The following is a 65132-nucleotide window of genomic DNA, read 5'->3' on the forward strand; positions in this document are numbered from 1 at the left end:
ACTCATTCCAGATCTAACTTATCTTCTCCCCCAACCATGACACCCTTAAATTCATTCTTATATAACTGACAACAAATCTTCCTAAGGTACCATTTTTTATTATTCTGAAAATAAACAATCTCACATTTATCGATAGCTATGCTGTTCAATGCTTATACAAGGCTATTGAGCTATTGAAATGCAGCTATTGAAGAACTGAAGTTCTTAAAATTTAAATTAAAACACTAAAGTAGTCTAAAATTTTATGTTTAATATATGATAAAATTACAGTATTTGGATACTCTGAATTAGAGAAACTACATTGTTAAAAATTAACTTCACCTGTTTCTTTGCACATTTTTAATGTGGCCACTGGAAATTTTTAAATTATACACATGACTTACATTGCATCTATATTAGGCAACAGTTGTCTATAATATTCAGTTCAAACTGACTGAATTTTGAGGTAACAAAACTGTGATCCACCTTACAACTTTCCAACCTTTTTTTCCTGTTTACTTGCTCCAATTACAGTCACACATATCCTGTATGTCACTGAGCACATGATATTAATGTTCTGCCTTTGTGCCTTAACTCATACCACAAAGCCATTCATTCTCTTTTTATCTTCTTCTAAACTTTCTTCATTCCAAAGGCTTAAGTCTAATCTTCCTGCAATAATCTTTTATTCAACTTGTACTGAACTTGCCTTTCCTGAATTCAAACTACACTTCAAATCAATACCACAATTCATCACTTATTTCTTCCCTAATTCTTTGCTGAATGCTAATTTTCTCATACAAGCAAACTGTGCATTCCTTGAGGATAGGAACTCTTAATATTTTGTCTGAATCTTTTAAAAACCTATCACTGGGATATGGTAAGTAGTCTTGCAAATTTGGTATTCTAATTAACCACAAAGGAAATTTTATGTATAAATAACTCTAATATTTTGTATGGTATGGAAATAACTCTCATAGGCTGGCCTTGGTATTAAAAATAAGGTTGCAAATTTTATTTGTCAAAATGCAAGTACTCCTTGAATTAATTCTACAACATGTCAAATATTATCCAGAACCAACTCCAGGACTGAAGGTCAGAAAAGGGGTTCTCTCCTACTTTCCCCCATTGGAAATCAATGATTGGAAACCAGTGAAGAGCCCTGGAGAGCCTGCCAGTCACCATCATTGAATTAGGCATCCTCAACACACCCATCCCTGCCCTTTCCCTCAAGCTCCTCTGCAGATCAAGGATGTCTGCCAAAGCCAGAAATTAGATGCTTATTCTGTCATAAAAACCCACTCTTTTTTAAAAAATTTTTTAGTTGTAAACAGATACAACTCCTTCATTTTTTTAATTTATTTGTTTTTATGTGGTGCTGAGGATCAAACCCAATGCCTCACACATGCTAGGCAAGCACTCTACCACTAAGCTACAACCGCAGCCCCACCAAAACCCACTTCTGAAAGAAGCTTCAGGGCCTACCCTTTCTTAACTGTAACCTGCCTGGGGTTGTCTTACCTGCTCAGCTCTATCTTGATTTCTTACTCATAGTTTAAGTAGGAAGTCTCAAATGTTAACCTTCTACCCCTTTCTAAAAAACTTTTGAAAATGTACTGAAACCTGATTTTTCCCCTTTCTTTTCACTGTTTCCCAAAATTTGCAAAGTGGTCATTTGGGAAAACAGCAATTTTTTTTTTTTGGGGGGGGGGTGGATGGAGGTGGGGTGTTAGGGATTAAACTCAGGGGCACTTTGACCACTGAGCCACACCCCCAGCCCTATTTTATATTTTATTTAGAGACAGAGTCTCACTGAGTTACTTAGCACCAGCATTGCTGCTGCTGGCTTTGAAGTCACTATCCTCCTCCCTCCGCCTCCCCAGTCACTGAAATTACAGGCGTATGCCATCACACCTGGCTGGAAACAGCATTTTTGATTACAATGTTCTTTGCCAAGCCACAGAGCAAATTCCTGACCTACAATGATCATTAATTCTAACTCAAGGCTGTGAGTGTGATGGTCTCAGTGTACCTCTTAGGCCAAGGCTGACCGCAGGATGCCCAGATGGGAAATACCTGCATGAAATTTCATGTGTCTTTAAAACAAGGGGATCTGGGTCATTTGATTAGAGTCCAAGAAGTAAGGACATTTCACAGCTCTTAAAGACAAGAATTATAGAAAAGATACCTTGTTTCAGTGACTAGACAACAATGTTGATCTCAATTTATTGATATAACCCTCTTATATGTCACAGGATGGGTGGTATGGAATACTGTGGTACCTGTGACACAATATCACTCCTCTTGAGGTATCTGTCATTTTCTGTCTTATACCATTGGCATGGATTGACACTTTATGGATTCCAAGGTTTTAGTGCTAAGTGAGGTTGAGTAAGGAAATCTTCTGATCTCTTTCCTCTTGCTCAGTATCCAAAGAAAGTTAAATATGCCTTTCTGCAGGGCTCATATTTACCAAGTAAACATCAGTATAGCCATATGATTATCAATACATTGAAATGCTTTTCAAACTGATTAATAAAGAGTTAGTGCCAACTGCCAGGCAATTCAGTCACCCTGGTTCCAAGAAGCCTCAAAGTGGACATGGCTGAAGAAATCATGTGGCATCTGCTAGCTGGCCGGATACAACTGTCTATTCTTGATCCCATCTCTGTGTACTCAAAGTAGACCCAGATTCTTTGGGGGGAAGTGGCACCCCTGGCAGTGGTACATGGTGTACCAGAAGGCCTGGGCATGTGCTCATCTTTCCAAGGCTGAGACTGCCTGCTGCAGGCCAGCATGCACAGAGTTGTTGTCAAGGCAATAACTTGAATATTTTGAAGATCACTCTGGCTCTTATATATGCCCTTTTATTTTGCATAACACAAAGACCAGGACCAGATCATACGCACTGTGGTGGAGCTATTGAAAGGATCACATAGACCAAAACTGTATGAAAACTTTAGAAGGAGTGCCACATCTGGAGGGCCTCTGGTCTATACTTCCTTCTCCCCTTGGCAGTACAGGTTCTTATCCAAACTTGTGGAATGTTTCTCTTTTAATGCTCTGTCTAGTCATAAAAGGACTATTATAATCCAGCTATTATGTTAGGAGCTGGTCCCTGGAGTTTACATGGTGTTATGGAAGCACATAGTAGGCTTACTTGTCATAAGCTAAGAATCAGAGAAAACTTCCCAGAACAAGTGAGTGTTTTACATAGAGAAACTCTTTACTACTGGAGCATAACAGGTAACTCCAACATTCTGACAGTGACGCTGGAGATATTTCTTTTGGGGAGGAGAAATAAAGAGATGGAGTAGGTCACCAAGGATCTGTGAGCCACCATAAGAGAATTTGAGCAGAAATATGACACAACCAGATTTTAATTCTATTCTATCAGTATCACTTTGAAGCATGTCCAGTGGATCAGAGGAAACACATCTGGCTCTCCAAACTCCTCCCTGTATGTTTTCTTTACCTTCATATGAATTTGACTTGCAAAGGATTTGACTTGCTTTGCTTTGTCTCATTTTAACTCTACCTTATTACATCATCCCATAAATTACTTTTAAATAGCTACTCATTTACATATTTTTGTCACACCTGATAACTGGCCAATCTGTTTCCCATTTTGGGGACTTAGCAAAATGATCTTAAAATTTTTTGAGCTATGAATGGGCCACATTGGGTCAAGAGGCCTTGAGATTTAATTGTCTGTTTGGATCATGGTTTCCAAGGTTATGGGAGTGCAACAGGCAATGATGGCTTATTTCTCAGGTTATCAATCAATATTCATGCTCATAACAGTGATTCAAATAGCAGCTATAAGATAGAGACATTAATAAAGTGGGAAGTTTTTAAAAAAATAAGATTGTTTCTATTAGGTGAAATGTGTGTGTAAGTATGCAGAAATATTCTAGAGGAATGCATACTCGAAATGTCAACAATGGTTATTGTTGGGTGGTGGTGGAAATATGCATGACTCACTTCTTATCTTGAGTCATTTCTATTTCCTATTGTTTTACATGAGAATAGATAGCTGTTTTGTAACAAAAATAAATGTGATTTTTTTTATATAGGGTGATTACATGTAATAAGCTGTATTTTTTATTATGGGTAATTACCCAAATAACTTTGGGTACCTTTTTTTTCTTTCCTATATGTACTTGATTGCCACTGAGTTGCTGGCAAGTGGTAAATATGTCAAATAAAAGAAGACTGAAATGCTTGTCTTTTTCCCCTCAAGATAGTCCCTCCAAATCAGATTTCTTAGGAAAAAAACATTAATACTTCACTTGATTTTGATATATGACATTCCAGGTATGGTGGCTGATGACTGTAATTCCAGTGGCTCAGTAGACTGAAACAGGAAGATGGCAAATTCAAGGCCAGCCTCAGCAATTTAGTGAGGCCCTATACAACTTTTATGTCTCAAAATACAAAATAAAAATAATTTTTAAAGTGTCTGGAATGTTGCTCAATGGTTAAGCATCCCTGGGTTCAAGACAATTTGATTATACGACATGCCATATTATTCCCCTTATAATTAAAACTAAAACATACATAATACATTTACAACATAAGATTAATACTGACACTTGCATTGTAATATTAAAGAACATAAGCCTTGGTATACAATAACAGTACAAAATCTATTTGTAGATTTTTAATAATTTGCATGTTATGTCAACTCATCTTCAATATTACAAATATATATTATACGGATACAATTTTGAGAATTTCAGTTTAGCAAAAAATATTTAAAATTACCACTAAGACATACTCAAGTAAGTAAACAAACTGACTTGTTCTATAAGTTTGTTAAGTTCGTTTACAAATTCTGTAATGTTAGCAGGTCCCACAGGGAACTGGGAAAATAAGAAGATCTCTGTAATAATTATGGCACTAAGATCTTCTGATTCCCTAGACTTATTTGTAGGTGTGTATACACAACAATAGTACATAAGTAGCATAATATATTTTTATAGTATGCATATACTTCCCTCTGATAAATATTAGATTTCCAAATATTTGGTATTTCTTTTGGGGAGGAGAAATAACATCAAATGAGTGTTGAAACGATATGCTTTTCCACTCATGAGACAGTTTCAAGTTCTTTTCAGAGTGTCTTTTATTTTGTTCTGCTACTGGGTATTTGAAGACCTTCTACTATTCATAATAATACTTTTTCTTCTTCCCTATTGAAAATAAAGAAAGAGGCAAGCAAAGAGAAAATTGTTAATATTATGTTTCTGATATTCAGCTACTGTGCTCAGAAACTCTAGATTGAAACTCTTCAAATCCTAAGTTAAAACATAAAAATTGACTAAACCCACAATACTAATGGTAATTTTATTTAAATGTATATAGATACATACAGATATCCATGTACATGTATATGTAATTTCTGCCTGTGTTTAGGAAAAAAAAGAGTCACTGAGAGAAAAAAATGAAAGGCAGGACAGCTATGTTTGGTATGTATTTTTAAGATTCAGAATGGGGGGGCTGGAGTTGTGGCTCAGTGGTGGAGCACTTGCCTAGCATGCATGAGGCACCGAGTTCAATCCCTAGCATCACATAAAAATAAACAGATAAAATAAAGGTATTGTGTCCATCTACATCTAAAAGAATTTTTAAAAATTCAGAATGGATGGAGTAGAAAATAATTTGCAACTAATAAGAGATTTATGGTAAATGATAACATCAAAGTTTTTCTTCAAGTTTTGGGTTTTGACTTTGATAATTATGACAAGGTAGAGACGGCTATTTCTGTACACAGATCTTCTTCTATAGTATATTGAGGTAAAAACTCATCTAAAGGGATGGGGACTAAGACCCCAGAGATGGCAACAGAGAAGTAAGTGGTGGCTGGGTATCAGCATTTTATTTTTCTTTTTCTTTTTTTTTAGATCATATGGTAGTTTTATTTTTTCATTTTTTGAGGAACCTCCACACTGCTTTCCATATGACTATACTGTTATCTCTTTTCTTTTTTATTTATTTTTATTATTAGTCGTTCAAAACATTACATAGCTTTTTCTGATTATGGTGTCAAGAAATGATCTGCAACTTTCATTTAATCCACTGGTCCTCACAGAAACATCTAATGACTGTATTTGTTGTTATTTCCAAGACAAAATTTACTGCATATAACAAGTAATATATTTAATTTTTCTTTACAAGTTTGTGGAAAGAGTAAAGGAAGGAAAAAATATGAAGAGGAGGAAAAATGTTTATGAAAAAAGGAACTATGTGAAGTAAGTTCAAAAATAACTTTGAATTATTTAAATTTAAAGTCGAATGTGTGTTCTTTCTGATTTTCCAATGTTTTCTTTCTATTTATAACAGTTCATTTGTGGAAACACTAGGTTAATCACACTGAGCAAACATTTCAGCATCAGTACTATTGAAAGACTTGCAAAAAAGCATTTAGGATCAAATAGTCAATATGTGTGAAAGCATTTTGAAAATTAAAATTATTTTTAAGTTGTGGGGTGTTAGAAGTAATAGTGCAGGACCCAGATATTTACTATTTCTTCAACAATGATCTAAATAATGAGGCATTTCAGATCACAGAAGGAGTTATTACAAACACATTTAAGAGTACAATTAGCATATAATTCTTGTCTCCTCTTGCCTTTCCAGTTTCTTCTTGGCTTAGGTTTTTACCAGAATGATTTGGTAACAAGAGGTGTGGAGGAGATATGATGGTGTGGTATAGGAAAAGAATTTGACTATATGCACTAGACTTTTTAAAGAAGTTTCTTAAAGTTCTGTTTTTAATGCTTAAGAAATGTAATTATTTTAATGCATTCTTCTCTATGAAGTAAATTTATATTCAGACTTCCCACAAAATATCAAAAGATAGGTTACCAAATTACTTACAGTTCTAAAAATAAAATCAAGCAAACCTGTTCAAAGCCAAATGCACAATGAGATAAACAGTGGGGATGTAAATATTCAAGATAACAAAGTATGCAATAAACTGATTTTATGAACTAAAGTGCATTAGGAAGGATAGAACAATGAGTTCATCTTAGAGTCATTTGTGGAAAGCTAAAGTAAACTAGAAAATATCCAGGGAAATTTAAGAATTGAAGGAAATGACTGGCCGATATGTGTGTGCTCCAGAGGATAACCTTTGTACTGGATAGCAGAGAACTCTTCACCTAATCAGCAGAGGCTGGGCTTGGTGGTTTAGTAAGCATGTTCAGATGGAGCACAAGGAAAGGAAATACAATGTCCCTTCCCTGAGTTTTTACTCTCAGGTTCCAGCCATTAATTCCCTGAGAAAGGAAGAAACTCAAATCCTAAGGATCCATATACTTCAAAGTTTTAGCATGTACTGTATTTTACATCTGGGGATTTAGTAAGCAACTCTTCTGTGTAAGGTAAGTGGTGGGGAAAAAAAGAGTTTTTATTAAATAACTTCCTTCTGTGATCTAATGTGATTCATTATTTAGGTAATAATTGTAGGCATAGTAAATATATTTGGGCACTGTACTATTATTTTGAACCTCACAATTTTAAAAAATAAATACTCAAGGCCCAGTGAAACATTGCTAGATAGAGGCCTATATTCCTGTGCATTGAAAAGTAACTGTAAATATATCTACTATGACTTATTCTAGAAATATATTCTGTTTTTGATATCTTGGCTACTTGTAGCTTATTATCATGTTTGATTCCCTGTAGTTTATATAGTTTAGCAAACTTGCACTATATTTGAGAAAACAACTCACAAATGTTAAAGGTAACTCTGAAATCTTTTAACAATCATAGATATACTTTGCTTTCTGAGAGTTAGTCAGTCTTTCCTAAGAATTTCTAAGGTTGAATAACTAAAAGATTGATTTATATTAGTTAATGATTTAAAGGGAACACAAAAATAAGATTGTGCAATATGAAGTTAAGGATCTCTTACAACCAAACAAATTCTAGCCTGTTCCTTGTAACTCACATTTTATTAGCCACCTAACATCCTGTGATTGAGTCACTTTGACATAAAAGAGATGCAGGTGACAAATGCTGCAAAACTCATTATGATACAGTAAACTACAGCCAAAAACCAATTTCAAATTTACAACAGCTGATTTCAAGTTATGAGGTGCAGCAGTGGCAAGCACACAACGCTGATCTGTGTAACAACAATTGGTAACATCAGTGCTAGTTCAAGTAAAAGAGATGACTGAGTCCAGAAAGGCTAAGAGTTGTACTGACACTGCTGCTATTGATTCTTATCAAAATTGGCTGATGTGCCATTGAAGATCATATTTCAAAAGAATATTTAATGACATGGTGAAATACTTGTATGTGATTAAAGAACCATTTATAAAACAACATTTAGTAATATTTGTAAAAATAATATATACCTACATGCACAGAGGACTAGAAAGTTATACTCTAAAATGTCAATAGTTATAGGGAAGTGGGGTTTTTGGTTTCCTTTTACTCTTTCACGTTTTCCCACAAACTTTTCTTCATAATGTATTACTTCTATAACAGAGAAAGTCATTCAAAACAATAAACAAGTTTCACCTGAAAGTATAAATATTAAGAATATTTTTTAAAAAATGAATTATAGCATAGTTACCTTATCACTATTACAAAGCTATGCCATGAGCACAATATTCCAAAGTAGGAAGGATGAAGCAAAATAGAACAAAATTTTGCATAAAAGAACAATATTTTGTTCATCATGATTGAATGAAAAGGGGATGTTTATCCAATAACAATGTCAGGAAACTTGGTGAACTATTTGGGGGCAAGGGATCAGTTTGAGTTCCTAAAAAACAAAAAATTCAAGATTATTAAAAACTTAAACTTTAATGATAAAATGTTATAAAAATTAGAGGAAATATAAATGAACACAAATCTGATCTTTGGTTTAAAGTGAATTCTAATCGTATAAACAAAGAAAATATTCATAAATTCAGTAAAATTTTTGGCATTGTGTATTTATTGATAGAAGCAGTATTGAGAGAAGGAACATTATTCACTGTGACTAGGGTCTTAAAGGGTAATTGGTAAAATTCTATTGTTGATCATGTAATACTAGGAATTTAATCAAAAGAAATACAATAGACACTTGACATTTATAAATCATGTATCTTCTAGCTTCTGGTACTCTCCAAATCTGTTTTCAAATTGTGTTATAAGGTCCCCTGAGGTTTTTCAGAGGTTCCCAAGGTGTGCTTCAAAGGTAGGGAGAATGTTACTCCCAACCCTGTCTCCTGGAGCAATTCAATTTTTATCTAATCTGTATGTTAGACCTGCAAAGGAAATTTTTTTTCTTGTTGTAACTCACATTTTATTAGCTACCTAACATCCTGTGATTGAGTCACTTTGACATAAAAGAGATGCAGGTGGCAAATGCTGCAATGAAAATATCAAAATGTGAATACCACCATACTTAGTATATGATTTCTTCACTAAAATGCAAGTGTTACTTTTCAAAAACTACTGGAGAAATGAGGAATGATAGTGTTACATTCACACACACTGGCCTCACAGTAGTGATTCAAATTCCTGCTCAGGAAACATATAAATCATTCTATAATTACCTTGGATGTAAAATCTGAGAATTTCCAGGGCTTGTTGCAATAAAGAATAAAAGATTTGTGTTCTGTGATGATCAACAGAGTTCCTTAATATATGTCAGCCTGTCATAACAGGAACTGACTTCCACTCAGATGTTTCAACCAAAGAGATTTTATTGTACAGACTATTTACAGAAGTTATATTAGATTTAGGGTTAGTGTTGGGGAAAAGGAAACAAGGGTCATAGAGTACTCAGGCACTTGCAAGAGTAAGAAGCTGTTAGGCTTGGCCCGAGGGTCTAGGGGTAGGAAATCACATTGGCAGAGCCCAGTGGAAGCTGGGAATTTGGGGAAGGGAGATATAAAGAAGGTATAAATCTAGTCCATTTCTTACTAGGAGGGGGTTCTGCCTTTGTGGGAGCTTTAGAATTTCAAAGCCTTGCAGAACCCCTCCAGAAGCAGGAAAAGAGATGAGAAGCAATACCCCCAATACTCCTTTTCTGTACTTTAATCTACGTGGTATCTCATTGGTGTCACCCATCAGTGAATACCAGCTGGTAAGAGAGCCCAGAGGAAATAGTTAATGAAAGTTTGTCTTTAGAAGCACAGAGTCCAGCAGAGAGAGGTAAGTGGACCAGACACAGAGCAAGTGGGAGAATCATCAGCATACTTAAAAATAGAAGAGTATTTGGAACTCCAATGCCTAAGAACAGAGAAAAGCTTAACCATTCTGCAATTAAGTAAATAATGGTGCTCAAAAGACCAATCAAGGAACATAGAAGAGAGCAACCAGCTTCATCTGGAGGAGTGGATTTGGGAAAGTTGTTCTCAAATTGACACCTGAGATGCTTTGTTGTCCCACAAGCAAACTTTCTTATAGTTTGTTTACTATAAAAACAGTACACATTCACTAGGGGAAACAGACTCACAAAACAAAAAACTAGCTCGGTTCAGTGGCATATGCCTGGTATCCCAGCAGCTTGGGAGGCTGAGGTAGGAGGATCACAAGTTCAAAGCTAGCCTCAGCAAAAGTGAGATGCTAAGCAATTCAGCGATATCCTGTCCCTAAATAAAATACAAAATAGGGCTGGAAATGTGGTTCAGTGGTCAAGTGCCCCTGAGTTCAATCCCTCTAACCCCCCAAAAAGCCTAAATAGTATATATATACGATTCCATCCTTCCTCCCAGACCACTGCAAACATATTAATGTGTTTCTATCTTTCCAGATCTTTTTCCATGCAAATATATACATATGATTAATTTGTATTGGGATACATATTCTTTTGTATACTATAATTTCCACTTAAATCATAAATACTATTTCACACAATAGATACCATTTTGCAACATTTTAAACTTGTAAAACCTTGTCCAAATGTCTGTTTATATCTGATTATAACAACTACGTAAATATTCACAGACATTTAGTTTGGTTTCTCTTGTGGCTGTTACCAAATACATATGACAAACTTTGCTGTAGGTTACTTTTTTCACATACTACTTTTCTCATGGTGATTTCAAGCCACTACTGGTTTTTCTACAACTCTCAAACTAATAGCTTGTACATTTTTAGATTTTTTTTAGAAGCATGTGTGTGAAAGAAAAATAATGGAGGCAAATGCAGCCTTCAAAGTTTGAAGTACTTACAATCTGACCTTTTACAGAAAATGTTTGCAAACCTCCGTTATAGAGTATTTCTTTATTAGAAATTCCCAGAAATGTAATTTTGTAGTCAAAGGGTGTGAACATTTTGAGGCTTTTTAACTACATTCTGCCAAACTACCCTCAGAATGTTTGAGCTGATTCCCGTACTTCTTCTCAGAAATTCATGAGCTTGGTCATTTGCCACCCATTCTGCCCCAAGGGTTGCTGGCTCAATAGCTATGAGCATTATTTTATTCTCAGCCAAGTTGACGGTGCATCGCTTTAAGTTTTCAATTTCCTTAAAAATGTTTCATCATTATTCATATTTTTCTTTCACAATTTAACTGATTTGCGTATTTGTTCATTTTTCTTGGAATAGGATGTTTTTATTTTGCTTATAAGACATCTTTGTTTAATAAAAGATGCTATTTCCTTATTGTTCACATATATTACATATTTTGATAATTTTTATTTGTCTTTTAATTTTATTCTATGGATATTTTAGACGAAAGAAATTAAAGTTCAGTAGTCAACTCTGTCACTTTACCTTTGGAATTTCAATATTTGCTCCATACTTACTTTGAGATTAAAGCAATTCACTCATATATTCTCCTTGCCCTTTTAAGACTTTTTAAATCTTTCAATCCTGCCCAAATTTAGTACCTAAAAAACAGTTTTAAAGGGATAAGTAGGTAATATTATGTGAATCCTGGAGTCAAATTGCTGGGTTCAGATTTAGCTTTAACGTATACCACATATTTTAGTAAATTACTTAACCTCTCTAAGTCTCAGTTTTCTTGTTTATAAAATGGAGATAACAACAATACCTACCATAGGACTGATGCAAAAATTAACAGCTATAAAACATGTCAAGCACTTAGCACAGTGTCATTAGTACTTACTGTAGCAGCAAGAGAATGCTTTAAAGTGAAAGCAATAACATGTATAAATGTGCAAAGGTATGGAATCAATTTGTGGGTTTAGGAAACTAGATGAGTTATGGTAAAATAGGGCATGAAATGTGAGGGGCAGGATGGACAGATGAGAGGAGAAAATGGGCCTTGAATGCCATGTCCACAGAAGCTTTTTGTTTGTTTGTTTGTTTGGTTGGTTGGTTGGTTGGTTTTTGAGATGGGGATTCTTACTTAAGTGGTGCATTCTGGCCTGGAACTTACTATCCTCCTGTGTCAGCCTGCTGATTAGCTGAGATTACAGCAATGTGTCACTGTGCCTGGGAAGAAGTTTGATACAAGCAGAGATGGGGAGGAGGGCAATGAAAGCTTTTAAACAAGCAAGAAACTGCATTGAGATGTGTGGTATAAAATGATCACTGCAGTAGCCAGGGGAGAAATGGACTAGATTTATGTCTCTCCTCCGCTCTCTCCTGCCCAAATCCTACTCCCTAGAGGTAAATTCTTTCCACTTCTAACTACTTCTTCAGGTACTTATCTCTTTACTTCTAAATATGGTGCTTAAACTATTTCTTGATTTTTGCCATCAGGGATATAATTAATAAACAGTAGCAGCAGGGATGGAGCTAAGGATCCCTAAGAGATGCATCTGAGAAAGTAAAATCAACTGAATCTGCTAGTGAGTGAAAGTGTTATGGGCCAGACAAATAAAAATTATCAAAACAGACTCCATTTTGCCCTGTGATTCCATGTCATGTAAGAAATGCTTCTCCAAGAGAAAGCCCACCTCTGTAACCATCAACAGTTGCTTAACATAGCATGTTTGCCAACACAAAATGGCAATTCTTTTACAATGTAAAAGTGTCCTCTCTTTGATTCCATTTTTTTTGGACATTGTACCCTGTCAGAGATTGATTGCCTAGATGTTAGTAACCATTCTTTAACTTGTATACAACTAGGGATGTTTTGGCCCACTCCCTTTTCTGGTTTTAGATATGATGACGTTTGTTTATGGTTTTGAATCATAGCAACAGACACTTATGCTTTAATATGGTTTTGGACTATAAAAGATGTACTCAAATCTCAGGAGGGGGTGGAAGGGTGTAGACTTGCAGCCTACCCCTTGGCCTGCTGGCTGGTGGATCCAGACCACCAGCTGGTGAATCAAGATTCCATCTCCTGCTTTAAGATTGATTCAGTGATTTATTGCAATCTCACCTTTACAAAAGTTGGGGAGTGGATGGATGAGAGAGAAGCTGTTTCACAGACTACAGGAGCAGAGAAATGAGTTGAGAGATGTATAAGTTTTAAGCACCATTTTCTGGAGTATGTCAGCATTGCCCCAGGCTCTTGTCTGGTTGTTCCTGACTGTTCTGAGGACCAAGTGGTGACAACTTAGTGAGGTAGTCTTGAGTGGCTGGGAAAATGTAGAAAAGAAACCATGCTAGCTACAACTTTAAAACAGAGCTTCCCCAATTTTTGCTATGGACTGAGTTACAGGTATATGGAGGCTGATCTTCTTAGCCCTCTAGGTGGAAGGGCCTAGGCACCTCCTGCAAGAGCAACCTCTTCTAATGACCCATTTGGGACTTTGCAATATTATCCTTTCCTAGTTGTCTCATGAAGTATAAGCACTGCTTTAGGAAGCTCAATGCACTCAGAAACATCAGCCTCTGTGAGGCCCCTTATACTCAAGAGTGTTATATTGTCCTTTTAAAATTTCTCTCCCTCTGCCACCCATTCCTATTCCAACCTACCATTCAAAAAAGCCTTCCTTAAGGTACACTAACTACCACAGTTTACAGGATTGAAGGTGAGTTCTCTGCCCATGATACTTTTGGCGTAGGTGGCCCTGGGCCCAAACCTCAAGAGGCATGCGCCCACAACAGACTGCTATGGCTTCAAGAACATCCAGATCATCCTGACATTGCTATTAGAAGAATGAGATCCGAATACCACCGGCAGGAAGTCCATCTTCCCAGCTGCTAACCCATCTGTCAAACCCATCATCCCCCCAAGAGAATGAATGAATGAAAGGGGAAGATTTTTAAAGTGAATTTGTGGGCGGTTACAAGGAAACAACAAAAACGGCCAACGAGGTGACCCCGGGAGTCCTTTTCTTCCTGGCCCTCCGATTCGAATCATCACGCTCCACTTGTGTGACGTGGTGGACGCCTGGCTCTGGCAGGCATGGGTGCCCTAGCCCTCGGCAGAAGCCCGCAGGCGTCACCGCGCCTTTCCACGCCACAGTTCCAGGGGAAACGAGGGGGCGGCGACCTGGCGGATGCTGAGCACTGCAATCCGAGGCCAAGCTAGGCAGCGCGTCGGCCTGGCTTCACCCTCTCTTCCCGTGACCTCCGCCGTCCTCCCCGCCCCTCGTCCTCCAGCTGAGCCTGCGGCCCGACGCCTGGCGCCCCTCTCCCAGCCTCCGACACCCGGGCCACCTCCTCCTCCCCCGGATCATTTCCCTCCTCCTCCTTTTCTCCTCCCCCGCCTCTTCCGTTTCTCAAGAGAAAGGCTGTAGCCTCCTTCTCGGCTCCTCATCCCCGGCTTAGGTAATACGTTTTCCTCTTTACGCCAGCCACCGGCTCCCCCGCCACCATCTCCCTCCTCCTCGGATCTGGGGCTGGGGCTGGCTGAGCGGCGCGCGTTCCATCGCCTCTCCGGAGGGTAGGTGAGTCAATCTGGGCCGGGAGGACTCCTTGCCTATGCGCCCCGGCCTGTGAGGTCCTCTGTCCCTGCAGCGAGGCTGCCCCCGGCCTGGCGCTGCCCACCCAGCAACGCCGCTGCAGCCAGCAGAGCAGAGGAGCTCGCGGGTCTCGCGGAGGGCGCCCTGGGTTCTGCTGTGTCGACCCGAAAGTAATCAGACGGGAAGGCAGAGCAGCCAGCAACTTTATTATTATTTTTAATCCAATCATTAGCATTTCTAGGTCGAATAAGCTGATTTAGCCGATTTGACAGTCGTGGAGAGCAGTAGCCCAGGTTCAACAGGTAGATGGCATAACTGTCATGCGCCCCTTGGTCGCAGCGTGTACATTTGAGAGATGCTTCTAAGTGCTGATAGCTGTTGGCTGCCTCTTGTGACCTACTTGATGAGTGTAAAGTAAACATGATGGAACTATATTTAGAAAAAAATCTTTACCTCCTTGCTTTACATTTTCTCTGCATTTTGAGAGGCGGTTTTGTGAGACGCGCAGTTAGTTGGTATGGACAGAGCATAGGTGGAAAAAATTAAACCCGGTTTGGCCTAATCATGTAGAAGGTTAGACACAAAGCGTGAAAGAAAATCTCTACATTATTTAGTGCATCCACGAAAACAGATATAAACAATCACAGGTGTTTCTTGGAGACTTCCAGTTTTAAAGCTAGTTCTTAAGTGTTGAATAAAGAGATGTGTTCCCACTGGGTGGATGGTGTTTACTTGAAAAGCATAGTGGATTATGGCCTTGTGGACAGATCACTTAAATGCATACTATATGATGAATAAAACATATTTTGGCCCTTTCCCCTTAATTCCTGGGTTTGAAACCAAAGTAGATAAGAATTGGCTTTGCCCAGCCTGATAATAATATAAAAGGTGAAAATAATCCACTCAACTACTATTGACTAATGAATTAGCTAAGTGATCTCATTCTGAACTTTAAAAATATCCCTATGAGGAGAAAAATAAAGGCAATAGAAGAAACATTTTTCCCCCTACAAGTATTTTTTGTAGTCTAATTCAGAACATACTTTAAGTTTTTGAGAATTTTTTGCTACTTTTGAAGTTAACTCTTAGTCATATGGTTTACATAAGATGCATATAAGTTACACTTTACTTTTTGCACAGAATAAACTACCTCTTCAAGCTTTTGAACTAAACCACCACCTGCATATTACAGATTTAAATTATGACTATATTTGTTGTGACACTTTTTAAAAAATGTAATTTCTTACTGGGCGTAGAAGGCAGGTGAAACAAGTTATAAATGGCAATTTATCCTACAGGTATTTCCCTTTTTATTTCTATCTCTAAAAACAATTAGAAAATGTCTTATTCTATTTTGTGTTTTACAGACATTGCTTAAAAGATAATTATATAAAGTGATCAATAAAAACAAACATCTTCATTTTTAAAGGTGGGGATGGTGTATATGAGAACTTTTTCCAGATGTAAGTCCTTATTAATGTCCTTGTTAAAATACCTTGAATTTAATTAATGCAAATACCTTGAATTCATTATAAGTAATGAAGCTAATGGAACTCCTCTCTCCCTGTTGATATTCCTGTTTGGCTCAGAGTTTGGAAATAAATGCTTTGCTTCCCATCTCCCGCAATTAGTGTAGTGTTTCACAAATGTGTCTGATTTTTAAAATTACCTAGGACTAACTATGGGCAAGTGAGGGGGAGGGGTTTAAAAAGATTCCCAGATTGCAACTTGGTGCTTCCTGACTCAGAATTTCTAAGGGAGAGGGAATACTTAAACTAAGCAAAGATGATAAAATTTTAAGTTTTTTTTTTTTTTTTTTAAAGATAGATTTGGAAAACAGGTAAGAAATGACTGTTGCTGGAATGAAAACCTATTAAGATTCCTTTACATAAAATATTCTTAAATGAAAGATGATTCTATTAATATGATGATATCACTAATTTAGGAAACCTCAAACTTTTATATCCTTTTGTAGTCAAGCCTCTGGTGGTTGAGTTTGGTAAACATATTTTCATATAAGTTTAGTTTCCTTTACGTGGTATGCAGGGTTAATTCAAGTTCTGTCACGTTCTAAGAACATTGTATTAATGAATATTTAATGCAGATTACTGTGACTTGTAATCCACAGGAAAATAAAGTATTGTGCCTGATAATTTCTTCCATGTAGCAGATTTACTTGTCAGATTTACTTGTGCTCCTGATTAAATAAAAGGAAGGAAAGATGTAACTTTAAGTAACTTAATTGTAGTTTTTATTAAAATGACTTCCCAATCCATTAAAAAAAAACTTGATCATAAGAAAATAGTAGTTGTACATAAAAACAAATTGACAACATAGAGGATTAAACATATTTCCCTTTTTTCTTTCTCTTTGCCTTTCTTTATTTTTTATTTCCTTTTTCCCTTTTAGGGGAATGTAGTTATTAGCTTGTTTTAATCTTAATCAACTAAATATTTAAAATCTCCTAAATTATCCAAGTTTAAATTAATTTAAATATTTGCTAACTTTACCAACAGATATTTAAACGTGTACCTTTCTTAGGTGACAATGGTAAGTTTCCCTCAATGCAAATGAGAGCAACAATTAACACCAAAGGAGTTAAATTCAAGTGAACACAGGAAATTATTCTTTTGATATTGCTCAAGGAAAACAGATCAAAGTTAAAGTGATGCCCTAAGTTTTCATTATTAGTGTTTTTTAAGTGAAGATTTGATCTTCAAAATTCCAGAAAACCCCTCTAGTTAATTCCTCCCAGGAATTTGCAAGAATCTGTATAATCCCAGTTTTATCTGGGAATAATTAAAAGTCTGCATTTAAAATCTGTATTTGTAAGCCTTATGAATATCAAAGAGTGGGGGATATAAAAATAAGATTAAGAAAATTAAATATTAACCCGCTTATATATTTATTTAGGTTGCAGAATCAGCAAGAATGCGCAAGCAATTAGTATATTTATATATTACTGTGGCTTTAGTGAGCTATTCATATCTTTTTAGTACTTTGAACTTTTCCAATAAAAGGTTCTACAATTTTTTTAATCAGTTCATGTTCCTTTAAAAGCAAATATCACATTTAGTATTCTGTATTGCTCTAATCAACATTTTGTAAACATCTGTTAAAGATAAACATTTTCTTCCACAAAATGAAAAAGTAAATAGAATGCTAGGGGAGATGTGAAGCATATAAAGGATACATAATCTGTGATCTCTGCTTGGAACTTTAACATTCTGGGGATTTTTAGGTCCAGTTATTTATCATTGCAGATGTAAGTAATAATATCTTCTAGAAAGTTCTACAAAAAAATATTTGGACTCATGTTTTCTAATAGTTGTAATACTAAATTTGCATAATGAATAATCCTTTATAGATTAGTTTTGGTTTGACAAAATCCTTTTAAATATGTTTAATGAAATGAAAATCAGACAATTGATAGAACTCCCACTGTGTGTCATGGAAAGATGGAATGTGTACCTACTCTGAAGGCACTCACAGCAGTAGATTGTGCCATGGAGCCCCAATTGGTAACTTGGTGGGAGCATGAGACCCTCTCACTATGTTTATTAACTGCTTCATCCATACCCAAAGCACTATGTATAAACATACAGTATAAATATTAAAAACATTGTGATTATGGTGCAAAATCAGCATCAAGAGTAATAGCACCTTTCTTTCAAACTAATTTTCATACTCTAACCCCAACCTTTTTTTTCATTCAATTAACGTATATTTATTATGCTCATTATTTAGATAATGAATGTCAAATGCTTTTGAAAACATGCATTTCCTTTAACCTGTAATTTTTCTGTAAAATCTGTATTATATTAAATTTACCATTTTAACATTTTTTTTTTCTTGTGGTGCAGGGGATTGAACCCAGGGCCTTGCACATGCTATGCAAGTGCTCTACCACTGAGCCACATCCCCAGCCCTTAACCATTTACTAGTGCACAATTCAGCAGCACTAATTATATGCACATTGTTATGCAACCATCACCAGTGTCCATCTCTAAAACTTTTTCATCATTCCAAACTAAAACAGTATACTCATTAAACAACAGCTCTCCATTACCTTCTCTTCCCAGACAGGTAACTACTATTGTACTTTCTGTCTTTGTGAATGTGACTATTCTGAGTACCTCATATGTAACTGGAATCATTAAATATTTGTATTTTTGAGGCTGCTTTATTTTACTTAGCATGGTATCTTTTATAGGAAAAGTAGATATAAAAAACAGAGAAGTTTTTAAGTGGAACAGACCATTGAAATCATCCTATCCAACTGTTTTCTCTTTCTTTTTTATATTTGTAAAATCTAAAACAATCATTAAAAGTTGATAAAAATGGATGGTAAATTAATATTAAATAATAAACAATAATGTAATAAACAAATTAATTAATATATTTTATTAGTTTTTATGTATAACTGACCATTTTCTTATGGCCAAGTTTCATTTTTATGGGGGGGTGTTGGGGAGTCATTTTAGTAAAATTTATAAATAAGTTACTCAAGTTTGCAAGCTTTCATATGTTTAATCAGGAACACAGAAGAGGTGACAAATTTGTTATATAAAATTGTCAGGCACAGTACTATATTTTTCTGTGGATTACAAGTCACAGTATAACCTGCATTAACCATTCATTAATATGATGTTCTTAGAATGTGACAGAACTTGAATAAACATTTCATACAAGTTCCCCAAAGCCTAAGTCACATGGCTAAGGTTAAACACTCAGTAGGTGAAGGACAAAGCAGAGCCTAAGAACCAGCTCTCCTGCAGCCTAAGCAAGAGTTTTTTTTCCTTACCACACATTCCTCTGGCCTCTATAGACAATAAAAAGCAAATGTTAAATGAGTTGGTACATCCAGTAAATGTTGCAAGAGTTTAGAAGGAAAGATAAATTGACCTGGGAATCCCTTGAAGACCTAGAAAGTTACATTCAGAAAGAAACAGTCAAATTGACTCAAAGATTGATCAAAACTATAAATTATATTTTACTGGAAGAGGTTCTTTCTATAAGGAATACTTCTTGTCTTTTTTTTCCCCTCTCACTGCCTTGAGTTGTCTTTAAAAAGTCTTTTCTTTCCTATAGTTAACAAAGTTATCCTGAATCTACTTTTATTTTTCATATTCCATCCTATTTCAGATTTCATTTACAACACCATAGTTGTTCTAAAAACATCTGTTAGCATACAAAAGTTTAAGGATATAGTTGAAATACAGCAGATAGAAAAAAACCTAAATCAATAAAGGTTCTAGGCAGAAAGGAAAAAATGGATCACTATCAGTTTAAAACTATTTCTAAATGGAATACTTTTTGATAATTTTCAAATGAAGTCTGAAATGCCTGCTTTTCCCAAGTGTTTTGCTAATGTAGAAGAGTTATTATGTAGACCAACTTGTTCCCCTGCCACCCAGCATTTAATTTCTGTTACAAAAAGCAGGGTAAGTCAACTTAGCCTGAGGACAAGGTTGTCCTCATTGCAGTAGCCATCGGAGTCCCTGTTCTGCATCTAAGTAACCAGTGATGGACAGGGTAGACTCACTGTCATACCTGGTGTTTCCTTTAGTTGTCGTATAAAAATCAGCTGAGGGACTTTTTTCAACCCAGATTTATTGAAACAATGCCTACTGAAGAAAATGCAAAAATCTGTATTTTTAATGTGTCCCAATTACTTCTCGATCTCACTTATTTGGAAAATACTACTTTAGCACAAGCTCTCGTTTAGAAGCTACTAGAACAATATTTGAGAACATCAGTCATCTCTGTGTAGCTTATTGCTTTGAGCAGCATCAGTGAGCAAAAATGTTGACTAATGTAGTTCATTAGTAACCTCAACAAAGCTAGAGTGAGTTAAACTAACCACATTAGAAATGGTATGTGTCTTCTTTTGAAGGTTAAGGAGGAGAGAGTGAGAAATGTTAAGTAAATGTCTGTTCTAACAAACCAAACTCACTCTTTTACATGATTTAATTAACAAAAATTGATTTTGTCAAGGATAAATCACCTTTAGCTGAGACGGTATAATTTCAGAATCTGATTCAGCGCTCAAAAAATGCAGTTCTGTTGCTAGTCATCCAGATACAGTTGTGGATTTTTTTTTTTTAATGAATTTAGAATATACAGACTTTTATGTAACAAATATAGGCCCATGTGCCGAATAGCATTTGGGTAATGCTGATAAAATCCAAGTATAGTAAACATTATGACAAAAATTTTGTATTTACAAAGCTAAGAGAAAATGTTATCAGCTGGCATTTATTGAACACTTCTGAAATATGTGTTAAGAGTCCTAAGAAACCACACATTTGAATCTCTTGCTAGACAGAGAATAGCCACGTAAACCAGTGTATAGTGTTATGGAGAGCTGGGATAGAGATTTGGCCTGCTTCTGGTCTCCTGTGGTCCAGGAGCCCAGGATGGAGGGATCTGGAATGGCATTCCTGCAGGAGCCAACAATTTAACTGATTTTCATCCTTCTACACATACACTAAACATACACGTGTGCACACATATGCACACAAACACATGTGTTGAGTTAGAAATACATACTTGAAAGTATAGAATTTCTCAAAATATGCTTAATTAATTCACTCAAAGTCAGTGCACCCACTCAGATCCAGAACATTACCAGGGCCTGAAAGTCCCTTTACATCCCCCCACCAATAATCCCTCCTTATTTTCCAACGGTAACCACCATAGTGACATCTAACACCATGAACTAATTTCGCCTGTTTTTTAACTGTGAATAAATTAAACAGCACAGTGTATATCTTTCATATCTGAATTCTTTGAGAACAGTGTGCCTTTGTGAGATGCATCCATGTTGTTGCCTAATTGCAGTGGTTCATTAATTAATGCAGTGCTGTATGAATGTGTTTATGCTACAGTTTCATTTGTTATTTATGGTTACTTGGGTTATTATCAGTGCTAGATTATTAGAATAATGCTTCTAATAAGTACCCTTGAATGTATCTCTTGATACCCACTTGCATGAACTTCTATTGGGTATATGTGTCCAGAAGAAATTGCTGGCTCATCGGTTTACTTGCATTCAACAAATTACAAATGGTTTTCCAAAATGGTTATGCCAATTTCATGCCAGTACTGTGTAAGAGTTCCCATTGCTCTGTATATCACCAGACCTTAAAAATTTTAGACTTTTTAATTTTAATTATTCCATTGGTTAAGTGGGGGTATCCTATTGAAATTTTAAGTAGCATTTTCTTCATTACTAATAAAGTAGGCTGCCTGTTCATATGTTCTTTGCCTTTTTGGATACCCTCTTTCAGGCAGTGTCTATTTAAAGTTTCTTGCCCCTGAACTGATTCTGAGAGGGTGAGTGACCATTAAGTAGACAAAACAAGAGGAAAGTCCCATCAACCAGCAGGAACAACAAGTGCAAATATATAGTATCCTCAGAGCAGGAGAGTAAATGTGTAGAAAATGGGAAATCAGCTGTTAAAAGGTAAAACTTTATCAGCCCTAGGGTGCAATAATGGCAATTCCACCCACATTAAAGTAATACAACACCAAAAAAGTACAGGCGGTCGCATACTATAAGATTCACTGGCTTCTGAGAAACATTGGACAGTCAAGTACCTAAAAGTTAAACAAAGCTTGTACACTGGAAAGACAGTTTAGTTTCCAATGAACTCAAGAGTTGCATTGAATGCTTGTAGTCCACTTTCTCCTGGCCGAGGTAACCGGGTGGGTAGATGAGCAGTCACAGGGATATCGGAGGAGGTGACTGTTAGTAAGCTGTACAACAAATTGAGGCCTATGCTGTCTTTGGGGTCTACTTCTATTCCCTTCCCTTTTGCCATGATGGCCTCTAGTCTTTACTCCCTGAAGGTAAAGTATGGAACAAAGGAGAGATGGAATGAAATCTGCTTCCCCTACTTACTTGCGTGACTTTGTTAGGGTTAGGTGTACAAGGAAAATTTCTGGATCATAGCAATTCAAACTAAATAGAGCGCTAGTCACAACTTCACATGTGTCCATCTAGGAGACTCCTAGACAGCTGAGCCTCTTTGAGAGAGGTCAGGACAAGCACCTTCTTATAAGACACACATGTACTTTGTGGAAGCCAGGCCTTTTGCCCCAGCAGCCATGGCTGTCAGGCAGGGCCATGCATAATGCCTGCCGATTGCCATTGCTGAGAGAGGATGAGTGAAAGACTGAATGCGGATAGGAATGGGCAGTGGGGCAAAAGTGTAGGCTCTGTAGAAAGAAGTGTTGGATCATCTGCTGGAAGAAGGGAATGTCAACAAAATACTTTGATTCACTTGCCATTTGTTAGAGAGCAGTTCATTTTGTTGAGGGCCTTTATCTCTGTGTCACATTTTCTATCACTGTGGACAACAAAAAGGCACAGACAGTGCACAGACAGTGCCCTGGGAATCCTCACAAATTCCCCAGACAAAATATCCCCCTGACAGAAAAGTGTCTCCCCACAGATGGTCTACCATGAAGCTAGAGCAATCCCCCAGCCTCCAAGAGCCAGAGTTTTCACCCAGATGCCCAGAAGGCAAAGCAATCAGGTCTGGCCTACATAAGAACCTCATTCAGGGTTATTCAGAGAATTACAAGTAGTTCCCAGGCTTTTGATTTAATGGACTAGTACATTTTCAGAAAAGATTTCAGTGACCCATATAAACTTGCCAACCTCTTATTTTTTTCAAGTAAGGACATGTGACTATGGTTTTTGTGAGGTTGTGTTTAATTGTCATAGATGCCTTTGATTATTATCTACAATAGCTCATGAGATCTTCATTGCATCACTGCATGGTATTATCTTCATATTATGATGAAGAGAGGCTCAGAGAAACTAAGTAAATTTCCTGAAAAATCATCTCAAAGATAATTTCCATGTAAGGGCAGGTAGGGGCAGAACTAGGTCTTGAGTCAGGTCCACTTGAAACCTTTTTCCTTCCCACTGTGTTAATTATCACCTCTGAAATATGCATCAACTATTCAGATAAGATATATTCTCTCTCTCTTTTTTTCTCTATCCCCCATCCCCCTCCCTCTCTCCCTTCTTCCCTCCCCCTCTCCCTTCTTCCCTCCCCATCTCCCCTCACCATCTTTCTCCCTCTCTCCTTTTTTCCTCTTATGTTGCTAGGGATCCACCCCAGGGCCTGTGCATGGTAGACCAGCACTCTACCACTGAGTTACTCTCCTAGTCCCAGATATGATTTTTTTTTTTTTTTTGGCAGTACTGGGGATTGAACCCAGAATTCATGCATGCTGGGCAAGCATCTACCTATGACTGAGCTTTATTATTATTTTTTGAGGTTAAAGTCTCACTTAGTTGCCCAGTTGGCCTTGAACTTGTGATCCTCCTGCCTCAGCTTTCCAAGTAACTAACTGAGGTTAGAGGTGTACACCAAAGTGTCCAGCCCCAGATGTGACTTTTAAACCTCTGCTGTTCCAATGAGATGATAGAATGGCTACAAATTAAAGTTGAATTTTATCTTTGTAGAGATATTTTGATTTTTTTCTGAAATGCTTTAATTTTTTCAATATTTCTCCAACTACTTTTGTGACAAGAACACAAAAACTAGAGACCAACCCTGACATTATGACACAATTTAATATTAACATATAGATATACATTGAGTGTGAGATGGTGAAGAATGAAATTTCTTTAAGCCTATTTTGCTGAAATGTGACTGAAAATAGGATGTTACAAATCATGGCTTATGAGAGAATTTGTTTCAATGCTCACTGCATCGTGTGGTATTTTGCTGTTAAAGTGAAGAACTCTGGGAAGAAAGTTTACCTCACAGAATTAAACTGTTGACCACTTAAGTGGGGAATAAAACTCTAATTTTTATTATTTGACCAGAACACAAAAGAGAAAGACATAGATTGTGTTGGCATTGGCTAAAATCAATGAGGCCTCTCTATCAGGAGAGGTATTGCAAGCTGACTTTGTGTTCCTCTGACATTCTTACATTGAAGCCCTGAAAGCATACAGGAGGACGTGCATAGGTTATATGCAAATAAATATTATGCCATTTTTATTTAAGGGACTTTAACATGCACATATTTTAGTACCTAAAGGGATCCCAGACCTAGTCCACCAAGGCTACCAGGAAATAAGTATATTTGGAGAAAGAACGTTTAAAGGCTACATGAGATCAGATGGATGGGCCCTAATCTAATCTGACTGGGATCCTTATAAGAGGGAGTGACCAGAGATTTGTGCCCAGAGAAGAAAGACTGGGAGAGGCCATAATGAGAAGGAACTGTCTGCAAGCCAAGGAAAACCTCAGGAACTAATCATGTTAACATCTTGATCTTGGACTTGTAGTCTCCAGAACTATGAGAAAATAAATCTGTTCCTTAAATTCCTCTTAGGCCCCTACCACTACTTATATGAAGATGGTTAAGGGAGACATCAGTGGAACTGATGGATGAACTTTTATTACTCAGTAGGGTACTTTACAGTGAGTCTGAGGATCAGCTGAAGAAAGGGTTTTTCTGAGAGTAAAAGGGAAGTAAAGTGTCAATTAGTGAGCTATAATGCTCTGACTGGTGAAGGACATTAGCTATGTGCATTTTTTGCTGTATAATGTACATCATAATAATGTGCTTAGGATTATTACATAATAATCATTAATTTCTTTAACAATTGACAATTTGTGGAGAACAATTTCATTGGCTAGAGTAATGCTTAACAGCATAGGCTTTGTCAGCTTGCAGGGCTTGAATCCTGTCCTGCTACTTCCTAGCTGTGTGATTTGGGGGCAAATTCCTTAACCTCCTTATACCTCAGTTTCTTAATCTGTAAAGTGGAGATAATACATATTTCATAGGGTTGTGTGAGAATTAAGTGTGCTAATATATTTGAAGTGCTTAGAAGATGCCTGACATATATTAAGCACCTAGTAAATGTTTCAACTTTGGCCTATCCATGCACGTGAATAGCTACTAATAGAACCACAAGCATCTATTATACCTACAACTAATAATAGAACTTTAGGTTTCCACCAGGATACCTGCCACTCTTGAAATGACAGCCAAAATACGTGTGTAAAGTGAAAACCTTTCTTTTTAAAATTATCTCAAAGATAATTTCCATGTAAAGCTGGAGAAATCCTGTATTGGATGTAGCCCTCAATTTCTCTGTAGAGAAATCCTTAACATCTTCATCCTTTTAAGATAAAAAGTTAATTGAATATTGTTTTTCTCAAGTATTCAAGGTCAGGATGAATTGTTCAATGTTCCCTTCTTCCTTTTTTTTTCTTTTCTTTTCCCTCCAGGGCTCCCTTCTTGCTTGCATGAACTGAATTGAGAATAGATGGAGAGAGCTATGAGGAAACAGCTTACAGAGAAGTATAGTATGATGATTTGAATGGAAGAAATGGTTTGTTTAATCAGAAAGTAGTAGGTCAGCTATGCAAATTAATTAGGAAGTCTTTTTTTTTTTTAATGTTTTGGGACAGGGTCTTGTTATGTCATCTATCTGGTCTCAAATGCCTGTGCTCAAGTGATCCTCATGCTTCAGGCTCCCAAGTAGGGAGAGTGGGGACTACAAGCATGCATCACTGTATTGGTTACCTGGAAAGTCTTGTGTTGGGGCTGTAGGATTTATATATAATTTTTTTTAAAGAGATCTGGGGAACTGGAGAAGGAAAAATATCTGAAGAAGGGCTAGGTTGGTTCAGATGACTGGAGAAAGTGTAGTGTCAACCTAAAACTGGGTAGTTCCTCTTGGAGCTTGACAAAATATAGTGATCCCTCAGTTCGGAATAAACAGTGGTTAAGGTTGAACTTTGGGATATCTTTGGACTTGAAAAACATGATTATTATGCTAAGAATTTATAAAATATGTAATCTATTCGTTACAGGACTACAGTCCGTGGCTGATAGTTCTCCCCCATTGGTCAAGTGGCCGGGCTTGCTAAGCAGCAACTGCTCAGGTGGGAACAACAGTCACTGAGGAAATAAAGGTCGGGTCCAAAGAGGAAGAACTCAATTCCTGGGGGCAGGAAATGTGTCAGAGGCTATCTAACAGCGTAGTTGGTACAGTGCATCTTTTCAGAAAAATATTAATTGGTTTTAACAAAGTTGAGTATAATAGCTGATTATATATCAGTTCTGATATTGTTTATCTTGAAAGCTTGCAAATTTGACTCCTTAACATCTTCATCCTTTTAAGATGAAAAGTTAATTGGATACTGTTGATTCTTTGGTTCTTGTTCCTTAACTTATATAACTGCAAAATATTTATTAAGAAATTATAATTTATCTCTCAGGGCTTATGATATACTGGGAATATGTATGCATATTTCCATGTGTTTATTATACATCATTTTAATTTGTGCCATATACATGTCATATATGCCATAAAATTATTTCTCAAAAGTGCCTTAGCTTACTAATGAAACTCTTTTTCTTAATGTGTAGGTTCAAGTCAGTTGAAGTGAATCTTCCAACATATCATTCATTCCTGAAAGAAAAACCATTTAAAGTAGGAAGATGTTTTTCAGTTTTAAGTACACCTCTCTACCTCCAGGAGCTTTTTGTGTTGCTACCACAAAGTGTTGTTGTGTTTTATTTGGACAGTTACCTTAAGATACTCTAAATGTCATTGTTTATTATAAAAGCATTATATGTTTACTATAGAATATTTGAAAATAATAGAAAAGCCTAATGAAAAAAAGTCATAAGCAATTCACTACTCGGCAAAAACTATCATTCAACCACCACCTACTATTCTCTCTTCTTTCTCACTCTTTCAGTGTAAACAAATATTGATAATATACTGTGACTCTACATATGATCATAGGTGATTTTCCATTTGACACTGTAGCATTAGCACATTTCCATATTATTCAATATTCCTCATAAACATGATTTTTCTGACCTCATAGTATTTTATCTGATATTTTACCAATGTTTGAGATTATTTTCAGCTTTTTCTTACTGTAAATAATATTAACTCACTGTGTGCAGAAATACTTTAACTCAACTCTTTTCCTTAACCCAAATTAAGGAAAGATTGGAGTTACAGACTAAAAATGTGCTGTCTTCTGTAGGGACCTTGATACCCTTCTGTCGATTGCCCTCTGGACACCTGCTTGTTTGTGAGCATGCGTGCATCAGTGCCTCCTCCAAGGGTGAATGTTAACTTTAAAACATATAAAACCAGAAAAAAAGATGTCTCATTGTTTTATCCACTGTCCTTTTATTACTGTCTAGGTTGGACACATTTTCTCATGCTGGTTAACCCATAATCATACAACGAGGAGAACATATTTTGTTTGCAAACTTAAGATGAACTAACTGTGACAATTCACAGTTAACCCTGTTGCATTAGTATCTTTATATTTGTTCTAATTTTCAGTCTCTGGGAGTCCATTCAGGAAACTTCTTTCTATGAAGGAAACTGTCTCCTATGATGATAAAGAGCTCAAGTGTCGGTATGACCACTGCTGAGCCCTGTACAGTTAGTCTTTTGTAACCCTGAAGAAGTGACTTCACCTCCCGAAGCTTCCGTTTCTCAAACTGTAGAACAGGGAAGGAAATCCTCATAGTCATTCCCACAACAAGAAACTGGGACTTATTCAAGCTTTTAATATGAGGTAGCTACTATTAAGGGGTGAAAATTTTTCTCTAATTGCAAGATAGGCCCAAGAGATAGATCAAGGTGTGGTAGCCTGAAACTTTAGAAGCCAGGACTTTTCAAGTTCCAACAAGTTGCAAGTCTCAATGTTTTGCTATTTAGACTTTCAGTTGGTAGGAGGAGTCTATAGATAATAGGATTTTTTTTTCTTTCTTTTTTTAATGGGGCAGGGATAAGTTGGCTAGGAGATGGCTTGTGCTGCTGGCTTAGCAGTGGCCTTAGAGTCTTGCAGGACACAACACTGCTTGCTGCCTTGCTACTTAATACTTGAGAAAGTTGCCCTGGAACTGAGAGTATAAGTCTGTCCCACTTCTCTCTTCTTCCTTCAGGGTGAGAAAAAGAACACTGCTTTAGTCCTACTGCTGAGTCTCTGTGATCAGACTAGGGTCATTGCAAGAATCTGGCTTTCCTTTAACACTGTGCTCTGTCTACCTGTCTGTGTGGGACTCTGTAAAGATAAGATAGATTCTCATTCAAGGATTTTTCTCAGACTGATAATTCAGTTCTTTGTATAATGTATTTTTGAGAATGCAATCATTTTTTTTTCAAGATTTTAAACACTAAGTTTTAAATTTCAGCTTATAGGTACAGCCTTCCCCTCTGAGGCTGTGATTATGTTATATACTAGCTGTTCAGCAATGCTGACCAGGTTGACTGCCTGCCAAGTGGCTGGTAGTGTGAGGCACCCTGACATCACTCTCTGAACTGCTTTCTCTTTCACATTCTTGCACTTTACAGCTGACAGCCCAGAGAGTGGGAGCCGATTCCACCAGAAGCTGCCACTGAAAACCAAAGTTCAGAAATGTCAGAGATCCTCCAGGAACTGCTCCGTGTCTCAGAGAAAGCTGCCAACATCGCCCGGGCATGCAGGCAGCAGGAAGCTCTCTTCCAGCTGCTCATTGAAGAAAAGAAGGAGGGAGAAAAGAACAAGAAGTTCACAGTTGATTTCAAGACCCTGGCTGATGTACTGGTGCAGGAAGTTATAAAACAGAATATGGAGAACAAGGTAAGAAAGGTCATGGCCAAGGTAATTGTAAAATACTTGCCTCTGTGGCTCCCCCCACTACCATAGAATAGCATGACTTTTATTCCTTTTCAGAATATTAGCATCTTGGATTCAATAAATATCTTGGGTTCCCCTATCCCTTGATAGGATTGTAATGCTGGAAAAAAAAATGTTCACTGCAGAAAATCTTTAAAGTACAGAAAAGAAAATAATAATCACAAAACCTTTCTTTTATTAATGAGTTTCTTCTTAGTGAATAATATATGTTCTCTGAAACACAAATAAAATTGAGCTCTCTTAACCCTGCAACTAGGAAAAAATACAACTATGTTTTGCTAAATATTATTAGAATGTTTCCTTTCTTTGTGTATGTGTGCACGTGACTCCTATCATTCATCTCATCAGAAATGAAAGCACATTGTTTTGTAGCCTGTGTTTTGGTTTATTTTTTAAACTTGGTATAGTAAGTCTCATCTTTTGGACTTACTCATGTATCTAATATTTGCCTTGCTTATGGGGTTTGTAGCTGAATGAAGTCTCCCTTTGTTCTACTACTAGGAAAACGTTGTCATAACTAACAGTGATTATGATTCTGGGTATCTTGAGCTGAATCACAAAACAGTATTCATAAGTAGAAGTGGTAATAGTAGTAGTGGTAGCAGTAATAGTAATAATAGTAGTAGAGATAATACTAATGATGATAACAGACACTTATAAATGCTAAGTGTGTGACAGGCATTGTTTTAAGGGCTTTGAAAAGTGTAACTTATTTAGCCCTTGTAACAATCTTATGACTTACGAGCAATTATCCCAATGTAGTGAATGAAAAAAGGGACCACAGAGAGCTTAAGTAACTTGCCTAAGGTTACACAGAAAATGAATGCCAGATCAAGTTTTTGAACATAGGCAAACTGGCTCCAGAGTCTACATCTTTTTTTTTTTTTTTTTTTTTTTTTTTTTTTTTTTTGGTAACATAGATTGAACTCAGGGACACACACTTAACCACTGAGCCACATCCCCACCCTTTTTAATATTTTAATCGGGGCCTCGCTAAGTAGGTGAGGCTCACTTTGAACTCATGATCCTCCTGCCACAGCCTCTGGAGCCACTGTGATTACAGGTGTGTGCCACTGCACCCAACTTCCAATGTCTACGTTCAATAGTAATATTGCCTTTTAAATGATAATCTAATAATTCTGTTTAGCTTGGGAGGATAGAACTTTGTGACATAAAACATTTTAAATTATTGGAATATTTTCTAAGAAATGCTTAAAATATGGGGCATCATTTAAGTGAAATCTTAACCACAGGCAGGTGATAAGAATCAATGACCCCAAGAAATTTCTGCCAACTTTGATTTTCTTATACCATGTAATATCTGTTATATCTGGCTTAGATAAAATAAATGAAGCAAACTTATTTTTGTTTATTACTGCTCAAGATAATTGAGTACAAATGATGGTTGCAACTGGATTAGATATGTATCAACATTGATTAGTTTATGGACTAATATTTGCCACAGAGCATTATAACAAGTTCAGATAGTCATTCATTCATGAAGTAAATGTCAGAACTTATGAACAAATAGTTTTCCTTTTCAATTATATGAAATATTTTTATTTCTTGACCCTTATGCGTAGGTCCCTCAGAAACAGATGTTTAAGCAGGCTTGGAGACTGTGCTTCCATCTTTGAAGTATAGAATGGTTGCCAGCCTTCATTGGCTTGTACCATCTTGCAAAACAGAAAAAAAATAAAACAACAACAACAAAAAGCAAAATCAAAATAAACCAAAAAATAAACCTCCAAGTGGTTCTGGGCATTATTAAAGCTTTTGGCCATCTGCAGATGACTGGGCTTAAGTATTTAAAGCATTTCCTTACTTTTGTTCCCTAAGAACATCATGCATATCACAAGGCAATTTTTATTTTTTAATTTTAATTTTTTTATACTGGGGATTGAGCCTAGGGCTCACTACCAGTGAACCACATCAGAGTTCTTTTTTTTTTTTTTTTTTTTGTGAGACAAGGTCTTGCTAAGTTGCTTTGGGTCTCACTAAGTTGCTGAGGCTGACTTTGAACTTGCCATCCTCCTGCCTCATCCTCCTGAGGATTATAGGCATGCTTCAGCAAATATTTTGAGAAAAGTTATTCTCACTACTGAGGGTCAGAAGAAAAATATATTTGAAAGTTTCCTAAGCATACAGAGATGAGAGAAGATTCTTACTTGACTCCATTTATTCACTTTATATTGATGCACAAATTATCAGTCAATAAAGTTCTACCCCTCCCTTCCTTCCTATATCTTCCTATCCTGAAAACAAACGGTATTTCTAACAGGAGCAGAAACATACTTGAAAATGAAAAACAAAATCTAACATTACCCTCCTATCTCTTCTATCTAGTCTCAATAATTTCAGGCACTTGATCAATAATATTAACTTTTATAAGGTACTAGAGTGCTGTTTAAGATGATAGTTACAGTATCTCCTTTGCAAGCATCCTAGCTCTAGGGCCTTTCTACAGTAGGGTAACAAGACATAAGAAAACCAGACTTCAACCACTATTTGGATTTAGAGAGTTAAAGGGACAGGAAAATACTAGAGAACTAAGCACCTGACAAAACTGGTGTCATTTTTTTATACTTGATTTGGTTGTACATTTGGAAATTTCTGAAATTCAGATGTAATTGTGTTTAACTTGAAATGTAAGATGGAAATCTATTGGGAATTGAACATGTGTGTAGGTTTTAGTTGTTGTTTTGCTTTTTATCATATTCTGAATCATTCAGTTTCCAGGCTTGGAAAAAAATATTTTTGGAGAAGAATCCAATGAATTTACTAATGATTTGGGTAAGTATGAGAATCTTAATGTACTTTTGTAACTTAGTTATCATATGGTATTCTGATCTCCAACTTAAACCATGAAATAAGTGAATGTTTGGAAACCATTCAATGTCAACAGTATTATATATTTGAATGTAAAGCTTCATTCAGTCTCTACCTCATAATATCATGCTATTTAAATTAAGAGAGAGATGTGATCTCTTAGAATAATTTAGCATGTCCATGCATCATTTTAAATATAAATCTGTAGCATTTAAATAATTAATAAAATTACCTTTGGGGAAAATTCTATGGTCCATTGGGAACTTAGTGGAGGTTATCAATGCCCCTAGAGCCGGGCATGGTAACGTATGCCTATAATAGCTCAGGAAGCTTACACAGGAGGATCTCAGATTCAAAGCCAGCCAGCCTCAGCAAGGCGAGGCGCTAAACAACTCAGTGAGACCCTGTCTCTAAATAAAATACAAAATAGGGTGGGAGATGTGGCTCAATAGTTGAGTTCCCCTGAGTTTAATCCCTGGTGTCCAAAAAAAAAAAAAAAAAAAAAAAAATGATGCCCCCAGATGCACAGCTATAGGTATGTACAGAAAATTTCAGGTTTAAGTCCAATTTCAGGTTCAAGTCCAATTTCAGGTTTAAGTCCCAAGGGCAACCTGGGAGCCCTTGACCCTGAAATCCTGGGTGATCTTGAGCCATCATTTCCCAAGGTCTGAGAACCTCTGTAAAGGTATTCGAAGTAACATAGTTCCACCCTGTTTTTTTGTTTGTTTGTTTGTTTTTATTTTGCTTGAGACAGAATCTCAGAGTCCTGTCTTGATATGTTGTCCAGACTGGTCTGGAACCCCTGGGTTTAAGTGAGCCTTCTGCTTCAGACTCCAGAATTGCTGGAAATATCAGAGCAGGCCAATGCCAAGATTTTAGTCTTATTTACATAGTTTCCTATGGGCAGATTCCCCTTCAGTGACTTCCACGTTCTATGGCAGTTTAGGGGAAAATATCATAATCTCTGATTATTTTCAGAGAAATTTTTCAGTTTTAGTTTGTTTGGGATTTTTGTTTAATATTAAAAGACTAAAATAGTGAATCTTAAACATTGATCATGGGACAGATAGTCAAATATTGAGAAACACATTTATAAAGGAAGAACATGAGTTTCTGGATTAGTGTCTGATAATCTTTTTAAGTCTCCTACATGAGCAATATATTAAAATGTCCTTGGTTCTATAATACTGTTTTAGTCAGCGTTTTTTGTCGCTGTGATCAAAAGACATGGCAAGAACAAGGCAGAGTAGGAAGTTTATTTTGGCTTATGGTTTCAGAAGCCTTGCTCCCTAGACAGCTGACTCCACAGCTCTGGGACCCAGGTGAGGCAAAACATCATGGCAGAAGGCCCCCAGTGACCTACTTCCTCCAGCCACACCCTATCTGCCCACCATTACCACCCAGTGTATTTTTATCAGTGGATTAATCCAGTGACATAGGTTATATCTCTCACAATCTGTTCCTTTTACCTCTGAAAATCCTTGCATTATCTCACACATGAGCTTTCAGGGGACCCCGCCTATCTAAACCATAATAGACATTCAGTAGGAAGAGAGAACTAGCTGAAGGTTAAAAATAACTCCCATGATTAACTCATAAGAATTCCTCATTAAAAATCCTACATTTGACTACTTTACAAAGTTATTTCGATACATGATTTATCCAGAATTATAGGAACACAAAACCATTCCACATCTACTTTCCTGTTTGTTAAAAGGGCAAAGAAATGTAGAGCAGGGAAGAGGAGAGACTGTGGTGCATAGTGTGATTTCAGGCAGGAGGCAATCTTGGCAGGAATTCAGGTTGCCCTCCAAGTGTGATGGGGATTCACTAGCCTGTTTTAAGCAAAGGAGTGATATGGTATAATTTACTCATTTGAATGATCCTGTAACTTTTAGTAAGCCCAAAGGTAGTGTTCAGTGTGCGGCACTTATTAGCACTATTATTCCTCAACTTTAATAGTTTAATTGAATTGGAATTTAAATTTAAGTGTTTCTTGCTGATGCAAAGTCATCATTATGGGCTGGGGGTATAGGTGGGGGTAGAGTGCTTACCTAGCATGTGTGAGTCCTTGTGTTCAATCACCACCACCACCAAAAATAAAAAAAAAAGTCATCATTGTAAATACATTCATACTGTGTTTCCCCAACTTTACTGATTATATCATCAAATGAGTATCTTGTTCAAATCCAGTAGGGCTGGTCTGGTGGAAGGCCTCAGGTTCTATTTTTTTTTCTTTCTTTCTTTCTTTTTTTTTTTTTATGGTATTCAGTATTGAACCCAAGGGTGCTCTACCACTGAGCTACACTCCCAGCCCTTTTTATTTTTTTATTTTGAGACAGGATCTTGCTCAATTGCTGAGGCTAGCATTGAATTTGTACTCCTTCTGTCTCAGCCTCCACACCCAGAGAGGTTCTGAATTTCTGACAAGCTCCTGGGTAATAACAGAATCTGCTGGTCCTTAAATCAGATAGGGTTTTGAGTTTCTTGTTTTCTCCATTGGGGTCTCTTCTTGTACTATTAAATTGCCTTTGTAAAAAAATTAAATTTAAAAAAGACAAAAAAAGATTAATTATCAAGGATTAAAGGATTTTTAACTGGTCTGTGAACCCTCTTAAAATTGACACAAAATTGTGTCCATGTGGATGTTTTCCTGGGGAGCCAGTCTTTCAATTCCTGTATCCTACCCTGAGATTAAGGACATGAGGCCACTGGGCATCATGACTTTGTGAAGCTCCCTACATGATTCTGGTGGTCATCAGACTTAGGAACCACGGGCATGGATATGTTGACCTTACCTAATACAGTTGCACAGCTTTTGCAGCCTCCTCCCTCCTTCTCTCTCTTCCCCCTACCTCTCTGTTCTTTCTCCACCAAAACTCTCAAGATATAATGGTTTTAGTTTGTCCTTTCTAGGGGAAAAGATTATCATAAAGCTGTGTTCGACAGAGGAAGAAACAGCCCAGCTTCTTAGCAAAGTCCTTAATGGTAACAAATCAGCATCTGAAGCACTAGCCAAGGTTGTTCATCAGGATGTCACCTTTGCTGATGCAGCTCTGGATTCCATAGTGATCAACATTCCACAGGACCTTATGGGAATTTGGGTGGATCCCATAGGTAAGTATAGGAGAGTACGTTTGCTCTGTTACCTGTGTATTTGTTCTTGTGCATAATCCTCTTTCTTTCTTTCTTTCTTTCTTTCTTTCTTTCTTTTTTTCTTTTGGCTTGGAAAATAAAAATTATTGAAAGTATAGTTTAATTCTCCTAGAAGATTTAAAATTTTTAAGTTTCAAAATGCTACGTGAAGAGTTGAGGTATATTATGATGTGTTACGTTATAGATATGTGTATATATACATATAGCTATGTACATATGTACCTTTATACACAAGTCTATAACAGGTGTGTGTATGTACTACACAGGCCCACAGAAGGGCCAGACTGGTAAATAAGTGAGAACATGAAGTGATAGCAGTTGTAACAATTGAGAACACATGCTACTTAAAGAGTGCTTAGCTCCAACCGATTGTGGCCGTATGTGAGTACAGGCCAGATCTTCAGATTTTTCAGTGGGAGCAGAATAAGCAAAATCCAGGGTCTTAAATAAAAGTTTCCAATTCTTAACCATTGATTACTAATTTAGTTAAACAAATCAACAATCAAAAACAGTATTGATCAAACATAACAGTCAATGAGTCTCATGAACCGTCAGTTTATTGTGGTAGAAAGATGATCTATAGCTCATTGTTTTAAAAATGTGGTCTTTCTCTTCAGTGATGCCACTAATACCAAGCCCCAGGTATTGTGCCCCCCATCCCATTTTTTCCCCACCTCCCTGTGATATTCCACCCAATACATTTTGCTAAGCAGACAAACTCCTCCACCCTTTCCAGTGTTATAAAAATGGATTTAATTGTCTGGGCTTGGTGGTGCATGCCTTAGTCCTAACCATCGGGGAGACTGAAGCAAGAGGATGACTTGATCCAAGGAGTTCTAGACCAGCCTGGACTACACTGTGTGACCTCATCAAGGAAAGGGGGGGGGGAGGGAGAGAGGGAGAAGAGAGAGGAAAGAGAGAAATGAGAGAGAGAGATAGTGGTTTAATCAGAGAATTACATAACATTCAGTCAATGGATTGTATGTGGAAATGAAGTCTTTCCCAAAATCTTTGATTACTTAAGGATAAACTACATCAATTTTGATTTCTGAAGGACAAGGATCTCCTGTTTCTTGGTTTTGTTATGGTTTTGGTACCAGGAATTCAACCCAGGGGCACCTAACTGAGCCACATCCCCAGCCCTTTTTTTATTTTATTTTATTTTTTTATTTTGAGATGGGGTCTCACTAAGTTGCTTAGGGGCTTGCTGAGTTACTGAGGCTGGCTATGAATTTGCGATCCTTCTGCCTCAGCCTCCCGAGTCCCTGGGGTTACAGGCATGCACCATCACACCTGGTTACTTCTTGGTTCTTGATTCTATTCTCTAGCTCTCTGCATCTTCTGCCAGTCTCACCCTTAGCTGGGTGCTAACCCCCCAGATGCTGGCAGGCAGCTCTCATATTTCCGAAGAGGAAACAGCTCTTCCACTTCTTTTTCACAGGAACATCATTAATTTCTTCCTTTTTATGCCACCATCATTGTCTTTCCTCCTTGGAACTTGAGGAACCAAATAATATTAACAATAATAGATAATTCTGTCTCTGGCATATTGCTGGAAGAAGACTTTTCCATCTCTCATTGTACTAGTCCTCTGATTCATAACAATTCTAAAATAACCTCACCATTATTCTGAGTTGTTAACTTTTAAATGCTTTCCACCGGTGACAAATATTTGCAAAGTGCTATACTAGATGCTGCAGGAATTATAGACAGGTGCTCTCCTTCATTCTCACTAGCCAGGAGAATGAAACATAAGCAGCTTAAGAATGAAATGTAGGAGGCCAAGTAACAATTTGATACAGGTGACATCCAAAAGTTAAAACCTGCTACAGCCAATTAGAAGAAAAGAGAAATTATATAGAGCAAAATTTATAGATGTATTCAGCATTATCTTCTAAATAATCTTTATGTGAACCTTAACACACTTACTTAATTTTCCAGATTCAACTTATCAGTATATTAAAGGTTCTGCTGACATTCAATCCAACCAAGGAATATTCCCTTCTGGACTTCAGTGTGTCACTATTTTAATTGGTGTCTATGACATTCACACAGGAGTGCCTCTCATGGGAGTCATCAATCAACCTTTTGTGTCACAAGACCTAAACACTCTCAGGTAAAAAGATGAACATTTTTGGTCTAGTACAGTCTTTGGAATATATTCCCTCAGCTTTGCTTACAGTCGGGATTATCCTTACACAATATTCCCATGATACATTTTGGTATTTCCACTAAAAATATGCAAGTTTGAATTAAAAGTTCTTTCTATTTGGGCTGGGGCTGTAGCTGAGTGGCAGAGCACTTACCTAGCACGTGTGAGGCCCCAGGTTCAATCCTTAGCTCCACATAAACAAATAAAACAAAGGTATGTTGTCTGTCTTTATCTACAACTAAAAAAAAAATTAAAACAAAGACAGTTCTTTCTACTTTTAGTCCTGCATTTGGCATGATTTTATTTGATCCAAGTACAAGGTAGAAATTTTAAAAGAAATATTATCTTAGAAATATCATAGGTCTACATCTGGGATATTGCAACCCTGTTCTCCATTTCTAGAATGTACTCAGAACCAGATTAATAGAATGGTGCTGCTAGCTAGGCACAGTGGCATGCACCTGTCACCTTAGTTACTAGGGGGGCTGAGACAGGAGGGTCACAAGTTTGAACTTAGCAAGACACTGCCACAAAATAAAAAATTTTTAAAGGACCAAGGATATAAATCAGTAGTATAGCACTTACCTAGCCTGTGTAAAGTCCTGGATTCAATCCCCAGTACCACAAAGTAAATAAATTAGAATGATGCTAAAATTGTCTTCTAATACTTTTGGACCAAGATATATGTCATCTGTTGTAACTATATAGCCAGTTGAACTTTTGTATAATTTTAGAAGAAATTTAAAACAAAACGTGAAAAAAGTCCAATAAAAATATTGACAGTTATGGCCAGGCTTAGAACCTACCTCTGGGGCATCTCTCCTTATAAATTCTGTCAGCATCATTTCTCTTTCTGCCTCTTCTCTCTCTGCCGTTTCCATTGACTCCCCAGCAGAGCATAGAGGGTGGCCAGCACATGAGTTGCCTCTGACTCATGGCCTGTGCTTTGGGTTGACTCCAGGGCAGGCAGAGTTCAAATACAAGCAGTTTAAGGCTTTTTAAAAATTTTTTCTTCTTTTTTAATTGAAATAGATCATATTTTTTGTTTATATAGGACTACCTATTTTTATTGAATTTTGAGTCACTTCAGATAAGAATAGTTTGCTCTTTACAACTCTGGAATTTTGATATTTTGACTTTCCCTTCACTTTCTTCCAAACCCAAAGTATGTTTGTGTCATCTTTAAAAGGTCATTAGGAAATTAAAAAGAATTGGGGCAGAATGAGACATACTCATGGCCTAGAAATGGAGGTAGTCAACAAAGTACTTTGTGTTGCAGATTCTGGAGTGAGACCACCTGGGTTTGAAAGCAGATTGTACCACTTACAATCTGGGTGGGCCACAGCAAGTTATTTATTTTCCCAAGCCTCTATTTCCTAGTCTGTAAACAGTGAATTTTTCAACATAGAATATATGTTAAGAACGAATGAATGGAAGGTACTGTCCTTGTTGTTGTTGACCCAAATAGTAACATTTTGAACCCCATCTTTCTGGTGTTAGAAGCCAACGTGGAGCTGATAAATCAAAAAATAAAAAGGAGTAACCAAAAGACCAAAAGCTTGTTATAAAGATTGTAAGAGATTTGAAGATTGATTTACCTGTTCATCTTTTCCCCTACTGAACTTTAAATGCCAAAAGTGGCCATAAAAGTTTGCAGAGTTTCTGGAGGGTGGAATTCAAACAAATAATTTGGTGTTGTCCTAGATGGATGTGATAAAGCCATAAAAGTGAAAACATTCCTAATTCTACAACAACAGCAGGCAGATGCATGCATAAGAGTAACTTTTAAAAATGAATTGGCTACTTAAGATCTATTTCTAAGCTTAGGGGAGGTAAAACTCATGATGCTAGGATGAACTGGGTTTTTGTTTGTTTTCATTTTCTTAAAACAATAAAAGGCAATATGAATCATGAAAAACAAATGTGCAAATCACCTTTATCAACCTGAACTTTTTCTTCCATAGTTGGAAAGGACAGTGCTACTGGGGCCTTTCTTACATGGGGACCAACATCCATTCACTTGAGCGGGCCATCTCTAAAAGAAATGGCAGTGAAAAGCGAACTGAGAACTCCAATCCTGAGTCAGAGTCCTCCTCGGCTTTTTCAGCAGTCATCAGCACTAGTGAGAAGGAGACCATCAAGGCCGCGTTAGCCCGCGTGTGCGGAGAGAGGATCTTCCCGGCAGCAGGGGCTGGTTACAAGAGCCTCTGTGTTGTCCAAGGCCTCGTTGACATTTACATCTTTTCAGAAGACACCACATTCAAGTGGGACTCTTGTGCTGCTCATGCCATCCTGAGGGCCATGGGCGGGGGAATAGTGGACATGAAAGAATGCTTAGAAAGGCATCCAGACTCTGGGCTGGATTTGCCCCAGCTGCTGTACCACCTGGAAAATGAAGGTGCCACTGGGGTGGATCGCTGGGCCAACAAGGGAGGACTCATTGCTTACAGATCCAGGAAGCGGCTGGAGACATTCCTGAGCCTCCTTGTCCAAAACCTAGCTCCTCTGGAGACACAGGCATAGAGGTCTCTGGCCTCAAAGTACATATAAGCCAAACTGCAACTGTTATTTCTATCTTTTGAAGATAGTTTTGTCCTATTGTTGGCTAACATTCACCTTCCTCTTTTGAGGAATATTTTTCCATTATGTGTTCATAATGTTCATTTCAGTAAATTAATGACATTCATGCAGTAAATTGATGTATGATATTCTTACAGTGAATATGGTGTTAATGTTGCTTGAAACTTATTCAATAAAATATTGAAGAAAGAGGAAAAATCCTATTCAATTCGCAGAACTACTCTAAACCTCTAAGTTATAGAAGAACGGTCACTGAAATATTAGGGAGAATACAGGAGGGGTTTGCATGGGTTCTGTTTCCTGTCCTGAAGGGAAAAATCTGCCTGTGTGGAACATTCAGAACTGTAAATTTCCATAAAATGTAGCAAAATCCATGTACTTTCAATAGTATTGTTTCTCTTGAGAAGGAAAGTCTGGGAGCACTGTGGACTCCCCTCCCACCTGCTCAGAGACAGTGAGGTAATTAGAGAAAAGGAATTAGATAGAAATCCTCACAGTGAGTGGGAGAGATGCAAGGTGGCAGGATGCAGAGGAAGGAAGTGCCATTGAGAGAGAAGGGCAAGGACCATAGATACACAGAGACCCAAGAGAGACATTTCTGCATACGGAATGGAGTAGAGATTTCTACGACTTTTGTATATTTACTACACAAGAGGTAGCTTTGTGTGTACCAGTTCCCATATTGATTATTCTCTGATGTGAACATGAACCGTGGTTATTAGGTTTTTGTTTTTGTCTTTGTTAGCTGCCCTGTCAACCCTGTAGTGCCTACCAAAGGGAATCAATCAATCAATTGGCGCTGTTCACTGTGCGCCCTCTGGGGGCCAAAGGATGTTCCTCCAAAGTTGTTGGTTTTTTTTTTCTTCTGTCCTTAAATTAAAAAAAAAAAAAAAAATTGACACTAATAGTTGCATATGTTTAATATTGTACAAAATAATGCTTTGGAATATGCGTACATCTTGAAATGTCTACATCAAACTATTAATATTTGCATTGTCATTATTTTTGTGTGTATGTTGAGAACACTTAAAATATCCTCCATTAGCAATTTTCAAATATACAATTCATTTTTATTAACTATCTCTTTGAAATTTTTTATCTTTTGACCAATGACCCACCCCAACTATTCTTAACCCTGTAACCACCATCCTACTATCTGCTTCTATGAGTTGCCTTTTTAATTCCATATATAAGTGAGATTATTGGGCTTGTGTGTGTGTGTGTATGTGTGTGTGTGTGTGTGTGTGTGTGTGTGTGTGTGTGTGTGTCTGGCTTATTTTTCTTTATACTATCTTTCAAGTTCATCCCCGCTGTTGCAAATGATAGTATTTCCTTCTTTTTAAAGGCCAAATAGTATTCCATTGTGTATATAAGCACCACATTTTCTTTATCTGTCCGTCCAGTGCAGGAATTGATTCCATATCATAAACATTGTGAACATGGGAGTGCAGGTATCCCTTTGACATAAATGAAATTACATTTCCTTAGTAAAACACCTTTTTTTCATATAAAAGATTAAATTATTTAATGATTGGTTTTTAGAAGTTGACATTGTGCCCTATGGTTGTGGGCTGTCAAGTTTTATCTTGTCACTGACAGTCTAGGTTAATTTGAAGTCAAAGTCAGTTGATTCTTCACAAAACTCAATAGAAATAAAAACCCTCACTCCCAAATGCAATCGGCATGGAAACAGAAAATGGTGACGTGTCAGCATATGCTGACTCCAACATCACTGACAGAGCATGTAAATAATCAGGAACACACAGCAGAATAGCCATCTTCAGTGAGATCCAGACAGTTCCTCAATGAATTGGAAGGGAAAAAGAGCTGAAGAGAAAAGGGAATCAATACCAGAAAAGGAAATCAATATATTCTGTAAGAACCTACTATATGCAATCAGCCTTCCATATTTGTGGCTTCTGTGTCTAAGATTCACTCAATCTTAGATGGAAAATATTTGAAAAAATTATGTACTGAATATGTCCAGTAATCTTGTCATAGTTCTCTAGACAATATTCAAAAAATATTTTTAATCTGTACTGAGTATGTCCGGTATTCTTGCCAACATTCCCTACACAATACAGCATAACAATTATTTAAATATCACTTATATTGAATTTAGGTATTATAAGTAATTTGTATTTATATTTAATTTAGGAAAATATTAAATATATGAAATATTAAGTATATGCTAGGCTATGCATAGATTATTCGCAAACACTACATCGTTTTATATATGGGATTTGAGCTTCTGTGAATTTGGGCATCCATAGGGGTTTCTGGAATGAATCCCCTTCTGATACTGAGGGACAACTATATGTTCATTGTCAATCTTTGACGGAAAACCACAGCCCTTTCTTGAGCCTGTGTCTGCTGATAGGTCATTGTTTCTCTTGCATAAACCACACCCAGGTAAGCAGGATTTCTAATTTTAATTTGTTTACAAGAAGAACTTAAAAATATTTGCAAAGCAATCTGAGGACATATTCATTCTGTATTTTTGTAATTTTTCCCTCTATTTTTACAGTTGACTCATAAGGTAATTTGTTAAGTTCCACCTTAGTTAACCCTTACCCAAACCTTCAGTTCTTTGCTTTTAAACTCATGTTCCATTATTTTATATTTAATTAACATCTTTAATTGTAAAAAGTAAAATTAGGATATAGAGTTTTGGAAGTCAGCAACTCTTGGTTCGGAGAGAACTCATTTGTTGGGAAGAAGTGTGGTGGGGGGATGGTGGGGCAGTATTGTAGAGAGGAACCCCTTGGCCACAAGGTCAGGTATCTTGGTGATGATCCATGGGTTTTACAGGAGAATGGATGTAGAGATTAATCTGCCAGGTTACTTTGATGAACAGTAGTAAAATGGGAGCTTAAACTGCACATCATGTTCAGTCTCTGGGAATACAAGTAAATGTTGTTTCATGTATTGTTCTTAAACTCACAATTGTTCAGGAAACCCTCTTGGTTCCAATTTCAAAATATACCCAGAATTCTACCACTCCTCACCACTCTGCCTACCCCTCACCCTGCTCCAGGTCCCTCTTTATGCCTCACTTGGATAAACTGCTAACTTGCCACCATGCACCTTATTTTCCATGCAGAAACCAGAGTGATCTTTTTCAAAAGTATCAGATATGTCTCTGTTCTGTTCAAAACCCACCAAATGGGTCTTCAACTCTCTCAGGTAACAACGGCTCTCTTTACATAGCCCATAACACCCACCATTCACCCTTCTCACTTACCCACAGAGTAGAAGTCAACTGCTCTTACTCTGCTATGGTCTAAATGCTTGTATCCATTGCCAAATTCATATGTTGAAATCCTAACTCCCAAGGTGATGGTATTAGAAGGTGAGGCCTGTGGAAAATGCTCAGATCATGAAACTGATGCCGTCATGAACAGGGTTAGTGCCCTTATAAAAGAGGCCTGACAGATAACCTCTCACCCTTTCCACCATGTCAGGACACAAGAAGAAGGTGCAGTCTATGAGCCAGAAAGCAGGTGCTTATCCTCCACCGAATCTGCCTTGATCTGGAAATTTTCCAGGCTCCAGAGATGTGAGAAATTAATTTTTGTTGTTTATAAGCTACCCAGTTTATGGTATTTTGTTATAGTAGCCCAAACAGACTAAAAACTCTCCCCCTTGCTCACTTTGTTCCACCTCCCCGACCCCCAATTCTGGGAGTCAAACCCAAGATCTGGCTTTGTGCATATTAAGCAAATACTCTACTTCACTCCAGAACTTTTTCGTTTTCCCAAACTCCATAATAAAACTCCCCATTTCCTCTTTACGTTCTGTCACTATGAATTTGACAACTTTAGGTACTTCTCTCACATAGGTGGAATCCTACATTTGTCCTTTTTGTGAATGGTTTATTTCACATACCGTCTTCAAGGTTCATCTGTGTTGCAGTAGTTTGTGCAGAGGAGGGAAGTGCTACTGGGGCCTTTCTTAAAGTAGCTAGTATGTTTTTATTATTCATGTTTAATGTAGTCAACCTAAAATTTATCAGAAACAAAAGCATCATGAAATAAATAGAAAGAACACACCTTATTTAGTCAATAATCAGACAAATTATTAATAGGCTTAATTATTTTATTATAATATAATAACAATATTAATAGCTAACATATGGAGCAGTATATTCCAAATGCTGTTGGATATTCAACTGCATTGTATTATTCAAAATAAGAGTCAAAGTGACATAATACTATCTCTTTCACCTGACAATAGTTTACCTACATTTTTAAAAGCTCTAACTTAATTAACTTTTAACAATTCACATTTTAAAAGAATACTTTTTAGTTGGCAATGGATCTTTGTTTTATTTATTTATTTATTTATATGTGGTGCTGAGAATTGAACCCAGTGCCTCACCACATGCTAGGCAAGCGCTCTACGACTAAGCCACAACCCCAGGCCCAACAATTCACTTTTTAATACATTGTCTACCCCTTCCTTTCACTTGTTATTCTTTGCACCAGCTACCTGATTCACTTTACCATCACCTCTAATTCAGCCCAACTCTTCCTTTTTTTTTTTTTTTTTGAATATTTATTTTTTTTTAGTTATAGGTAGACACAATATCTTTATTTCATTTTTATGTGGTGCTGAGGTTTGAACCCAGTACCTTTTGTGTACTGGGCAAGCACTCTACCATTGAGCCATAATCCCAGCCCCCCAAAGCCCAACTCTTCCTAAGCATTGGTTCCTACATAGAGTATGGGACCTGAAGAGCATTATCTTTTAATGTACCTTGTATGTGGCCAATCTTTTGCCCTGACTTCTGACCCCCTTTGTTAGAGCCTCCTCCTATGAGACATCATTATTGTTACTACTGCAGTGCTGGGGCCAACCAGGGCCATGTGCATGCTAGGCAAGCACTCTACCCCCGAGCTATACCTATATTGCTGTATGATATTTTGAAGTGCCAACGGATGAGTATTCTGTAAAGGGCTTTCTGCTGTGTTATAATGTGTTAAAAAAAATTAAAAAAAAAACCCACAGGCTACTGAACCTATGTGTACACTCCATAAGATAGCCCTCGTGTCGAGAAGGGAACTTGCCAGAATAAGTTTGCAGTAATACTCCATTGCAGTGAACATTAGGATTAACAATGAGTGGCAGAAATGCCAAAATAGCAATGGCTTAAGAGAGAAGAAATTTCTATCTTCCAAAAGTGAAGTGAAGAGGTTTGTGTTCAACCCTGAAGACCTCAAGTTTCTTTCATCCCACTACTCCCCCTACCCCCAGACTATAACCTTTTTCTGAGCTACCCAAGTGCATCTATATCTCCCATCAAATAGAAGGAAAGACAAAGAAGGGTAAGGAAGGTAATTTTTCATCCCACATAGTCACATGGACTACTCATAGCTCTAAGGGAAATTGGAAAATGTCTCTTTTCTGGGAGCCATTTTACCCAGCCAAAAGCCAGAAGTCTTATCTCTAGAAGATGGGAAACAGGTATAAGAGGACAACTAGCAGGCTCTATCAGTCAGGGCACCAGAGCTGTCTGGGCTCAGCCTGACCTCTGATCATACACCCCCTGGTCCTATGACTGAGGACTCAAAGCCTTCCAGTAGGGTTATTCCAACCCATAGATAGCCACACTCACTTATCTACTTATGATGCACTTATCTATTTCATCCTCCAAAGAATTAAAGTGCCGTAAACACATACATCCTTCAAGATGACAAAGGGCTTCCCGGCAACAAACATCATGGAAATAGAAGGCAAATGCCAGTACAGTTACTCCTCTCCTGAGACCTGTGAGGAATTTCTGAGATTCTTGGCCCTGGCAACTCAACTCTGGGCCTGTTGCCTCCTCTTATCAAGCCACACCCCTGCCTCTGTCTGTCAACTGCTCAGAAGGCAGACAAACTAGCGTCAAATGTGTGCTTTGCATACCTTTTTCAGCCATTCCACTTTAGGAGTCTGTTCACTCAGTCCAGTGCACAGCAGCTGGCTGTCACCCCTTCTGCATCTGCAGCCTAGAGGGTGTCACTGTAACCAGCCTCAAACAACGCTTCCTTACCAAAAATGGCAGAAAAGACAAAATTCATCTGCATGTATTTGCTGTTTTCCCAAAAGAAGAAACAAGAAGCAAAAGTTTCTAACAATTCTCTTCTTTGTCCCAAGCTTTGTTTGCATTTTTTTCCTCTAAGTACTGTTTAAAAATTTAAAAAAATATATGAAAAATAATTTTTTTTAAAAAAAGCAGGGAGGTGGAGTAGAAACAGTAAATTGTAACCTTTCCCATCTATAGCTGACAGCTCTACTTGTGTCTGGCTTGGTAGTGAGGGTGAAAATCATGAAAACATGCTCATCGACTGCAAATGTCCCTTAAGATTAGCCAGGAACTTGAAGCCTGGTATGCATGCAAATAGATCTGTGAAAATGGTCCAATGAAGTAGCTATTTCGATCCCTGACACCTTTCTTTAAAGGTTTTATTTGCTTATTATTTCTATCTGATACTCAAGCTAGTCAAAATTCTGGTTCCAATAAAATACCTGTAATTCTAAACAAACTTTTCCTTTTCTAGGCTGTATTTCAGTGTTCCTAACATGGCCATGATCGTGACTTTTCTCCCTGTACCTAGTAAAGGAAAAAAGAAAACAAAGCAGACCATCCCTGACCTGGTTTCATGGGTTTGTGACCTGGGCAGTTTTAGAAGACCACCAAGCTTGGTCTAATGTTCTGCTATGGCCATGTTGAAATTCTCAAAAATGTTATCTTCAAACCTGTGTTTTTTAAGTTAAGTCAAAGGTACAATGAATGGAGGTGTTAGGAAGCTTTGAAATGATTTCAAGTGTGGCATGAGTGACACATGTTTTGCTGTGATGAGAACACAGAGCATAATCCTCCTTCACCAGAATGTTACGTTGTATCTATCAGATCACATATGTGAGTGATTGGCCTCAGCAACTAGACTTCAACACACACATAAACCCAAGATTCTGTCAAATTGAGAGCAGACTGTGGCAGGGTTACTCTGACAGCTATAAAGCTATTTTCTGAGGCCGACTAACATGGCACTGAGCATAAGCATCCAGGGCTCTTGCATGTTGTCAGGGATCTCTGCTGTGTTAGCTAAATCCTGTCTCCTGAGAAACTTTCATGCAAAGGTGTCCTCAAACTTCAACTTGACTTTATATCCAGGGAGACCTGCTTCCATCGTAAGGGAGCAACTAGACTTTAGTCATTGGATTCTAAACCAAATCAGAACTCACAGTGTGGTTAATGCACCTTATCTAGTATGTGTATTATCTGTAAGATTTTTGCTCATTATTTTTCTCATCTTTTGAACAATGTAAAAAGAAAAAGGATTTCTTTTGATGGAGCAATTATGTGATTAGTGAAATTATACTTTGATTATCTCTGTATTATAACCATACAGAAGAGGAGAGCCTCTCCTTGCAATTCCATTCACATTGGGCTCAGAGCGGCCCCCACCCCCACCCCGTGCACAGCACCCTGAGGACCTGTGGTGTGTGGGGGTCAATGAAACTCACAGCAAGTACATTATAAGTGAGTTCTATTTATGACTAAGTGGAGTCACCAAGAGTCTCAAGAACCAGAACTTGCTTGAAACAAATAGAAGTCAATGGCAGGGGCTGGGGTTATGGCTCAGTGTAGAGTGCTTTGCTAGCATGTGTGAGATACTGGGTTTGATTCTGAGCAGCACAAATAAATAAATAAATGTCCATGGATAACTAAAACAATAAAAAAAGGAAGTCAATGGCATCCTAAGAAACATGGACAACCAAGGAACCCTATCACATCCCTTCCTGTTTGTGTTATTTTTCTATAAAGGACAATCATATATGCTAGAAAGGGGAGCACAGAAGGAAAGGGACAGCTAGGACTACTTAGAGCTTCTTTCCTTGTTGGTCCTTGCTTGCCAGTGAACCCAGTGTGGAGAAAGCAGATGGAAATGAGGAAGGAGTAAAGTGAAAACAGTTGAGATAGTTTTCTGCAGCGTGTTTCCACTGTTCTGACAACAAAACATGTATACATGCATGAGTTGTGAAAAATGAATTGTGGGACTGGAGTATGGCTCAGCCCAGTACATGTGCAAAGCCCTGGGTTCAATCTCCAGCACCACAAAAAAAAAAAAAAAAAAAAAAAACAATCAAAGAAAAGATTTAAAGGGAGGGGAAAAAGTTGTATATTTTTTTGGTGATTTTATATATAAGTTAAACACTCCTTTATCTGTATTACACAATATAAATATGAGTGATAATAATTTAAATGTTTAATTTCTCTGTGCCCAGAATGACATTAAGTAGTAAAAGCACAAAAACAAAAACAGAAAAATTTTTTAAAAATGGGAAAAACTTTTTACTTTGGAACCTTTAATGGCAACTTTCCTCCTGCTTTTAAAACAAAGGGTCCCACATTTTCACTATGCACTGAGCTCCACAAATTATGTAGCCAGTCCTGAATTAGTTCCATTTCTACTTCTAATCTTACTGTCTTTTGTTCCATCCAAATTTTTGTCATATTTGCTAGTCAGGCCCAAACCCACCCACTGAGGATCTAGGTTCATACCAACTGAAGGTTCTTTTTATTTGTTTGTAAACTGAGATGACAGAGGTGTAACTAAACCAGGGTGTGTGTTAGTAGTCACCTGGCAAGAAAGTGGCACATTCAGCACTTCCCACATTTGGTGTCAACTCAACACTGTCCACCAGGTGTCTCCAGCAGATTTGCACAGGCATATGTGACATTACAGGCATGTTGGGGCCAAACTCTTCTCTTATCCTCTTCCCAAGGGTTACTTTTTTTTTTTTTTTTTAATAGGCACCTTCCTAAACACCTCATTCTTTTCATTATGTTTTAATTGATCATCACATGTGCCTGAAAGAACTGGAGAATATGAAGAAGAAGGAAAATTCCACTCCAGACACGACTGCTGTTAATACTATAATTTCTCTAGGGTTATTTTTATTCTATTCATAAGAGAATAAAAAGTTGAGCCATAGAATGGGAGAGATATTTAATGATAAATATATAATAAGGGACTTGTATCCACAAGAAATAAAAACCTCCAAATCAACAAGAACAAGACAGAAAACCCAGTTTTTAAGAAATGACTGCTAGACTCTTTACTTTTGTAAAGAGAGTATTCCAATGGCTAATAAGCATATCAAAAGATATAAGAAATAATGCACCTATACTATATAGAGATGCTACTACACCCACCGGAATGACTAAAATTTAACAATTGATATCAAATATTGGTGAGAATTTGGAACAACTAAAATTCTCTTCTGTTTGCTAATGGGAGTATAAATTTGCACAACTACTTTAGAAAAATGCTTGGCATGATTTAATAAAGCTGACTATATACTTATTCTATGATTCCTTTCTCTGTATATACTTAGTGGAAATGCATGTAAATATATATCAAAAGACGTGTTCAAGAATGTCCATAGCACTGCTATTCAGACCAGCCAGCACTTGAAAACTAATTAAGGGCTTAACTGCAGTAGAATGAATAAGTGTATTATGATAGGCTAAAAAGGAATGAAAAAATATAGATTCATCTCACATACATGGAATTGACACACACAAGAGTACATACAAAGCAGAACTAATGAAACATACTATCAAAATCCTCCTGAAGGAATGAAGGCCTTCCTGGGAAGTACCTTAGTTGAAGAGAGCTTCCAAGTTCAAGATTACATTCCTAGCCCTGGGGCTGAGAATAAAGGCCCTCATCAGAGTTTGGCAGAACTGTGAAGGACCACCCCAGCTTCAGAGCTCCCTGTAGACCTGTGGAAGAATTTGTTATGATTCTATTTAGTCCAGTTTACACCTTGCCTTAATTTTACTTCTCTCCTTTCCCTTTTCTTCCTCCTAGTGTTGGTCCCAATTGAACAATGATTTTTTTCACAGTTTCCCTAAAACTCCTTTGCTACCGCAAAGTCAGAGTAGCAGTTACCTTGGAGGAAATAATGACTGGGAAAGTTCAGGGGGTTCCAATAGTGTTCTATTCCTTGATGGCAGATATGTGAGAGTGTTTGTTTTGTAAAAAATGATGTATACACTTAAAATTTATCTATTTACTATATTTAGTTATTCATCATTAATTTAAAGTATAATAAATGAATCAATGAATATATTAGATGAATGTGCACATTTGAGCTCTTCTCTAATTATATCATTAAGATAAATTCTTAGAAGTAGAACTACTAAATTAAAAAAGCATATTTCAAAACTTGGGTGCTTAACTGTCAAAGGGTCCTCCAAAAAAGGTGTACTAATTGACCTAGTCAAAAGATGAGGCCTCTGCTCTACTTTAGAACTAATTGTATACTGATGAAATTAGTCAGTGGTTGATTGAGTTATTAAGGAAGCCTAATGTGTTTCTTAAATTGTACCATTTTCTTACCCGTGTCCCTCGTAGGTGATGGAAATGGGGTTCACCTCAGTGGAATGGGCTGGCTGCAAAATAAAAGCTAAGAAAAATAGAACAAGGAAAAAACCACAGGACACAGAAAGTATTTTCAGAAAGCGGGGGTGGGACAGGCTAGCCGATAATACAGATCAAGCTTCTAACTAAAAAGCAAAATGGAGCCACACTTGCTTTATTTATATAAATAATCAGGGAACATCAAAGGTCTTCCATAGAATGTTCTTCACTAAAAAAATGTTATAGGTGGGCTGCCCAGTTTCCAAAGGGTTATTACACCCATCTTCTGAGCTGTTACGAGAGATCTTCCTAGTAGAGCAGAGATAAAGGTCATGTGCCTTGGGCAATCTATTGCCTGGGAGAGCCATGGATAGTTCCCAAGGTTAAAAATAAAATCTCCCTGGAAGCCATACCTAGAGAAGACCCTCAAGTAATTAATGGGTGGCTTCCCACACCATTTTATTGTAGAAAATAGATAAAGTTTACAGTATCAAAAGCTTATAGAATCAACTGAGCAAAAATTACGGAGAAGCAAGTACAAGAAGCTGTTGAGGGATTTGAAATGCCCAGCTATAGAATGAACTACATTCTAATTACCATCAATCCTTACAGACATTCTACAGAATCAAGCAAAATCCAGATGATCCTTCTTCTGAGATTCCAGCCATGACATCTAGTTTTCATGGTGGATCTGAGTACCTATATTGGGCTTTCTTTTTCAGCTGTGAAATTCGAAAGTGCCATACTTTGTAAAAATTATTTTCTATTTTTTTTTGTGTGTGGGGGGGATAGATAAGGGGATTGAACTCAGGGGCACTCTATCACTGAGCCACATCCCCAGCCCTATTTTGTATTTTATTTAGAGATAGCGTCTCACTGAGTTGCTTAGTGCCTCACTTTTGCTGAGGGTGGCTTTGAGCTCGAGATCCTCCTGCCTCAGTCTCCTGAGCCGCTGGGACTGTAGGCATGCACCACTTTACCTGGCATAAAAATTATTTTCTTTATGCATTTTCTGCCTAAAGATCCCATCTATCTCTATAGCTTCAGCTACAGTGTATATCTAATTCTTTAATTTACAAAAGGAAGGAATTAAGGGAGGCATGATTTGAATAGGGAAAAGCCCTAATCTCAAACTCACATTCCAATGGTCTGCTGGCCATTTCTCCCTCTTTGTGTTGCCAGTCCATGTTCTTAACAGATCCGAAAGCACATTTTTCTACCTGCCCCCCAACCCCATTAGACTTCTTCAAGCAATCTGGAAGATCTCCTCTTTTGTCTCCTTTCTTGAAGGAAACTCTGGGGCCCCTTTCTCATCCTTGTCTCTTTTCCCCTGCTCTTCCCTATTTCTTGTCTTCCAACAGCCTTTTTTTTTTTTTTTCCAACATCTAAGTCATCACTTTTGACTAAACCTCTTCTTGTCTGCTTGGACACACATGGCCAATAGGGCTTTGGGGCACTGGTGGCAGTCTAAGGAAGCCCAGTGGTCTTGGCTCTGTTGATGGGGATGATCTGTGACTGTGGGTGAGACACAATCCCTGAGCAGTCTCTTCATTGCAGGACAGTCACAGGAAGCCCTTCTGATGCTAGCATTGTGTATTGATTTTCAGGTCCTCTTTCCCTAAAAACCTTCTGGTGACTTGCAACCAGGCTTTAGTTTGGCACACAAACCCTTCTTCCTGCCTCCCCCACTGCAAAACTGCAAATGAAGAAAAAAAGAAAACCGGTGAGATTGTCAAAATCAGTCCTTAGATCTAAGCCTCTTAGCAACTCGTTGCTTTATGCTAGGTTTCTCAGCCTTTCACTGTGAGCACATTCAGCTTCTGAAACAGAAAAGTTTTGAAGAGAAATTGTATGCAAAGTGCCAAGTTCACCACTCTGCATTTCTCTTTTATTCTGAGATTTTAAACCCTCATTTTAGCTGTCCCAAATCTCTAAAGCACAATTTCTGCCTCCCCAGCCCAGTGGGACAGCTAAAACCTGGAATTTCTCTCTTTCTCTCTCTCTCTCTCTCTCTCTCTCTCCCCCCCACAGGTAAATTTGAAAATATCATGGACTAGGAAAAGATTTCTTTTTTTAATATTTATTTTTTAGTTTTAGGTGGACACAATATCTTTATTTTATCTTTATGTGGTGTTGAAGATCGAACCCAGTGCCTCGCACATGCCAGGCGAGTGCGCTACCACTTGAGCCACATCCCCAGACCAAAATATTCCTTAAACAAGACACTGAAAGCACTAATCATAAAGGAAAAACCAGAAATAACTCCAATGAGTTATCAATAGAATATGGCTGAAATAAATTTTAGTCTGTATGTTATACAATATAAAGAAAGAGTTAGATCTAGATGCAAAAGATAATTATGGTAGACTGTACTACTAAGAGGAAAAAAAGCAATTTATGGAAGTGTGGTCCAGTTTGTAAATTTTTAAAAGTATTTTTAAAAGTCTAAGTATATATACTGAACTATTCAAGGTAATTATACCAAGGGATAAGATTACAAAATTACATTCATTTTCTATATTATGGTTGTTTCTTTCCAGTATTATTATTATAGCTAAGGAAAACAATGTCATAAATGTTGATACCTTTCATTAAGAAAAAAGTAATATTTGGGCTAAAGTTATATACCTTCTAGAATGTAAGCTAGGTGAGGGTAGACCTTATCTGTTTTATATATGGCTTCCCAGCACTAAGAACGGTGTGATTTACTAAATAGCCACTTGACAAATACTATATTGGTTAAATGAATGAGTGAATGGAATATACCCAAATTTTTGACATAAATATTAAGACACTGGAGCTAGTCTCCTATATCTAATTATCTTCAAAGAATTATTGCATGTGGTATTATAGAAGACTATTTTAAAAGTCCTGGATTGTTTGGATATAAACATGTTCTTTTCCTCAAGTAACAAACTTCTGAAATATGATTTAAATATATTTCTCTGCTGAGGTTGCAGTCTTCTTAATACCCAAGCTTGTTCTTTCTGTGCTCTGAATCATTCCATTTCAATAAGGATTGTACCAGAACTTTGAGTGCCTAATAAATATTAACTGAATAATTACTCAATTATTGATATTTCATTACTTATTCATTATCAATGATGAAAATGATGACATGGTATTTAAGGATGAAAACTTTATTTCTACTTTACTTTAGCAATATTAAATTTAGTAGAGTCAATTTTCAATCAAGCTAGGTGAAGGTGGATAGAATTAGAGTTCCTCTTACATTCTCTATGTGCCATATCATACTATTTTAAAATATAGAACATATAGAAGAATGTTGATATAACTGCCAAATTTTCAACAGAACTCACACAAAAAAGTTGTTCACTCTTGAGTTGTGAGAGTTCTTACGTATTCTAGATGCCAAGTCATTTGTTGGATATGTGTTTGAAAATAATTTCTCAGATTTTTGCCCTTTCTTTTTTGTTAACTTGTATTTTGAAAAGCAAAAATTCTTAATTTTTAATAAGTTCAGTTAATTTATTCTTTTCTTTTATAATTTGTATTTTTCTATCCTACATAAAAAAATCTCGACAAATTAAAGGTAAACATTTCCCATTTCTTCCAGAATTTTTATTGTTTTACCTTTTATAATTAGGCCTTTGATTAATTTTTGAGTTAACTTTTATATATAGTTTGAGGTAAGATTGAAATTCACTTTTGGGGGTGAGTTTTGGGGGTTGAACTCAAGGGCATTCAACCAGTAAGCCACATCCTCCACCCTATTACATATTTTATTTAGTGACAGGGTCTCACTGAGTTGCTTGGTGCCTCACGGTGACTGAGGCTGGCTTTGAACTAAGGATCCATCTGCCTCTGCCTCTGGAGCCTTTGGGCTTACAGGAGTGTGCTTCCATGCCCAGATCCTGAGATTCACTTTTAAAATATAGATATTCAATGCATCTATGTTGGAAAGATGATCCTTCTATTGAATTGCCTTAGTAGCTGCTATGGTTTGGACATGGTTCAAGTGTGCTGCTGTGTTGGAAGCTTCTTCCTCAGTGTGGCAGTGTTGGGAGGTAGCAGAACCTTTAAGAGGTTGGGCCTAGTGAAAGGTAATAAAGTCAGGGAGGGTATTGCCCTTGGAAGTTCTTGTGGGAACCCAGTTAGTTCCTGTGAGAGAAGATTGTTATCAAGCACCAAGACTGGCCCCTGTCCCATCTCTAGCTTCCTGTTTTGCTGTGTGATCTCGTCCATATGCTCCCACAATTGTGATGCCATCTGTCATAGACTTATAGCCTTCAAAACTGTGAGTGAAATAATCTCTTTCACATAAAGTATCCAGCCTCAGATATTTTGTTACAGCAACAGAAAACAGACTAAGAAAGTCACTTCATTGAAATTGACTAGCCTATACTTACTGTCTAGTTAACTCATATTGTGGATTAATCCACTGATTAGGTTACACCTCTCATCATCTAGTCATTTCACCTCTGAATGTTCTTGTGTTGTATCACACATAAGCTTTTGGAGGACATCTCATATCTAAGCCATAATATTATAAGAAGTTTTCATAAAATAAAACTGCTTTTTAAAAAAAATTGACTAGCTATGTGTATGAGCCTATTTTTGAACTCACATTTTGTTCCACTGATCTCTATGACAATCTTTACATCAATACTACAGTATCTTGATTATTCTAGATTTATAAGTTTTGAAATCAAGTAATGTAAGTCCTCCAATTTTGATCTTTTTCATAGTTGTTTCAAATATTTGAGACCCTTTAAATTATTTAAAATTGGTTTGTCAAATCCTACAAAAGAGCTTGTTAGAACTTTGCCTGTAATTGTGTTTAACCTGTAGGTTAGAAAAAAACTGACATTTTAACAATATTTAGACTTCTAATCTAGTAACATTATATATAGACTTCTAATCTCACTTTCATTTATTTAGATTTTTATTTATTTATATAAGCCATCTTTTGTAGTTTTTAATGTATAGTTCAAAAATGCAATTATCTTACATTTTGATGCTGTGTAAATGGTAATGTTTTATGAATTTAAGTTTTTGGTTTTTCTTTGCCAATACAGAGAAATACAACTGATTTTTAAATTTATTTTTGTACTCTTCAAACTTGACACTTTCACCTATTAGTTCTGTTAGGTCTAGCAACTTTTATTTTAGATTGTTTAGGATTTTCCACATAAATAAATGTCATTTGAGAATAAAGACAGTTTTACTTCTTCCTTTTCATCTGTATACTTATTTATTTATTTGCCTTGTTACACTAAATAGACTCTGTAGTAGATTGTTGAATTGATGTTGAATTTTTTTAAACATTTATTCTGTTGATGGGGTTAGAACCTAGGGCCTTTTACATGCTAGACAAGTATTCTACCACTAAGCTACATCCCGACCCAAAGTTAAACAAATTTCTTACCATGTGCTCCAGTAATCCTGCTCTTAGGTATTTTACTCAAGTGAACGGAAAATTTTTGTTTATACAAAACCTGTGTGCAAATGTTTATAGAAGCTTTGTTAATAGTAGCCCAAAACTAGAAGCAACTCAGATGTCCTTCAGTCAATAAGTGGATAAAAACTGTGCTTTATCTATACAATTCAGCAATAAAAAGGACCAAACCATTGATTCATACAATATATACAATAATTCATACCATGATATCAATGAATCTTAAACAGAGAATTCTGTGTGGAAGAAGTCCTACCCAAAAGGCTGCATTTTATATAATTCCATCTATATGACATTCTGGAAAAGGTAAACTATAGGGACAGAATACCAATAAGTGAACTTGAGGTCTGGTGATGGCATCTCTCTTTTTCAAAGATGACGCCTTTTTGCTGGATACTCTAGAGGGGTCGAAAGCTGAATTCTCACAATGGTGGCAGGGATGGAGAAGGAAAAGGAGATGGAAGGGGCAAACCCATTCTTTTAAGCCCATCAATGAGGGTGAGGCTATGATGACTTCACCTCCTAAACACTTCACCTCTTAATACTGTTGCAGGAGATTAAGTGTCAACATGAAATTTGAAAGGGATACAAAATTCAAACTAGAGCAGTGACTTTACAGTGGAGAAATCCAGTACATAGAACCCCAATCAGGGGACTTACGATTCATATTGCAAATACTAGGACATATGACAAGTGTGCCCCTAATGTGTGATCTGAGGACACAGCACCTATGTTATGTTTCTCCAAGAAATGCATGCCTGAGTCTAGCCATGAGAAAGCATCAATTAACCTAAATTGAGGCTCCTTCTACAAGCCACCTGACCAATATCCTTTATCCGATGTCAAGGTCATAGAAGACAGGGCAAAACTAAGGAGCTGTTACAGACTTAGTGAGATTAAAGAGACATACTGCCAATTGGAGTATAATTTTTTGCAAACACCTTGGAAATTTCTTGGTATTAACTAATAATGGTGAAAATCTGCATACCCTATGATTTAGCAATTACATTTCTGGTACATATGATAGAAATTCATACATGAGTACTAAAAGATCAGAACAAGGATGTTTATGGCAGCATTATTTGTAATTTTCAAGGATGGGAATAATCCAAGTGTTCCTCAGCAGAAAAATGAAAGACAAATAATGTGCAATCTGTATATTGGAAATGGAATAACTACACATAGCAATGTAATTTTGAACTGAAGAAAGCAAACACAAAGTATTACATACTGTTTGATTTTATTTATTATACAGTTCAAATTTAGGCAAAACTAACCTGTGAGCTTAGAAATCAAAATGATGTAATTTGGGGCAGGAGAAGGCAGTAATTTGAAGGGAGTACAGGGATCTTTATGAGATATTGGTAATGACTAATTTCTTGCTATTGGAATGATTACACAATGATTACACAATGATTAACTCATTGAACTGTGCTCTTTTGATGTGTGCACTTTTCTGAATGGTTATTATACTCTCATTAAAAGTTTTAAAAATTAAAGATACAAGACTGTTGATGTTTTTGTGTTGGATAAATGTGAGACTGGGGATACGAAAGCTGTTATGGAGACTGTCGCATTAAGACCTGAGTTCCATGGGATGTGTGTAAGGATATGTAGGATGGGTGAGATCAAACACATTAGAGAAATGCCAAGAAGATAAAACTGGCAAAGTTAGTGTTTGGTTGAAGATGATTAAAGATTTTGGACTTTATACTTTAGGCCATAATGATCTAATAGATTTCTCTTAGAAGGGGAAGAACATGAAAAAAAATGTTATTTTTGTAACATTAATCTGCGTATCACTCATAAAATATGCCACCTTCTGTTATTATACTAATTATAATTGATTTATTTATAGCCATATCCTTGCTAGTAACTTATAAGCCTCTCATAAGGGAGGGACCCGGTTTTATACTTCCTTTTGTCTTCAGTGCTTAACTCTCTGTCCTGACATGGTAGATTCATTATCATTAGGATGACTACAATTAGAAGATAAAAAGCACATTATGATATGGAACTGGATTGGAAATATACAAAAATATTAGAAAATACATGAAATAAATTATATTAAAACATCTATTATTCATTTTAAAAAACCTTATTAGATCATATGTAGAAAACTTTATTAACCTAATGAAGAATATCTATGCCAAAACAACAGTCAGGCTCATACTCAATGGAAAAGTAACAAAGGCAGTCAACAAAGAAAGTAACAACACAAGGGACAACTGCTGGCCATTATAAATATTTACCATTATTTTAGCAATATATAAAAATTTTAAAATAGATACAAGTATCAAAAGAGATAGCAAATATCATTATGTATCATTTAATGTGATTATCTGCCTAGAAAACTCAAGAGAACTAAGTGAAAATAAGTCATAATAAAAGATTGAAATAAATTAGCCTTCTTTGTTACTATTTACATCTTAAGTCATGTTTTGGACCCATAGCTAAGTCCTATTTCCTCCGCAAGCCAATGCTGAAGAAGGAAAGAAGGGAAGATAGTGGGAATTAAAAGGAACCATCCTCATTACAATTGTCACCATTGAATTTATCCATTTATTATGATCCATTTAGTCAACAAATATTTATAACTCTCCCTCCATGCCCCTCCCATTTCCTCCCACATGTGATAATCAGTGTCAAAGGCTGGTGCTGTCCTTCCACACCTTTCTCTATGCTGAAAGAAGCACATTCCAAGAGTCAGGCTCTGTGTGAGGTGAATGATAACCAGGACACTAGGAAAGGGCAGTCAGGCTCTGGGATGCAGTAACAGAGGTGGGTCAGGGCTGTTAGTCACACTTAGTGTCTGTTCCCTTCTCCTTTCACAGCAAAAGTTTTATCTCTATACATGAATACTCAAAGACTACATTTCTCAGTCGTCATAGCAGAGAGATGTGATCATATAAACAAGTTCCGGCACTGAAATTTGAACAGTAATATTTAAGTGATATGTACAATTTCTGTTTATGTTTTTAAGAGAAAGGAACATGCCTTCCCTTTCCCACATAGCTCAATGGCTAAAACGTGCACACAATGGTGAGAGCTGGATGTTGCATTTTGGTGATGCCTCATTAGTCTTGGAGATGGAAGCTTTATATTGAAGATGCATCAAGAGACCATAATTCCTGGTTCCCAACACACGGAGCCACCTATTAACCTACAATTTTATATGAGGGATAAATATTCTTTTATCTTATTTAAACCACTATATGTGGGCTGTTGTAATGGACCATCCTTTAGCTAACTAATAAGAATGATGAACATTCCTACATTCCCTGTATGCAGAGTCCCATTAAGGAATACACAGTCCAACATGGAAGTCAGACAAGCCATTACAGTAGCTATGGTAGGTGCCTTGATAGAGAAGACGCACAGCAAATGAAGCCACTGAGGGACAACAAGACTAGTCTGTGGAAGATACAATGGTTTATCTGGGATCTGAAAAAGGAGTTGGGTGTTAAACTTCCCACTCCTTGAAACACACACACACACACACACACACACACACACCAACAACAACAACAGGTTGCAGGGGCAACATCCTCCTTAATTTCCTCCTATTTTTATCACTGATTATTCTAAATTTCTCCTCAGATACCAACTGGTAAATGTTGACCTTTCTCAGGGCTCCTTCAATATATTTTATCCTTAAGTGGTTTTCTTCATGACTGTAAATATTACCTCAGCACTGGTGATTGCCAAATCGAGTCCTTTATTCTGAGCTTTGGAATCTTATATTTAATTGTCTGCTTCACAGCTCCACCTTCAAGTCTCACAGCCATCTCAAACTTATGTCAAATGTGAACTCTTTCTTCCCTCCAACCTGCTCCTCCCACAGTATCCTCCTTCTCTGTAAAGGTTACCACAATCTACCCAGTTGTTCCAACCAGAAATCTGAGTCATTCTTAACACCTCCTTTCCCTTGCCTCCCACATCCAATGTATCACCAAGTGTGCTCATACGCTTTCAAAAACTCTCTCAAATTCATCTTCTTTCTCCATCCCTACTACTACCACTGTGATCCAAGTCTGTTAGCCATTCTCTCCTCCACTGACTACTTTCTAACTGAACCTAATCCCCTACCATCTGAGCCCTCTCCAGGCCATGGTATGCACAGATCTAAAAGCACAGATCTCCTAAACATTCTGCAGTGGTTTGCTTTGAATTTAAGTTTAAAATTCCATATGTTTAATAAGATGTACAGGTATTTGCCTCACCTAGCTCCTGCCTATTTACCCAAAGTCATCAAATTTCCACATAGCTCACTCCTTATTCTGCTACGGTCAGAGGATCCTAACTCTTTCTTGCCTCAAGATATGCCTTTTGTGGAGAAAGAACTTTCCAGAACCCTTTACCTGGCTATCTTTTACTTATGCTTTTAGGTTTCAGTTTAGTGTTACTTCCTCATAGAAGCATTCCTTATCCTCCAATCTAAATCTCATTCTGATACCGCTGTTGACCAGTGACGAGTTCTTGCTTCACCAATGTTGAAGAATAACACCAGAAAAGCACACGCCGAGGCAAGGTCAGAGTAGAAATTAGAAGTTTATTAAAGGACAGCAGAAAAGACTTCTCCCAGAGGAAGAAGGGGACCCAAGAGGTGGAACCCGTGGAAGTGCAGTTGTTTCCCCTTTTTATAGTTTTGGTGATGGAATGTAGGTTGGAAAGCCCGAGGGGTGGGACACAGGTGGGCCAAAGAAGTAGTCTGAGCAGGAAGGACTTCATTAACACTTCTTTGAGGTGGACTTTGGCCTAGGGCCTTTTCAGACTTCATTAACATTCCATGAGTTGTCCTGCGTTTTCCCTGAGTCATTCTCAGCATGGCCTCCATTTTAGATTTCACTCAATGTTAGACCCGATTTACCTAACTACACTGACTACCTAATTTTAAATCTGGCTTCATTCCCCCCTCTAATTTGGGAACTCCTTATTGCTGTAAGGAAAGGGGGCGAAGAAGATCTTTCTGGCTTCTTCAGGCTGAAAAGGGACAATGTGGGGCAAGCAGTTTGGAGTCCCCCTTAAAAAATCGGGTCTATCGAGTGGTCCATGATAGGCTGGAGGGCCATTTGAGTGATGGGTGGTCTATAAGAGAAACAAGAATTCATTAGTACTGGAACCATATTGATGTAGCAATAAATCCCATAGCACAGGAATATGCCAATGAGCATGATGGCAAAGACAAAGACTTAACAATGTTTTCCACCAGGAAGTACCAAGAACTAGGAGCTAAGATATTGTTTCCATGACAAGGTTGCTGAGGACATGGCATCTATCTGAGCATGTAAATCTTTAAGGATATTTGTCACATTGCCAGAAATGTCAGGGATGTAAACACAACATTTAACTTTTAGGGTTACAGATGTCCTTTTCCTTAAGATATAGTTTAATAATTTAATGTCATCTGATCTTGCAAAATCCTTTTACTAGTATGACCTCTGTGTCTAAGAGAAATCTTTAATTCTGTTACTTAGGGCTGGATACTTATACTAGCAAACACCAAGCCTACCTGTGTAGGTTAGGAATATCTGTGGGCCTTAAACTAAAAACTACTCTGGCAGTTTCTTTTGATAGTTATCAGGCATTCCTACCTAAGAATCTCTTTTGCAGCCTCCAGTTTACTTATTGTTGGAGGTTACATTTAACTATTATTATCATTTAAAATGCCCAGGAATAGCTGTGTTTTGGCTTTGCCTATCTTTGCTAAGTGTTTAAGATGAAGCAAGTCAAACTGACTTTTGTTTCTATCTATTGTTAACAGTCAGCTGAGTTTCCCTGGGAGTCCTCGGGGAACTTTACAGCAGCTTCTCAGTTCCGCTAGTGCCATTTGCACTAGGATGGGTCCAGGCCTTGCTTGACCATGTGGCTTCCCTTGGAAGCATCAGGGATGTCTCCCTTTTTTGATGACCCTCCTCTTCACAGCAAATGGACTGATTGGCTTTCTGTCCTCCTCTGGTCTCATTAATCTCCCTGATCAGGAGGTTATGTGGCCTAGAGTTGCAAAGCTCTTTGGAGAAGTCCCCTATCCCCTGATTCAGACTGACTCAGAGGGCAAGAGCCAAATATTGGTTTTCTTGGCCCTTTTAATTTAACTTTAATTTTAAAACTTAATCTTAAACATCCAGCAAATAAGTTTCAACAGCCTTATATTAAGAGTACTGGGCTTTAATGTCTATCTCTCTCCTGTAGGTGATAACTCATTATCTTAAATTAACCCAGGTTGTGAGTTCTTAAATCAGTACCTCTGCAAAACATTAACAGGCAATCTTTAAGCCATTTATAAGAAAACTACAAGATAAAATTATCAAGAGTAAAAACATTTAGTTCATATGATAGCTACCTTGAATTTTGGTGGTGTATAACCCCTGTTTGAGATCCTGGCAATCGTGACAAAAACCATCTTTTGTACACAACTTTAAATGTACTGAAATCTGGCCTACTTCTTTCATAGTCACTTTCACATGCAGTGAGATGGGACATAGAGCCTTATCTCAAGTAAGGCGGGGCTCTTCATAAATCTTAAATACTATAGTTCTGAAGCTGATCTTTGCTTTTTATACATCATTTTACAAAGCCTACGTAAATTGTTGCTCAAGTTCACATGAATATTAGCTAACACAACATAATATCACATCTAAAACATGAATTAAAGAAAGGCTGAAAGCTTTTAACCTTTTGTAGAAAAGTAGGAAAGTACTTTTGTGTTTTGCAATAAAACCTTTACATAGATTAGGCTCTCATTAACTTAAAAATACATTTAAATTGTATCTCAGTGTAAAAAGTAACATGGAACTTTACATAACTTATTGATAACAAGTCCAGTTATAGAACACAAATGATATAAATAAATCTCCAACATGTTTTTCTTTTAAGCCTAAAATTACCATACAATTTTAGAACACCAGCTTGATATAATGCTCTTTCTAAAGCTTCTACTTTACAGACTTGTATACCTGGAAGATATGAATACATTAATGGCACCAATTACATTGATGTTTTTATATTAACCAAGTTTAGCTTTTAAAGAAATAACATAGCACAATTCTCTAAAACAACAGCACTTGTTTAACCAGCTGTTTAATTTCTTTAAGATTACTTGCTCAAAAACTTACACAGACCTTCTTTATATCATTTACTTAAACCCTCTTAATTACTTAATCATATAGACTCTTATCCAGAAATCTAGAACCTTTTAGTTTCTCTTTTTCATCTGCTAACCTCCTTCTGTTCACATTTTGAAACAATACTTGTAAACTTTTGAATTTAAGCAGATTATTTCATAGACATCAACATTTTATTAGGGCCTTTTTGAACACCTAGAAAAACTTATCAGCTTAATTTAAGACCTCTTTTTTATCTATTTACCAAATTTAAATTGAGCCATTTGAATCACGTGAATCAAAGATATTTGGATCCATTTTTTAATGTTTTATGAGCGCTCCTCATCTGTCAATTGTCTGTCAATCACTGCATGATATATGGACATACACACATATAGACATACCGACATACAACACGTAACACAAGTGTAACACAACACAATAGTAAAAGCCTTGCAGCTTTCTCAGGTGAAATCTCATTGCAATGTTTAAAAAAAAACTCCAGTTGATCAAAAATAGAACTTATCAGAAAAACATTAACTTGTTTGTAGGAACAAAATCATGAGCTCAAAAAAAAAAAAATACAGAATCTAAGAAAAGGCAAAAGTCCTAGAAAAAATTGACCAGCCAGTAATTAGTAAATGCCATACAATTTACTCTTTGGTTTAATCTAGTTTGAGTTCGCATAAAAAGACACTTTTACCGTTTTTTTCCTTGGGCCTCAGATCTGTCTCCTACTGAGTGCTCCAGGCTTCTTCTATTTGCATATCAACTTAAGTCCTGGCTGAGGTCTGGAAGGAACTGGGAAAACTGGAATTCTGAGAAGAAACCTCATGCCTGAGGCATTTTAACTATAAGTCACAATTTTCAGGTTTGGATGTTGAAAATTATGATACAAGATACAATTTTTAAAATTTCATCTTTATATCTACCTCCACTAGAAAAATATGCTCACACAAAACTGAAAATAGGTTCTCTACCATCAGAAGAAATTTCTTTAGGATCATTAACCTTTAAAACAGACCAGATAAGAAAATATCTCTCCAGGTTTTGAGCTTCCATTTAATTATGACTCTTATCAGTGGCACCTTAGATTTCCCCATGAGTGGACCAGATGTTCTCACATAGGGGCAACTATAGGTGTAAAATCAAGGGTCTCAGTGTGACTGACTTTACTCCATTTAGGTGGAGCAATCCCTACAGTGCAGGGAAAGAATGAGGAAATTCCCCAAAGCGAAAATGGCTCTGGCAGCTGCTGGGAGTCCCTCAGTTTCCCTTTTACTTACAGGATTAGCTGCTTTGGATAGATCCAATCCCAGGCAATCTGGCATATCTCCTAACTTTCCAGTAGAGTCAGTTTTTATCTGCCTTAGGTCTTGAAGGGGAAAGGGGGTATGTACTTTGATCGGCCCAAATTTTCTCTTGATTCTTTTTCCTCAGTGAGTCCAAGATTTTTTTCTCTTCATGGCAGATATTATAGCTAAGTCTACTTAACACTGTTGGCATAATTTAGGATGTTCCCTTAGAGCAAAGAAAATCTGAATATACAGCACCTCATACCATTTCCTTTTTTGTAAATTTTATCAAACTGTAAAATTGTATTAAAATTGATATTTCCTCTGGTGGCCAGTTTTCTCCATCAGAGAGTTTGTATTGAGGCCAGGCCAAGAAAATGAGGCGCTTTTTCTTGATCGTCTGAGGTTCAAATTTATCCCAATTTTTCAATACGCAGGCTAGTGGTGCACCTGGCGTATTGGAGAGAGAGAAGCTCCCGTCTGAGTGAGAAGAAAACAGGACTCAGGCGCCCACGCTGCGCCGGAGAAAACTGTTCTCATTAGGGACATCTCCCTAGGCTTGAGCTTCCTAAACGGTCCAGAAAACCCCTCTCTCACCTTGCTTTGCCAAGGGGTTTCTGGTCCCCGTTAGCAAAGTGCTAGGGTCTCAGTTTGCCCTGTACCAGAGACCCTGGGAGGATTCAGACCTAAGGGCCTTACTGCTTTCCTCCCGACCACTA

At 37.1% G+C, this 65132-nt stretch overlaps 1 protein-coding gene across 3 annotated transcripts; it reads left to right on the forward strand.

The window, feature by feature from the left end:
- The first annotated feature begins 7278 nt into the window (after positions 1-7278).
- On the forward strand, positions 7279-40991 carry Inpp1 (inositol polyphosphate-1-phosphatase). Of its 3 annotated transcripts, none has more exons than XM_026389037.2 (6): positions 7279-7367; positions 29134-29401; positions 32191-32251; positions 35204-35404; positions 37385-37559; positions 39560-40991. In XM_026389037.2, exons 2-6 carry the CDS (start codon positions 29198-29200, stop codon positions 40116-40118), a joined length of 1200 nt encoding a protein of 399 aa, XP_026244822.2. In that variant the 5' UTR covers positions 7279-7367; positions 29134-29197; the 3' UTR covers positions 40119-40991. The 3 variants fall into 3 exon arrangements, with proteins under 3 accessions (XP_026244822.2, XP_026244821.2, XP_026244823.2); XM_026389036.2 differs by lacking the exon at positions 7279-7367 and adding an exon at positions 14452-14744; XM_026389038.2 differs by lacking the exon at positions 7279-7367 and adding an exon at positions 14452-14744 and having other exon boundaries at positions 37499-37559.
- Positions 40992-65132: the final 24141 nt, after the last annotated feature.

Source organism: Urocitellus parryii, chromosome 1 (genome assembly GCF_045843805.1).
Source record: "Urocitellus parryii isolate mUroPar1 chromosome 1, mUroPar1.hap1, whole genome shotgun sequence".
Classification (NCBI taxonomy): domain Eukaryota; kingdom Metazoa; phylum Chordata; class Mammalia; order Rodentia; family Sciuridae; genus Urocitellus; species Urocitellus parryii.

Coding starts and splice junctions, on each gene's coding strand:
- Inpp1 (XM_026389037.2), top strand. CDS start 29,198: ATGTCAGAGATCCTCCAGGAACTGCTCCGTGTCTCAGAGAAAGCTGCC. Junction 29,402..32,190: donor AACAGAATATGGAGAACAAG/GTAAGAAAGGTC, acceptor TGAATCATTCAG/TTTCCAGGCTTGGAAAAAAA. Junction 37,560..39,559: donor CAAGACCTAAACACTCTCAG/GTAAAAAGATGA, acceptor TTTCTTCCATAG/TTGGAAAGGACAGTGCTACT.